The sequence below is a fragment of the Grampus griseus genome (assembly GCF_964374135.1).
Source record: "Grampus griseus genome assembly, chromosome: 2".
NCBI lineage: Eukaryota > Metazoa > Chordata > Mammalia > Artiodactyla > Delphinidae > Grampus > Grampus griseus.
In genome coordinates, this window is record NC_139018.1 from 9071682 (window position 1) to 9143770 (window position 72089).

The following is a 72089-nucleotide window of genomic DNA, read 5'->3' on the forward strand; positions in this document are numbered from 1 at the left end:
CTGGGTCCATTGGATAAAGCCCAGAACTCTGCTTCTAAGTTCCAGGTCTTGGGATGGCTTCCTAACCAAGAGCCTCAATCTGGCTCTGTTCTCCACACCTGAGTAAGGCCAACAAACCTGGCCAAACCCCAAACGAGAAGAGCCCTGGAACTGGAGTCAGGAAACTGGTGGGGTCAGGAGCAAATCACAGCCTTTGGGGGCCTCAATTTTCCCATTTGTAAATGGGAAAATACCAGTTCCTCCTTCCCAAGGTTTTTGTGGAAATTAAACTGGAGGTCTGTGGAAGCACTTTATAAGCAGCAAGCACTGGGCATAGGGCGGTAGTTGTCACTTGGGAAGCATATGTCCCCCTAGTGGATGCTGGAGAGTCACCATCTCCTTATACTGATGTGTTAGTCAGGGTTTTGCAGAGTAGAACCAATTCGATGTGTGGTTCAGTCTGAAAGCCGGCAGGCTCATGGCTCAAGAAGAACCAGTTATTTAGTTCTAGTCTGAAGGCAGGAGAAGACAGAGTCCCAGCTCAAGCAGTCAGGAAGCAGGAGTTTCCTCTTGCTCAGCCTTTTTATTCTTCTCAGGTCCTCAGCGGATTAACTGATGCCCACCCCATTGGAGAGGGAAATCTGCTTGACTCAGTCTACAGATACAAATGCGAACCTCATCCAGAAATACCCTCACAGACACACCCAGAATCGTGTGTGACCAGATATCTGGGCATTCTGTAGCCTAGTCAAGTTGACATGTAAAATTAACCATCACAAAAGGGGACATAGAGTTCCCAAGGTCAGTAATCTCTTCTCCTTTTGTACACATAGATGAGCATCCTGGTCATTTAAACAGTCCCACAGGTGCTTTGTCATCTATTGCCTTAGACTTTATTACATTCAAGGGTGACGAACTCACGGGGCTGAGACAGTAAAGTAAGGGTGCTTTGTAAAAGTGGACAGTTGCCATAGGCATGTCTAGTGGTGTTGTACCAAACTGTATAACAAGTTCAAATTGGCTCAGACCAACGTTTGTTTTCTGAGAGCCAATCACTAGCAAGACCCGCCCACTAGAAGCCCAGCTGGAGAGAGAGAAAGGTCTTGGCGTCCCTAAAGCATCCTGGTTCCATGCGCAACATGAGTCTGCCTGAGAGCAGGTTGACGGTATGACCTTGGGGCTCTCCCTGGGCCTCAGTGCCCTCATCGGAAAAAGAAGGCTCAAAACAAGGTAAGGACGTGTAGCATCATCATAAACTGAAGGTCCAAGAAGCTGTAGTCAAGTCCCCGAGATCTCTGAGCCTCAGTGTCCTTGTGGGTGAATGAAGTGAGTCATCATTGCCGCCGTTGTTTGTTGTGGGTATTCACGAGGTAGTGTCACGAAGACACTGGGCACACGTGGCAGGCACCCAAAGGCACTTTTACAAGTGCCACTTATTCATGAGTTTGAACACTCATTAAACATAGATTGCCTGAGGGCTTTCTATGAGCGGGGGCTGTGCCAGGGGCTGGAGAAGCAACAGGTAATAAAGAAGCTAAGTTCTCTCCCTTGATGAGAACACCCGGTGATGATGCAGAACCAGCTCAACAGCTATGCCATGTGGTGTCAATACTCAACAGCTATGCCACGTGGTGAATAATATGGGAGGTAAGAGGGGTGCTCTGGGGCCCAGAGGGGTGGCATCAGACCCTGGCTGGGGCTGGGGTAACGAAAAAGACCTCCCAGGAAATTGGAACCCTGTGCATTGCCGGTGGGAATGTACCATGAGGCAACTGCTGTGGAAAACAGTATGGCGGTGCTTCAAAAAGTTAAACGTAGAATTACCATAGGACCCAGCAATTCCACTTCTGGGTATATACCCCAAAGAACTGAAAGCAGGGACTCCAACAGACATTAGTACCCCTGTGTTCGGGGCAGCCTTATTCACAATAGCCAAAAATGTGTAAGCAATCCAAGGTCCATCGACAGATGAATGGATAAAGTGTGGTATATCTATACAATGGAAGATGATTCTACTTTAAAAAGGTAGGACAGGGCTTCCCTGGTGGCGCAGTGGTTGAGAGTCCGCCTGCTGATGCAGGGGACACGGGTTCGTGCCCCGGTCCGGGAAGATCCCACGTGCCACGGAGCGGCTGGGCCCGTGAGCCATGGCCACTGAGCCTGCGCGTCCGGAGCCTGTGCTCCGCAACTGGAGAGGCCACAACAGTTAGAGGCCCGTGTACCGCAAAAAAAAAAAAAAAAAAAAAAAAGGTAGGACATTCGGGGCTTCCCTGGTGATGCAGTGGTTAAGAATCCGCCTGCCAATGCAGGGGACACGGGTTCGAGCCCTTGCCTGGGAAGATCCCACATGCCACGGAGCAACTAAGCCCGTGCACCACAACTACTGAGCCTGAGCTCTAGAGCCTGCAAGCCACAGCTACTGAGCCCACGAGCCACAACCACTGAAGGCTGCGCGCCTAAAGCCCGTGCTCAGCAACAAGAGAAGCCATGACAATGAGAAGCCCACGCACTGCAACGGAGACCCAGCACAGTCATAAATTAATTAATTAATTAATTAATTAATTTTTTAAAAAGGTAGGAGATTCTGACACATGCTACAACATGGATAAACCTTGAAGACATTGTGCTAAGTGAAATGAGTTGGACACAAAAGGACAAATATTATAGGAGGAACCTAGAATAGTCAAATTTATGGACACAGAAAATAGAATGGTGGTTGCCAGGGGCTGGAGGGGGTGGAAATGGGGAGTTAATGTTTAATGGGTACAGAATTTCAGTTTGAGAAGATGAAAACTTTTTGGAGATAAATGATGGTCATGGGTGCACAAAAATGTGAATGTACTTAATGCCACTGAACTATACACCTAAAAATGGTCAAAATGGTAAATTTTATATAAAATGGAATATGATTCAGCCATAAAACAAAATGAAATCTTGCCATCTGGGGACAAGATAGATGGACCTTGGGGGCATTATGCTAAGTAAAATAAGTCAGACAGAAAAAGACAAGTACCATATGATCTCACTTATAAGTGGAATTCAAAAACAACAACGATGACAAAACCAAGTTTATAGATACCGAGAATATATCCGTGGTTGCCAGGGGTGGGTGGGAGAATGGGTAAAGGGATTCAAAAAGTAAAAACTTCCAGTTATAAAGTAAATAAGTCATGGGGATGTAATATATAGCATGGTGACTATAGTTAATAATACTGTATTGTATATATATATATATATATATATATTTTTTTTTTTTTTTTTTTTTTTTTTTTTTTTTTTGCGGTACGTGGGCCTCTCACTGCTGTGGCCTCTCCCGCTGTGGAGCACAGGCTCCGGAAGCGCAAGCTCAGCAGCCATGGCTCACGGGCCCAGCCGCTCCGCGGCACATGGGATCTTCCCGGACCGGGGCACGAACCCGTGTCCCCTGTATCGGCAGGCGGACTCTCAACCACTGCGCCACCAGGGAAGCCCTGTATTGAATATCTGAAGAAAAAAAAAAGACCTCCCAGGAGAAATGGCCCTGGATTCGAATCTTGATGAGCGAGCATCAATTTGGGACCTAAAAACAACATATTTAATTCCTTCTCTTGTTCTTTTTCCACTTGAGATGACTCAGACTTCCTTTCCTAGAGAGACCTAATTTTAGACACTCAACATTCCTGATAAAGTCCCAGGATCCAGTCCCGCTCACAATGGCATCCAGTTGTATCCAGTCGTAAGTTGTGCTCATCTGGGCCCTTGCAGCCACATGGAGAATGAAGAAATAAAGAACCAAGAGGAAAACCTCTCACTCCGCACATCGCAATCCATTCCAGATGGACTACAGAGGTAAGATAAAAACGAGAAAATCAGTGCGACACTGGAAGAACTAGAAATGAATGTTTATCCAACATCTAGGGGAGAAAAGACTTGCTAAGTATAGCAGTAATAGCAAAAAAGCCCAGGGCTTCCCTGGTGGTGCAGTGGATAAGAATCTGCCTGCCAGTGCAGGGGACACAGGTGCAGAGTACACAGGTGCGATCTGTGGTCCGGGAAGATCCCACATGCCCTGGAGCAACTAAGCCCGTGCGCCACAACTACTGAGCCTGCGCTCTAGAGCCCGTGCTCCGCAACAAGAGAAGCCACCGCAATGAGAAGCCTGCACACCACAACGAAGGGCAGCCCCCGCTCGCCCCAACTAGAGAAAACCCACGTGCAGCTATGAAGACCCAACACGACAAAAAAAAAAGCCCAAGGAAAAACAATGGGAAAAAGAGACTCCAGCAAAAAGTAAAATTTCTACACATGGCATGTGGGCAAGGAGGGGGAAAAGCAAGTAGGAAAAATATTTGCAGCAAAGAGTTACTGTCTTCATTCTGTAAAGAACTGATACCCATTAGTAAGAAAAACATTGAGCTTTCTGTAGTAAAATGAGTAAAAGATACAATTTCCAAAAGAAAAAAGGACACAATCAGTAGGGAGGATGATTGAGGATGAGCTCCCGTCTGCATCTAGCAATGCGGCTAGTGTAGGACAATTCCAGGCTGACAAGCAATAGAGCCAAAAGCTTTCTGCTCCTTTGTCTGTGCCTTGGCGGGGGCGGTGGGGGAGCATCATCTGGTGAGACAAGTTGTCTTCTTAAAAAGACTTTTGATAAACACATAATATGCAGAGGGCTTTGTGTTATAGGCAAGAGAGAGCAACTTAATATTTCCCTAGAGCTCCAGGGCTAAACTAAGAGAGATGCAAGGACTTGTCAAGGTCATTCATCTATTCTCTTACCCATTCTACAAGTATTTATTGAGTATCTGCTATGTACAAGGCACAGAACTACAGGATCTGCCGGTACAGCTGTGAAAAGATGGACACGGTCTCCCAGCCAGCTCGTCCCCCCCTTCCCCCTCAATCCATCTATAATGTTGTACTGAGAAGAACTTCAAGCAGCTTTTCGGGCCATTAGGGTCTTCCCTCCAACATATGAAAGACGCAGAGTGCATCTGACCCTGCAGAGAGCCAGGAGCCTCTGGTAATTAGAGTCTCTCAATAATTTAGGATGACACGACACCTTGGGGATACTCACTAAGGAGGAGGTAGCTGCCATGGCAGGATCTGGAAGCCAAGGACCTGGATTCGGGACTTGGTTCTTTTCTGGCTGTGAGCTCCTGAGCGAGTCACTAACCCCGTGGCTCTGACCACCAGCCCTATCCATGGAGTGAGTGGCAGAGGGTTCAAGGTACCCCTGGTGTGAAAGCAGTTGGCAAACTGTGATGTGTCCAATAAATAGGATGTTATTGGATAAATAATAGGATAAATAAATGTCCTTACTCAGGACACCAAGCAGCTGTTTATTTCGATTAAGGCCGCAGAATCTGACCCCTCCCGCCAGGGCTGCAGCATCCCAGGTGAGGAATGGGTTTCCCTTCTCAGTCTCGTGTTTGCTTAGAGGAAGGCTGTTCCACGTGGTCATGACTCCACGTTCCGTTCAGCAGTTATAGAACTCTAATGACTTGATGGCTAATTCTGCTCTGATTTATATATGGGTTAATTAGGATTTTTACCCTGTAACAGGTGGTGTCTTCATTAAATCATGATCCACTTGCTCTGACTGGAAGCAGCTAGTCTGGGGTAGGGGTGACGGCCATCTATTTCCTGCGTGTCAGAACTGAGCCGTGAGGAAGGGAATTCAGATGGAAATCATGCAATTTGTTTCACTTCGTGTTATCTGTAAAATTAGGGCTTTCCGTCCCCCACCCCCTTGAGCCTTTTAGAGGTCCCCACTATGATCTTTACAAACTTTAAGCAGTCAGGGAGGCTGGAGGCAGCGTCATCTCCTGAGAAACTGATGGAGGGAGCAGGTACCGTTGATGCTGTCTGGGCCTCCAGGGCCTGGCGGTACAGCGGCAGCGGCCGGACAGCACCAAGGTAGACCCGTTTTGTCACACTGAGAGGCAAACCCATTGCTCTTGAAAAGGAAAGTGTTTTGTTTTTATTTTTTCATTTCTTTTCTTTTACAGACAGGAGAGTAAGCCTCAGCGAGGTAGGTCACTTGCCCCCAAACAAGTGGTCTCGGTCAGGGTCAGGTCCACAGACTGGATCCTCGCTAGACATCCTGGGGTCCCTGGACCAGTATCATTGGCATCACCTCGGAGCTTGTGAGAGATGCAGAGTCTACACGCCACTGACCTGCTGAACCAAAATTGGCCCTTTATTAAGACCCTCAAGTGATGTGTGTGCTCGTGAAGGGGACGGCAGTGACTTGGGCGTGACTACCTTGGGAGTTTTCATTTGTGGAGCGCATACCAGGGACCAGGAGCTTTACAGCTTCTGCAAGATGCTTCATGTGTTTTATCTCATTTAATATTCACAAAGGTGTTGAACGCAAAGCAGGTACTTTATTCCCATTTTGCTGATGGAGAAATCGAGGCCCTGAGAGCTGAGTTTATTTGCCCAAAGCCACACAGATAGTAGATAAGATTTCAAGCTAGCTTTGGCTAATGGCTAAGTCTGCGCTTACAACTGTTACAGCCAACATCATCTCGAATGCCAATGACTTTTTTTTAATTAATTTTTATTGGAGCAGAGTTGATTTACAATCTTGTGTTAGTTTCTGCTGTACAGCAAAGTGAATCAGTTATATATATACCTATTTCCACTCTTTTTTAGCTTCCATTCCCATATAGATCATTACAGAGTACTGAGTAGAGTCCCCTGTGCTATACAGTAGGTTCTTATTAGTTGTCTATTTTATATATAGTAGTGTGTATAGGTTAATCCCAATCTCCCAATTTATCCCTCTCGTTCCCCCTCCTCCCCCTTGGTAACCATAAGTTTGTTTTCTACACCTGTGACTTTATTTCTGTTTTGTAAATAGGTTCATTTGTACCATTTTTTTAGATTCCACATATAAGCAATATCATATGATATTTGTCTTTGTCTGACTTACTTCACTCAGTATGACAAGCTCCAGGTCCATCCATGTCACTGCAAATGGCATGATTTGATTCTTTTTTATGGCTGAGTAATATTCCATTGTATATATGTACCACATCTTCTTTATCCATTCCTCTGTCAATGGACATTTAGGTTGCTTCCATGTCCTGGATATTGTAAATGCCAATGACTTTTTAACCACAGCTAGAACCAAAGATGTCTTCAGTATCTTTCTAAATGTATTACGTTCACCCCTGCCCTCTGAAATTAAATAGCTGAAAATTAATGTTACCTTTCAAAATTATAAACTTCATAATGAATATTATTTTAGAATACAAGGAGATCCTAGATTCCCTGGTGCTATCTTGGGGCTGAAGTGTGCAGAACTGTTTGTCCCTTTACTGAATGAACGTAGTCTGCTGAATTTTCAAATAAACTTTTAATTTTAGAATAGTTTTAAATTTATAGTAAAATTGCAATGATAGTATGGGAGTTCCCATATACCGTGCATGCGGTTTCCCCTATTATTATCTTACATTAGTGTAGTATATTTGTCACTATTAATGAACCAAACTTTGTTCAGATGTCCTTAGCTTTTAACGATCTTCTTTTTTTGTCCCAAGATCTCACCCAGGACACCACAACACACTTAGTTGTCACGTCTCCTTAGACTCCTCTTGGCTGTGAAGGTTTCTCTGATTCTCCTTGTTTTTGATGACGTTGCCAGTTTTGAGGAGTCAAGTATTTTGTAAAATGTCCCTCAGCTGGAATTTGTCTGACGTCTTCCTCATGATTAGGCTGGGCTTATGGGTTTTAGGGACGAAAATCACAGAGATCATGACATCATAACAGGGGAGGGTACACACTATCCACATGACATCACTGTTGATGCTGACCTTGATCGCCTGCCAAGGGGTCGTGCTTGTTAGATCTCTCCACTGCAAAATTATTCATTCCCCATCTGCACATCTCCATACTGTACCCTTCAGAAGGAAGTTTAGGGGAGGAAAATCTCTCCCCATCTTAGCTTCATGGGCTGAGGCCCTGCAAATTAGACTTACAAAAGACAGATTAACAAGAGAAAAACAAAGACGTTTATTAACATGTGCATCGTGCATACAAGTGGGAATACTCAGTGACGAATAACTCATAGGGGCGGTTAGAACATGGGCTTTATAGCATTTTAACAAAACAATGAATTTTGTAGAGAAAACATGGGCTTTATAGCATTTTAACAAAACAATGAATTTTGTAGAGAAAACATGGGCTTTATAGCATTTTAACAAAACAATGAATTTTGTAGAGAAGTGACAGGACAAAGGAAAAGGATTTTGAGTTTCTAGGGAGGGCAAATGGTGGGAACACAAATATATGGGGGGACTAATGGAAGATAAGGGCTGGTTAATATAGTTTGTTACGTAGATTTCCCTGGTGCTATCTTGGGGCTGAGACTAGAGTTGTCTCCTAACTCTGCCCTTCCTGGTAGAGAGGGGAATGGAGACATCTTTACAAATGCATGCACTGCTTTTCTACAAATAGAGAGAGGTCAGAGGGCTTTTCTTGTATCTGCTTATTCTCAATGATCTTCAGCTCAGAATAATCCTTATGCCAAAATGGTACACTTTGGGGTGGCATATCCTGCCATCCTTCAGAAGTGATTGTGAGCTGTCCACTCCTGAGGAGTGGGGAGTCGTGCTCTACCTTCTTGAGGATGGAAGATCTACTGATACATAAAATATTTGGAATTCTCCTGTAGGCAAGATATACCTTTTCTCCCTCATTTATTTAGTCAATCATGTGTTTATATCGCCATGGACTCATGGCTATTTATTTCATGCTCTGGGTGATAATCCAATACTACTTTATCTGGACGCTCCAGCTGTGGGCATCGGGAGCTTTTCAGTTGGCCGCTGTATCCCTTTGGCATACTCCCATCACTGTGGATTTTCTTTTTAGCACTTCCTTACTTTCTGACACTCCAAGATGCTCCAGGGTCACCTTGTCTCTTCCCTTCCCCAGCCCTAGACTCAGCCATTTCCCCAAGGACCACATTATGTTTGAGTTTGTGTTTATAGATGCCATCTAGTCTGATCTTCCCGACAGCTCTGTGACATGGGGAACGTTATCCTCCTTCACAGACATGGATCGGAAAGGAGAAGCTGTTTGCCAAGACAATGAAGGTTGGAGCCAGTATCTGAGTTAACATCTGCCTGCTCCAAAGCCTTCACCACCTGCACTGACCTGTTATGTTACACAATGGAGCGATCTCTCTCAATTCTTCCTCTCCATGAGGTTCCAAGGAGAGGAAGAATGAGAAAGAGAGCTGAGTGGAGTCACTGAGAGGTAGGAAGGAGCTGGGGGTCCTGCTTTCATGAGATTTCTACATCTACAGAATATACACACAGCCTCCCTCTTCTTCAGCCCCGCAGTCAACCCACCTTGTAGCTACGTTTGGATAGCCCCACCCCTGAGGTCTCCTTCCATGGAATCCTAGAATTCCAGTTCTAGAAGACACCCAGCAATCACATCGTTAACTCTTCTCCTGTTACAGATGATACAACTGAAGGTCAGAGAAGGCAAGAGGCTTTTTCAAGGGTGAATAGCAACTACTTGCCAGAACTGGCGCTGGGATCCAGGTTCCCTGGTTCCTAAATCGCTGCCCCAAGGGCCCTTCATCGCAGTAAGCTGGTTTCACCTGGGAGCCAGGAACCTGGGCGTTGCCATGAGGAATGGCATCACTGATCCTTCGGTCCGTCTCTTTCTGTGTCCTGGGCCTGCAGAGTATAGCCTTGAAGATGGGGAGGGTATTAACTTCCACCCTTTACCCACCTAAGGACTCTCCCTCGGCCCCACAATTAGGCTTTAGCAAGACTCTTTTCTCGAAACTCACTCGGGGTCCTTCTCCTGCATTGCTCTGTTACACATCCTCAAAACCCAGCCAGAGCAGCAGGGACCTGGCTATGGAGGCTGGAGTTCCCAGTTACTGTTGGATCAGAATCTCTAGTTCATCAGGCCTGACACCCAGTGTTCGATGGAGACAGAAAGCATAGAATGATGGATAGTGACTGATTAATTTCCAGCCTGATGGCGGTAGAGCCGTCCACCTTGCCGTTAAGAGAGCCATGTTTGGCAAGGGACATGCAGGCAAAAAGAGATGAATATTTTTATGATCCAACTCTGAGTGAATTCATCTGAGGGCCTGTTTAGCTTCAGGGCAAGCAGGAAGAGATTAAATAAGTTAATGGATGCGATAGCACTTTCTAAACTGTAAACTGGTTGTGAAAGCACTTCCTAACTGTAAAGTGTTACGTAAATCCTGAGAGAATGTTGGTGGAGTGTGGGTGGTAGCATTCCAGGGCTGAATACAGCAATGTCTGCTCCAGTATCTCCAGCTACTTTATGAATTTAGGTTTATAAATTTTGTAATCAAGCGAATCTTTTTTCTCCCCTTTCAAATAACTTTCCTCTGCAGCAGACTGTGCCTCCCTTCCTTTATGGCTTCAACTTAAAAGGACATGCAGACTGCAAGGGAAATTTTCAATGGCTCCCTCCCTTAATAAAATATCTAATTCTATATGAAATCAGCGAAACGTTGTGAATCCTAGAGAACAACAAACGATTCCTTGAAGATTTATAAAAGGCAAAAACAGCTCTATAAAGAATTTGGTAGTTTTCTAACTAATAATTATTACTAGCGATTACAAGGCTATTTACCTTGGTTAAAACCCATAAAATTATACACTTAAAACTGGTAAATTTTGTAGTATGTAAATTACACCTCAATAAAGATGATTTTTTAAAGGCATAAACACCCAGGCACAGTTTGGTATTTTTCAAATAATATTAAATTTCACCTAATATATTCCTAGGCATAGAATGTTTCTTTCCACATTATTTTAAAATTTGTCTTCAGGACAAACATGTCAAGCTGAGATAGAGTTCTGAAACTTTGGACAAGCTTCCCATCAAAAACTCCTCTCTAAGAATTTTCCCATATTCTGTAGCTTTGTATTTCAAATTAAAAAGCCATTGTTGGGCTTCCCTGGTGGCGCAGTGGTTGAGAGTCCGCCTGCCGATGCGGGGGACACGGGTTTGTGTCCCGGTCCGGGAGGATCCCACACGCCGCAGAGCAGCTGGGCCCGTGAGCCATGGCTGCTGAGCCTGCGCGTCCGGAGCCTGTGCTCCACAACGGGAGAGGCCACAGCAGTGAGAGGCCCGCGTACGCAAAAAAAAAAAAAAAAAAGCCATTGTTTTCTATAATTACTTCCTGCTAATTACAGGAAAGCTCTTGTTTAACTTCCTAACACATTTAATCAGGTAGAAAATTTCTCCTGACTCTCTGCGGCATTCTTTACTGGGTAGACGCTCAGAGAGGAACTTTAAAGATTGTTCTCAACGGCACTGAGGGAAGCTGTGTCCCCTGCACCAGCTGTATTCTAGCCTAGTTCCTAAGGATTCATAACTTTCTAGTCAGGCATGATAAACTTTTTCTTTGCAACAATCTAGCACGGACAGTGTGTCTAGCATGTTCAGTGATTCGTACTGTTATGTGGGAACACTTGTTTCTTACTCTTGATATTTCCACTGTCAAGGAAGGTACATGATTAATGTACTTCCCGATGTTTCCTGGTTCCTTCCATGGGGAGGAATGTTGTAAGCGGCCTCTTTCTGCCCCTTTCCTCAATCCTGCTGGGAGGCTGAAATGACTTATCCAATTGGCAACTATGGAAAACTCAACCAGGCAAACTCAAGTTAATTCCTCCCGTCTTCATCCTGAGACTGAGCCTCCCTGCTGAAGCATGAACTCTCTACTCTTCCATATGCCCTAAGACTAACCTGGGCAAAGGGCCCCACACATGGACCCAGTGCCCTGTCCCACTCCAGCTGCTAGGACAGCGTGGTTAAGTCAGTCTAATGCTAGGGTTTAATTTCAGTAAGCTCACTTACCCAAGGATAAAAGCCATGCTTCCAATCTTGATGTTCCATCCACTTTCTTATCTGAACAGGGAAGGGGGTGTCATTAACGAACTACCCTCCAAGACCCCAGCACTCGTAAGAGAAAGCAATGGACATGCACTGAATTCTCAGTCCAACCACCTAACCAGATTGTGACTATCGACCTGCTACTTGATCCTTCTGAGCTCCATCTGTAAAACACAGAGGAACACAGTAGCAGCATCACAGCACCATCACAGTATCAGATGAGATAGGGAAAAGGAAAGAGGCTGGTAAACTGTGATGACCTCTGTACTTACGAGCTATGCTTAAAACTGTTTGCTCTAGACTAAATATTTGTGTCCCTCACAAAGTTCATATGTTGAAACCTAATCCCTAATGTGATGGAATTAGGAGGTGGGGCCTCTGGGAGGTGATTATGTCATGCAGGTGGAGCCCTCATGAATGGGATTAGTGCCCTTATAAAAGAGCATCCAGGGAGCTCCCTTCTCCCTTCCGCCACATGAGGACACAGCAAGAAGACAGTGAGTGGGTCCTCACCAGACACCAAATCTGCCAGCACCTTGACCTCCGATGTCCCAGTCTCCAGACCTGTGAGAAATAAATTTCTGTTGTTTAAAAGTCACTCAGTCTGTGGTACTCTGTTATAGCAGCCCAGATGGGGTAAAATGACATCATAAACAATCTTTAGTAAACAGATCCAAATGTACTCAGGCATGCAGAGATCTAAGCTATTTACATGACACCTGTTCTCTTAGCATCTCATAGGCCATCGACCAGCTTGTAGTCTTGGCTCTGGGACTGGCCCTGACAAGACTGTGTAGCAGGTGAAAGCACCGTTTATTGGATGTCACATGAATATAGTGAGGTGGCTGAGAGCATAGACTCTGGTGCCAAACAGAACTGGCTGGATTCCTAGCTCCACCACCCACTAGCTGGGTGTCTGTGGGTGAATTTTTTTACCCCTTTGTCTGCAAAATGAGAATGATAATAAATGATGGTAATACTGGACCTGCTTTGTAGGGTTATCATGAGGAATAAATGAAGTAAGGCATGGGATAAATTCAATTGGAGTTCTGGTACATCATAAGCATTCATTACATGTTAACAGACATTAGGATATCTACCCACCACCTCCACATGGCACCTATGATATTCACAACCCCCAGGCTAGTCAGGATTCTCGCCAAAACTCCTCGTCTGAGCCTAGCCTCCTTCTCAGCCCTTGTAGCCCACTCATCTCTGCACCACTCATGCTCTCAATTCCCCCAATCAAGCAGCCAGCTCATGCCCTGTTTGCCCCAAGCTCCTTGCAGGTGATCAGGAACTATGCTCGTTTGTTCATGCGTTCATTCATTCAACAAGTGCGTACCTAGCACCTCCTCCATGCCAAACCCTGGGCTGGTAGTTGGGGCCATGGAGACAAATCAGTCTCCTTCTCCCACCCTTGCTGAGCTCATCTGAATGGGTAACAGACACAAATGGCTCCACTCCACAGCTGGCTGTGAAGGAGCAACCTGGAGGGGCAGGCAGTGCTTTGGGAGCACAGGACATGATTCCTTCCAAGTAGGTCATGTTCAACTAGAACTTTGAAGGCAGGAGATGCTGAGGAAGAGCCTCCGGAGCTAAAGAAAGGGTGAGGAAAGGAACCAAGGTGGTCAAAGGCATGGAAGTAGGAAGCCACAAGGATTGTGAGAGGAAAGGTTCTGTGATCCAGAACCTAGGCCCACCAGGAAGAACTCTGTAATCAGAGATGAGGTTGCTAATTCCATGCTAAGGGCTTCTAGATGCTTGAGCAAAGGCTTGAAGTAATCAGGGCTGCTCCTCAGGACGATGAATAGAGCAGGCTGGGAGGATGGGTTGTGACAGGGTGGGAAGGCCCAGATGCCTTCTGAAGACCACTGGACAGTGATGGTCTTCAGTCACTTGTTCACTCATTCGTCCGAGAAATGGTCATTGTGTTCCTGATGACAGGCAACAGCTGTGCGTCTTTGAATGGGACCCCTGAGCCTTCCTGGGCCTCCAGGAACCTTCTTTCATCCATGAAGGGAAGATGTCAACATTCAGGGACTCAGGTTGTGCTGTCTGAAGCCAGGTCTTGGGCACAGGTTGCTTTCTGGAGTCTCCTGCAGCCTCAGGACTCCACTCTGCCCAACCAGCAGTATTGGACTTGAGGACTTAAAAATATCTCATCAGCCTTTCCCAAGCTCCACTAGAGTCTCATCTCTCTGACTGCAAAGGAAGATATTTCCATATCATCTGGGCACACATGGTGGGTGCTTGCTCAGAAACTGGATGTCCCATGAATGTCACTATCCTCTGAAAGGACATCCTCTCCAAACAGATGAGGAATCACGGATGCAAAGAAGGGACTTTAATCCGTTGAGCCTTACGTCATGCACAGATACTATGACTGGGAACTTTAATGGCCTTCACTTAACCCTCCAAAAACCCAAGGAAGAAGGTATTTGTATTCTCAAGTTCCCAAGGACCACACTGAGGACCAGGGAGACAAAACAAGACATTTGCCTCAAGTCACAAAACAAAGACACAGCAGAGCTGGGACCTAAGTCAGCTGGGGCTGGTTCCACATCCCATGTTCTTTCTGCTGTATCACTGTTTGGAATCACACTGGCCTCCTCCCCTGTCTTGCACATCTCATCCTCTGGGATCTGGGGTGGCCCCTGCCTATCTCAGGATCCCTGGTATGATGGCTCACCCCGGCTCAAGAACAGTACTGCTGTGGCAACATGATCCAGGGAGGAAATACCACTTTAATGCATCTCGTCCATCACCCACTCCTACCCTTTCAAATCCTGGCGGAGAGCAGCAATGAAAACTTCTCATTGCAGGAGTCACCTTGGAGACAAATGAAAGGAAACTGAATGCAAAATGGGGGGAGAAAAGGATTTCTGTGGGGATCTGGGTAACTTCAGGGTTGTTCAGAGAGATGAGCATTTTACAGATGGTTTGCCAACAGTCTTTGGATAGAAACTCTCAAAAACAAGCCCAGAAGACTTCTCTGGTGGCGCAGTGGTTAAGAATCCACCTGCCAATGCAGGGGACATGGGTTTGAGCCCTGGTCCGGGAAGGTCCCACATGCCGCAGAGCAACTAACCCCGTGCGCCATAACGACTGAGCCTGTGTCTGAAGCCCATGTGCCACAACCACTGAGCCTTCATGCCACAACTAGTGAAGCTCATGCGCCTAGAGCCTGTGCTCCGCAACAAGAGAAGCCACCACACCGAGGAGCACGTGCACCGCGACGAAGGGTAGCCCCCGCTCGCCACAACTAGAGAAATCCCATGCGCAGCAACGAAGACCCAACGCAGCCACAAAAATAAATAAAATCAATAAATTTATTAAAAAGAAGCCTAGAAAATGTGTGGTCAGTGAAAAATAGCATTTATCAATATGAATATAAGTTGTGCACACACATTCATTTATAACAATGCTTTCTAACTTAAACAGTAAAAGATGTTCATTAAAGAAAATAATGAAAGTAATAGAAGCAGGAAGGGAGGAGAAATCGCCTTTGGTTCTACTCTCGCTTCCTTCCCTCGCCCAGTAAACAGGTTCTCTCAGAAACAGAGTCACGGGTAACATCTGATTCACTTCATTCTACTTCTCTTTTCACCTGTTCAAAGCTATGATTTGGAGGGAAGAGGAAGTATTTATTTAACATCTACAATGTGCCAGGCAAGTGCCTACTGCATTGCTCTTGTTGCCTTATTTAATTCTCATAATGATACTGTGAGATCAGTATCATTATCCCTGTTTTAGGGAGGAGGAAACTGAAACTCAGAGAGGTTCAAAAACTTACCCAAGTCATACAGCTTCTAAGTGGTGTAGACAGATTCCCACTGGGCTCCAACAAGACTCCAAAGTCCCTTTTATGCCTGGTACCTTGGAGGGAACATATAGAATAAGAGTAAGACTTGGCCCTTATTCTCCAATTGCTCACAGTTGAACAGGGATGGCTAGATACGCGTGGGATTTATCTGAAGCCCAGACAAAATGCAAATGGTAAGAAGAGGTTTAATTTAAGTCCTCTGAGCATTCACAGAGGGACGGTGGTACTTTCAGTTGGAGGAAGGCAAAGGGGGATCAGATTAATGGAAGGGGTGACATTTGACCTGATTCTTGAGAACAGGGTGGGATTTTAAAAGCCATACTGGTGTGTGTGGGGGTGGGGAATGAAGGGCATTCTAGGCAGAGGTAACAGCCTGAAGAAAGAAAAGAGGTAGGACACTCAACAGCCACAAACAGGGGTTAGATTCATTTGGCTGAAACCTAAGGATGTATGAGTGGAAGACACAGAAAATGAAGCTGGAAATGAGGTTAGAGACAGATACTGAAGGGCCTTGAATGCTTGACTAACGATCTGAATTTCTGTTATTGAACAGGGGAGTGACGTGCTCTGACTAATAGTTTAAGAAAATCTCTCTAGCAGTAGAGGCTGCAATCATCACAGAGAAAAGGGTGTTTATAACGGTGATGGGGAAGATAAGAGGAGGAAAGTACTGGAATATGAGATACGTTAGAGATGAGATTTCTGACCTGAGTTACAGATGGCGCAGCCATCAGTTGGGAGAGGGGACTCGGGGAGAGAAGCCTACTTGGAGGAAAAATACGACATCAACTTCTGTCCAGTTGAGTTTGAGGTGCCTGTGAGGCATTTAAGTGGAATGTCGAGTAGATGGTGGCTGTATGTGTCCAGCAGTAGAGACACTGGTCTAGCCGGTTTTAGCATATCCCATCGTAGACCCAGTGGGGGCTTTGGAGATGATCCATTCCAGTCTCATCATCCCTATAGCAAGCTGCATTGATTAGGTCTGCTAAAAATTCATGGTCTTTCCTAGATCAGGCCGCCCATGTCATTGTCAAAACGTTTTACTTGTCCTTTTTCAGCTTCCTTTCTATCTATCTTCACATGGCTAATTTCTAAGAGTTCTTCACATCTCAGCATACTTGTCACCGGCTCCGGGAAGCCCAGATCATGGAATTACACAATGGGGGAGTCAAGTAGCTAGAGGAGAATTGGGGCCAACTCATACCCTGCCAATCATAGAGGGGCCAGGAAAGCATCTAGTGAGTTACCAGGACTGGCCTGGGCCCCATCCAGGGCTGCTTACCCCATGGAGGAGAGGAGTGGGAGGGAAGCTCTACCCTCTAGAGTCTGCAGAGGCCAATAGAAAGAGCCCAGAAGGGTCCAAGACACTCATGTACAGTCCCTTTACCCATCCCTCCAGCCAACTCAGTCATTCTTCCTGCTTCCAGAAGTAGTCAATTGATAGAGTGGACTAAAGGGTAGAAACCACTTTCCAACATTTCCAAAAGAAAAAAAAAGTTTCTATTTTACAGACCAAGGTAGAAAACTTGATTAAGAGAGAAAATAGTTTCTCCTTCACATAAACATTCTTAATAATAGTCTTAACAATAACAGGGAAATGGGCCATTTAAGTGCATCAGAAGAGCCACATGGAAGCCACGGCCTGCTGGCTTAACACAGGTGATGCCTTCTGAAACTCTCCTTGTGGCTCTGAGAAGGGGGACACAACAGAGCCTAGAAACAGAAAGTAAATAGGGATCAAACGGCTCCCTTTCTCGGCTGTTTGGAGAACTGAATGTTAAGTCTTTGATGAGCATGACCACGGTCTGAGTTACAGAAGTCACTCTCCCCGCTTCTCATTTTCGCTGCAATCCCTCTGGTTATTCTAATTAGGAAGGTGCTTGGACTACATATTCAGCTTCTGTTTCTCCTTCTCCAAATGTGTTCTGGATGCCCACTGTGTCACTCAGTGTCCATGCCCCGAGGATCACTCCTTCCTTCCAAACATTGGCTTCTTTTCCATTTTGCCTCCACTCAGCCCCTCTGGCTCCCATCAATCTAATTCGTCTCTGTCTCCCAAATCTTGGACTGCCCACGACGGAAGGAATGCAAAATGCTAAGTGCTAAATGCTGTGAAGCTGTTTCTCCATTGAATGCATCAGCAACCTCTCTCCCCAGAAAGATGCCATTGTCTTTCCTCTGGTCCAGACCCACCTCGTTCCCGGCTGTCCCACCTTATTCTGATAGAGGTTGAGACACGGCTTGGTGCCGCGTAAGGAGTAGGCCTTGGTGTCCACAAAGCTCTGCCGCTTTAAGCCATAAACAGCTGCTTCAGTTTAAGACACTTAACTAGTCTGGGCCTCAATTTCCCCATCTGTCAATGGAGATAATAATATACAAGGCACAAAATTTGGGATAACAAATTAAAGGACCTCGGCACTGAAAAGCCCATAAATCCGTCAGTTCACTGGAGCCAGGCTGGGGTTTTCAGACCTTCCTGAAGAGTCATTCCTCATCATTAGGTGGTTGTGAGGCTCAGACGTGAATACGAGTGCGACGCCTGCTGTTCAATTCCAGGCTGACAGGAGCGCCCTTCCAGCCCTCGATCATCCACGTGTCCCAGCGTCCTGTTCCTCCTGAACGCCCCCAAGACCCTCTGGAAGATGCAGTTAACCCCCCGGCCTCCCTTTGAGCTGGACTCCCACCCTCCGTGCCCTCTACTCACTTTACGTTGCCAGCTTACTGAGCCCTAATCACCTGTTTCATTAAAAATGGCTACATTGATAAACGCTAATTGCTCAGAGAGAGAGAGAGAGAATAAAGAATGGTGTGTGCAGTAGACTCAGGAGACAAGCCACATAAAGGGCTTATCTTCTGTCTGGAATTTAGTGAACTCTTTCCAGATTTTAATTACATTTCTCAAAAACAAAAACAATACCCATTCTGCTAGGAGGGGTTCACCCCCGTTTTATGGAGAGCAGAGCCAGCTGTGTTCACTGGCAGAAAAAAAGTCAAGAGACAATCACAGCTCACGGGGACTGGGCAGGCCGGCTGCCGAGCGCTGTGCTGACGGCTCCACGTGGCATCTTCACAACAAGCAGGGGAGGGAGTGACTGTTATTATCCTCGTTTTGCAGGTGGGGAAACTGAGGGTCAGGCAAGTTAGGCCATTTGCTCAAGGTGAGAAGGTATGGGCCCGGCAGAGCTAAAACATGAACACAGCTGTCAGATCCCAGAGATCGTGTTCCCACCCCCAGGGCATCCTACCTAAGGGAGGGAGAGAGACATACACATTCCCCAGAGTTCATCATGGCAAATGACTGCAGGGATTTGAACAGCCCCAAATCCCACCTAACTTTGTAAACAGCAGCTCTGCAAGTGTGGAAACAGCCCTTGGACCTGGACTCAAAGGACCATCATTGGAGATTTGAATGATCTGAGGTTTGAGTTCTCGTTGGAAAAGTCACTCAACCTCCCTTCATCTCAGTCTACTCATCTATAAAATGGAGCTAGTTATCTTCACTCTATGAAACTTCCAAGGTTGTTGAGCTGAAACAAGGAAGACACCAGACGTGAAGAGTCATGACCCAGAAACCCCTCGACAAGCTTTGTTATCGAAGGTACAGGAGTCACCCTCAGCAAAGCTCTCTGTTCTCTGAGTTCAGGCAATGGGTGCAGAGAAGAAGGGTGATGCCCTTCTGGTAGCTGCGGTGATTGAGGAATGTGGTGGCTTTTGTGCCTCCTGGTTCTGGGGCGTTCTCTCCATGAGTAGCTGGAACTGACCAAATCCCTTGAACCTGACCGGAGAGATGCCCTTTTAGGTTCCATCAGGATGGACTCTGGGGATGCTGCCTGGTGAAACAGGTCAGCATGGAACGATCTTGCCGGAATGGACCCTTCAAGGCAGCCTGATGGCTCACCCCCATCCCTCCAACCCGACCTTTTGCTCAGGAGGTAGGGGATGCGACAGCTCAGGTAGAGTTCTCAGCCACATTTTCCTTAACCAGGTACAATAGTGCCTGGGGATTCGTGTGCTGTGCCTTAAAGAGAGCAGGAGCGAGAACTAGGAAATGTGGCCCCACATCTACACGTCTCATCAGGGATTCCCTACATCAGGGGTTCTCTACTCCGGTGATTCTGATCCCCAAGGGCATTTGGCCGTGTCTGGAGACATTTTAAGTCATCACAACTCGGATGTGTGTGTGAGGGTGCCACTGGCATCTAGTGGATGGAGGTCAGGGATGCAACTGAAAACCCTACAGGGCACAGGAAAAACCCCACCACAAAGAGTGGTCCAGCCCGGAATGTCAATAGTGCTGAAGTTAAGAAACTGTGGTCTAGATAATATTTCAAGGTCTCCTTAACAGCAGCTGCTGTTACTCCCACTATCCTTTCCTTGTCTCTACTTAATGGCAAATGGCCCTTGGAGGGGGAGGTCCTGACCTACCATGGTTACCACCGTGAGCCCCCAAATGAGAGTTATTACCAAAGAAAAAGTCATCTTTTTTGCATAGAATGATGATAATTGCCACCCTATTTTAGATAAGGGTTTTAGACTCATGCTACGATAGCATACAGGCTAGTTTAACTCATACTGCGCACTCCGTCTACCATCTCCCTAGTCTGCCATCCCATGAATGATGGTGTTGAGACTTGATCTCACGGTCAGGACAGGTAGGCTTGCAAGGGATAAAGGTCCTTTACATTCAAAGAATTTTCCTTCGCCAGTTAGAACTCTTCTCTTATACAATGAAGCATCGCCTTTGCAAATCACAGTGTCAGTTCAAAATTATATTAAATTCAAATAAGATCCAACTCAAGCATTCATGCACTCATCAACCTGCCAAGAGAAACGTACAGAGCACCTTTTAAGCCCAAAACCTTCTGCTCCAGCCTGGAATTCTAAATAAGAAGCGGCGCTGCAACCCACACGGCCGACCACCCCCGCAGAGCGCACACTCAGATGGGAGCGTGCACTCACATACCTGCAGGGGAACAGGACGGATTTGCTGTGGAGGCTCGTGGTGGAGACTGACAGCTCCAAACCTACTTCCTTTCGTCTTGTGCGTGCAGCTAGACGCCATTTCTCATCTTCCTCTGCAGCTGGATGCATCTGGGTCTCTGAGTTCTGGACTGTGAGCTAGAAGTGAGGAGAGTCACTCACAACGTAGCCCATGAGAACCTCTCGGGCTTGGTCTCTCTCCTTTCCCATCACCAAGCCAGAGACAGAGGATCCAGCAGCAGACTCCAAGACCCCAGGGGGTGGCACAGCCATAGTGTGGAAGGGTCCCAGGATGGTGGGGGGAAAGACCACCCCTAAGCAAGAATGCCGACATTGGACTGAGACATCAATTTGTATTGCATTAAGCTACTGAAATTTGAGGCATGATTTTCACAGCAGCTAGGGTTACTTGTCCTAACTAATAGCAGATGTGTGCGCAACCGTCCACCCAAGAGGAGCTGATTCTCCTTTGTGTCCCCATTATGATTTATAAGACCTTTATCACAATACCTGGAAGGCCTTGCTGCACTAATTTGTTTATCTCTTTGTGTCCCTACAGTGGTCGCCACAGACTTTTTTCATGGTAGGGGCTTAGGGGTGGCCATCTTACCACCAGGGGAGATAGGAAACTTGTCTTGAAGTTATAACTGCCTAGAAAATGCACCATTTCACTCTCAACTTAAAAAATAAGATACATTTTGTTGGCATTTTTTTTCAGCAAGGATTCTCCCCTAGATTCAACTAGGATGGCAAAGTCAACATTCTAACAGGGTACTTCTCCATTTTTATTCTCCTCTTAAAAAAATATAATAAAAGACTGTAAGGCTATTTTGTTTGGAGCAGTAGAAGGTATTAGCCTACGTCCTCCCTGTAGCAACGCATGTTGCATTGAAGAATCACCCAGCTGTGCTACCTGTTTTTGAAAAGAGACCAGAGACAGCCCTAGGGATCCAGGAGCCATTGGAGGATCTGGGCGGAAGACAACGGTCAGACTCGGGGCTGTTAAAACCAGAAGAGGGAGGCGGGGCGGAGGCGCCGGGGCCGCTGTTATTGTTCAGCTGGGCTCCGTTGGGCGCCGTTGCCTCCGATGGTGTCGATTTCTCCCGCTTCCTCTCGGCACCTCACTCCCGGCGGCTGACGACGACGGCGGCGGCGGCGGCTGCGGCGGGCGGAGCCTGGCGTTTCGAGGCCGAGCGGCGCCGTGGTGAGGGGCGCGGCGGAACGGGAGCCGCCTGCCCTGGCGCCAGGCGGCCGCGGCCATGGCGTACGCCTGTCTGTTCAAGTACATTATCATCGGCGACACAGGCGTTGGTAAATCATGCTTATTGCTATAGTTTACAGACAAGAGGTTTCAGCCAGTGCATGACTTACTATTGGTGTAGAGTTCGGTGCTCGAATGAAAACTATTGATGGGAAACAGATAAAACTTCAGATTTGGGGTACAGCAGGTCAGGAGTCCTTTCGTTCCATCACAAGGTCGTATTACAGAGGTGCAGCAGGGACTTTACTACTGTATGATATTATAAGGAGAGACACATTCAACCACTTGACAACCTGGTTAGAGTATGCCCGCCAGCATTCCAATTCCAACACGGTCATTATGCTTACTGGAAATAAAAATGATTTATGTAAGGCCAACTGGCCCGAGGCAGGGGAACGCAATCAGACTCCCCGGTTGAAACTGACCTGGAGACTTTCCGGACCACCCAGTTCCAGGAACTGACCTGGGGACTTTCCACCCGGCCCAGCCTTCCCGCCTTTCGAGGGGCGGGACTAACGGTCCCCCACGATACCCGAAAAGACCACCAAATAAGGAATACCCTGCGCCCTCCCGGATTCACCACACCCCTTTCCCTTCTTCCCCTATAAATTCTGCCCAAACCCTCGCCCGGGCGTCTCTTCTCCGGCCCCTTTCTCTCGGGCCAGTGCACCTCGCCCAGGAGCGTTCCCAAATAAAGCTTGTTTAAGCTCTCCTCCGTTTTTGGTGCCGTTCCTTACAATTTAGAATTTAGAAGAGAAGTAAAAAAAGAAGAAGGTGAAGCTTTTGCACGAGAACATGGACTTAGCTTCATGGAAACTTATGCTAAGACTGCTTCTAATGTAGAAGAGGCATTTATTAATACAGCAAAAGAAATTTATGAAAAAATCCAAGGAGTCTTTGACATTAATAATGAGGCAAATGGTATTAAAATTGGCCGTCAGCATGCTGCTACTGACGCCACGCACGCAGCACGCAGGCAGTCAGGGAGGACAGCCCGCCGGGGGAGGCTGCTGTTGAGTCTGTTTTTACTGTCTCGCTGCCCAGAAGGGGCTACTCACCTATTCTTTCACCCACCTGCTCAGCTGAGACATGAAACTCTTCGAAATGGCTTTATGTCACAGAAGACTTTAATCCTTCAAATTCTTGTGTAACTTTGAATAAATGGTTAACGTTCACTTAAAAAGACATTTTGGAGATTGTATTCATATCTATTTGCATTTGATTTCTAGGTCAATTGACGTGATTATTTTTGTTCAATGTTGTCTTGTGCCCTTACCTACGCACCGAATTGTATTGAACACTACAAAGTCATCCTGAGTATTTTAAATCGGTTTGTGTAGTTAGGTGTCCCCACACCTGTGGTTACCTAATGTTTAATATTATGGAACTGTCCTCAAAAGTTTGTCAATTTTCAAGGCTATAAGGAAAACAGAAGGACTCTTTTAATTCTGTATTTTATCATTTACTTTCCGTATATATAGTTTAATAACCTGCTTGGGTGTAATTTGCCAAGCTTGGATTCTTTAATGCATTTGCATAAATTCTATACCGTTTAGAGCTTAACGCTACAGAAGCATCGTTAGGAATTGCTTGGACACTGAATTTTAGACTTTTTGACATTGTTAACAAGCATGTTCATCCTTTTCTTGTCACTAGTCCGAGAGAAATATGCTTAATGTACATTCTAAAGGCTATGTGTGTGTTAACCTGTTTTAATGCCAAAAGTTTGCTGTTTGTCCACAGTTCTTTAAGACCTCTTCAGAAAAGGATTTATTTGCCTTAATGCATACTGTTGGGTAAAAACACAGTATAATGAGTGAGGTGGGCGGAAGAAAGAACTGCCCCCGCCTGAGAGACTCCAGGAGGAGTGAGTGTCCACATTTAGACGGCACATTACGAGGACTTTAATCCTTCCTTGAACACAATCACGTTTTCTTTTATTCACATGATTTCTAAGTATATTTTTCACGCAGGACAGTTTTTTAACCTTGATGTACAGTGACTGTATAAAATTTTTCTTTCAGTGGCAACCTATAATCTTTAAAATATGGTGAGCATCTTGTCGGTTTTGAAGGGGATATGACAATAAACCTACCAGATGGAAAATCCTGTTAAAAGTAGAAAAGCTTTAGTAATTTGCTCAGTGTGGTGGTTTTATCCTTCATTTTCTTTTTCTCCCTTGGACTATAATGAAATTGTTATAGCAGTGCAAAATAAAATCCTATGTATAAAAAAAATTAAAAAATAAAACAAGAAGAAACTTAGGAATCATCTCAGGTTGTAGATGGGAAAGCTATTGCTGCACTAATAGCACGAGGGGTCAGATCACCCAAGGTCATCAGCTGGGAAGCAACTGGTGTCCCAAAGTCTTCACTCTTAAGCACCTCCCACAAAGGTCCAGGTGAAAGCACCTGGGTTCTTCCTAAGGCATCCTTCCACCCTCTGTCCCCAGGATCTAGTGCAAGCAGAGTCATTCATGCTTGCTCCTCCAGAGGCCGGTGTGGGTGTCTGGGGACCTTGGCCCCAGCCTGAAGCCCTCATGTCACACTAGAAGACGACTGGGCCAAGGAGCTGAGTAAGGCTCATGGCAAACATTTTCAGGGAAAATAACCTCTGAGTCACAAGAAGGATAGCCAGATGGGTCATCTCCAGCAGCAAAGAGGGGGTCAAAGCAATGGGTCCCAGTACCCCTTGGGGTCATATTGCCTGCAGAATAATTTAGGGGATGGGGTAGATGGGGAGGAGGGGTGAGCGCAACAGAAATCTTACGCAATGAGCTGCATCTGGGCAACCTGTCCAATTCAGTCCATCTCCAATCCAATGTCCAGTCCGATGTTCATTCGTCTAGACACGTCACACTTGCTAGAGGTTAAAAGTACAACTCTGGGGCCAGACTGCCTGGGCTTGAATCCCAGTTCCCCTGCTTACCTGTGAGACTTTGCATAATCACTTACCTCTGCTTGACTCAATTTTCTCCTCTGTAAAATGGGGACATTAATTGTACCTGCTTCATAGGGCTGCTGAGAGGATTACAAGGAGGCTGGCACCTTATGAGCACCATATAGATACTATATATATACTATACATACATATATATATGAGTATAAATATATATAAATGTGTATATACGAGATTACTTTATAAAATACCTTGTGATTTTCCATTTCATGGTTTCACCCCAGGACTAGCCCACCTACCCTGGAGACGATGACCGTCCAGGCGGCTCTGTGCATCACGAAAACACTCTTTGTTGACTTAAACCAAAGGGAACACAAATGTCTTCTGCTATCTGGAGTGTGACTGCTGCCGTAAGCTTGGTGGCCCACTGCCCCAAGCCTGGCTTTCAGGGAAAAAGACCCAGGAGATGTGATCTAAAGGAGGATAAATATTTCCCCCTGTGTCTGGAATCAAGGGGCATTTGCTTTCAGCGTTGAGGAATCCATTCTCTTCTGTAGCCCCAAATCTTTATGGAGGGAGGAAATTACCAGAGGTAAAACTGCGTCTGTTTAGGGGTGCCTGACTCACTTGGGGACAGCACTGGAATGCCAGTGGGCCCAGGCCCTGCTGGTCACCCCTCTCCCGGAGCAGGCTGCCCACTTAGAGGGCGGAAGTGGGGAAGGGGTCTACCCTTCTGTCATCTGGCCGACATCCTGCAGTGACCTCACCGCTGATGCTCTGGGTGGCCAGGAGAAAGATGCTTCACCTCTTTCTGGGTTTCTCTTTCCTCTTCAGTAAATGTAAGAGAATAATGATGAGTCCTGCCTTATATTATTAGCGTTGATTAAATCACAGATGCGAACACCTCTGCACAAACACCAAGAGGTATTATTCCAATCAACTCGTGCTGATCTGCCCCCTCCCACCCACCAAACTCAGCCTCTCCTTCCTCTGATAACTCCAAAGGGGTTAAAAGATTTGCATCCTGGCTCTGCCATTTACTAGATTATGCCTTCAGACAATGCATCACTTCTCTGTGAAATGGGGCTAATAATAGTACCTCCCTGCAGAATTGCGGGTGAGAATTAAATGAACAAATCCATGGTAAAGCACTTAACTCCCATCAGTACCTGCCACAAAGCAAATAGACATTGACAGAGATTAGCAGTAAGGGCACACTTAACACCTCGCGTGTAATTTGTCCCTCTTTGTGCATTCCTATGCGATTGTGGGCTCCTCAAGCACAGGGGCATGACCTTTCTATTTTAATCTATTCTCCTTTGCAGTGGGTATGGGATGCCTCCCGCATACCTCTCTCTCTGAGTACAAGGCTCTCACACCCCCCGCCCCCACCTCACCTCGCTTCCAGCCACTGCTGCCCTGGCCTTTTCTGCTGAGCTTTGATCAGCTTTGTACAGGGTCGCTTGGTCTCAGCTTTTGGCCATGTGTCTCTTACGCCCTGTCCCAGGGCTTCTCTCATGGGTGTCACACTCCTGGGCACTCATCCTTGCCCAGCCGGAAGTGTGGGAAGTTAACACCGACCGGCAGGTCTTGACCAATGGGATAGGAGCCGATGCCTCCCACTGCCTTCCCCCAGGAGCACAGTCCTGAGAAGCATTTCATAAAGTGACCCAGAGTGTCCATGGGACGGAGCAGTCGCTCAGAGTGGTGGCCAGTTTAATAAGGCCTCCTTGCATTGGGTTCTCCCTTCCTGTTTCACTTCCCCAGGCCCTCCCTCCTTCTCTCTGGTACTATGTTCTCCAATAAACAGCCCCACTACAAGCCTTTCTCTCGGGTTCTGTCTGCAGGGGGCCCAGGCTAAGACAGCCTCTTGCTGTGTTTCCCATCACAGGGAACGGCAACGCCATCCACACTGGTTCCAGGAAACAATTTGGGGAGAGATTCCCTACTCTTCCTCTCCCTTCTTTACTCCTCCCCCGGCAAAAAAAAAAAAAAAAAAAAAAAACCCATCCAAATGATTTCCTTTCTGTTGATTCTATTTTATTTTCTGTTGGTTTGATTTGACTTCCTGTTGATTTTATCCTCCTAATTATTGATTTTACTTTATTTCCTGCTGCTTCTTTATTTCCGGTTGATTCTACTTCCTGCGAGCTTTTTCAACAGCTAGTTTCTCAGCATCTCAGCTGCCTCTGCCTTCGTATGGGCCACCACCATCCCTCCCCAGCACACAGCAGCAATCTCAACGGTCTCCCTGCTTCCAGCACTCAACAAGGCCAGAGCTCAAAGACTCTTGTATAGCTTGCTCTGTAGTTTGAACTTTACCCTTACTCTGGTGGGAGGGGTGTGGTGGGAGTGGAGGGTGGTGATAAGGAGAGTCTAGAGGCAGGGAGGTAATTTAGGAGGTTCCCACGAGAACCCCAGGCAAGAGGTGGTAAAGTCCCAAGAAGTGGGACATTTGGCAATAGATGTGATTTTTGGTTTTTTTTTTTTTTTTTTTTTTTGCGGTACGCGGGCCTCTCACTGTTGTGGCCTCTCCCGTTGCGGAGCACAGGCTCCAGATGCGCAGGCTCAGCGGCCATGGCTCACGGGCCTAGCCGCTCCGCGGCATGTAGGATCTTCCCAGACCGGGGCACGAACCCGTGTCCCCTGCATCGGCTGGCGGACTCTCAACCACCGCGCCACCAGGGAAGCCCTGCAATAGATGTTTTGAGTTCGCCCGCCACTTCTTGTTTCCTGGGAGTCCTGCAACTCATAACATTCACCTCCCAGATTTCAGTGGCAGGGAGCAGTCTCAGAATCTGAAGACTCATGCACATTTGGCATCAGGGGACTCGAAAACCCACGAGCAGGCTTCTTGTCCTCAAATAAAAGTGCTGCTTCATCTCCAGGCGGGGAATGGAGCAGTCAAAGCGAATTAAATCAATAAACTGCGTAAGGAGCCTAGACCCACTCCAGCCCCCTCTGTCAATCACCCCAGCACCAATGCCCTCGGCCTCTGTGCTGATTAACAGCAGCTCCAATCTGGGGGGCAGGGAGTCTTAAGTCTGCTATTTCTGTGTCTGTCATTGTTACCCACAGGTGCTTGGTGGGGAGGAGGTCCAGAAAAAGCTTTATGCTTAAACTGAAACTATAATACACAGTTTATTTAGGGACCAAGGAAGGCCATCTAGGGCCCAGCTTCTATTTTCTTTTAACTAACATTTTTATGTCAACCATCATATGTAACTCCCCTAATCTTCTGAAGGGACACTTATCCCCTTCATTTTACAGATGAAGAAACTGAGTCTCAGAGAAGCAAAGTAACTTGACTAAGATCATGCAGGTATGTCTCCATCCCCACTATATGCTGAAAGTCCCTTTTAATCTTTTCCTTTAAAGGGCTGGTCAGAAAGACTTCTCTGGGTGGAAAGTGTAAGGCCAAATGGCCCGAGGCGGGGGAACGCAATCAGACTCACAGGCTGCATCAGACCGACACTTTCCGGACCACCCAGTTCCAGAAACTGACCTGGACACTTTCCGGACCACCCAGTTCCGGAAACTGACCTGGGGACTTTCCACCCGTCCCAGCCTTCCCGCCTTTCGAGGGGCGGGACTAACAGTCCCAAGACTGATGCCACTGGCACCAGATATTGCCACGATACCCAAAAAGACCACCAAATAAGGAATACCCTGCGCCCTCCCGGATTCACCACACCCCTTTCCCTTCTTCCCCTATAAATTCTGCCCAAACCCTCGCCCGGGCACGACTTCTCTGGCGCCTTTCTCTCGGCCCAGTGAACCTCACCCGGGAGCGTTCCCAAGTAAAGCGTGTTTAAGCTCTCCTCCGTTTCTTGGTGCCGTTCCTGACAGAAAGAATAGGCTATAATCATTGGCCCACTTTTCAAAGGTTATTTTTTATCTGGAGCCGAAGGACATCCAGAGGCTGTCTTTTGAGGCCATTCCAGTACCCCTCCCCCACAAAGACCACTGGCAGCGCTCCAGGCCACGCCAGCCACCCTTACCTCCAAGTTCCAATAGCACCTAAGCCTGTGCTGATCCTTTGGCTTTTAATTATCAGAATTCCATATAACTTCTCTTTCTTTATTATTTAACACCTGATGGTCATTTCATTTTAACAATAGAAACCTTCTAACTGAATATAGTATATCTCCAGCAAATTGTAAATATGGTGAGTGTATAGCATGTTAAATGATCACAGACTGAATCCAGCTGTGCCACAGGAACCAGCCCATAAAGAAGAACATGGCCAGACCCCTAGGAGCTTCCCTGTATCCCCTTCCAGCCACTATCTCCCCAACCGAGAATAACCACTCTCTCGACTTATGACGCTACGGATTAGCTTTGCTTCTCTTGGTGCTTTCCGTGAATGCAAGTGTAACTGTCATGCAGCACGTACCCCTTTGAGCCTGGCTTCTTTTGCCCACACAATGTCTGCGAGTTCACCCATGGCTGTAACTTTCCTCACCCTTCTGTTTGTGGGATTCATCCATTTTGTTGTGCATAGCTGTAATTTGCTCATTCTCATTGCCAAGTTGTATTCCATTGTATGGAAATACCATGATGGAATGAATACCATTTGACCATTGATGGGCTTTTGAGTGGTTTCCAGTCTGAACAGTTTTGCAATGAACATTCTAGTCCATGACTTCTGGTGGACATAGGTTCACATTTCTGTGCGGTGTGTACCTGGGAATGGAATTGTTGGGTCATCAGGTACATGTGTTTTCAGCACTAGTAGAAATTGTCAGATGATTTTCCAAATTGCATGAATTTCCACTTCTACCAACAGGGCATAAAGATCCAGTTGTTCACAAGCTAACCAGAAGTTGATATTTTCTTTTTCCTTTTATCAATTCTGGTTAGTACACAGTGGTCTCTAATACTGGGTTTAACTTGCATTAAACCTGATGCCTAATGAACTTGACCTTATTTTCATATGTCTATTGGCCATTTGGATAACCTCTTTAGTGAAGTCCCTGTTCAAGTATTTTGCCAATTTATCTACTGGATTGCCTTTTTTTTTATATTGATTTGTAGAAGTTCTTTACATATGTTGCATAAGAGTCCTTTGTCAGATACATGTACTGAAAATATCTTCTCCCACTTGGTGAGTTGACTCTTTATTCTTTTATAGTGTACTATGAGAGTATGCTTCCTCAATTTTAATATAGTCCAAATTTATTTATTTTTTCTTTATGATTAGTGATTTTACGCTCTACTTAAGAAGCTTGTCTACTTCAGGATCACAAAGATATTCTGTTATGTTTTCCCTTTAAAGTTTTATTATTTAACCTATCTCATTTAAATCTGCAATCCATCTGGAAATATTTTTTGCACATTGTATAAGATAAGGATTCATTTTGGTTCATGTATATATCCACTTCCCCCCATACCACTGGCTGAGAAGACCATCCTTTCCCCACTGCTTGTCAATTAAAAAAAAGACTTCTAGGATTTGGATTGGGCCTGCATTGAATCAACAGATCAGTTTAGGGGGAATTACCATCTTAGCAATAGTGAATCTCCCAAGCCATAAATATTCTATTTCTCTCCATTTATTGAGGCCTCCTTTCATCTCTCTCAGCCATGCTTTGTAGTAGTCAGTGTACAGCTCTTGCACATCTTTTGCCAGATTTCTCCCTCAGCATCTCATTTTGTATGCTATTCTAAATGATGTTTTTAAAATTTCTGATTGTTTGTTGGTAATATTGAGAAATACAATTGATTTTTATATACTGATCTTCTAAAATTATTACTTCTAGTAGCTTTTTTAAAAATAGATTTCATCAGATTTCCTACGTAGGCAATCATGTCCACTGTGAATAAAGACAGTTTTCCTTCTCCCTTTCCAATCTGATGTCTTTTATACCAGGGGTGCCCAACCCCTGGTTAGGAACTGGGCCGCACAGCAGGAGGTGAGGGTGGGCGAGCAGGCGAAGCTTCATCTGCCGCCCCCCACCATTGGCATTATCGCCTGAACCGTCCGCATTCCCCTCCCCATCCCACCCTGGTCCGTGGAAAACTGTCTTCCACGAAACCGGTCTCTGGTGCCAAAAAGGTTGGGGACTGCTGTTTTATGTATTTTTCTTAATTTGTTGCCCTGACTAGAAACTTCACAATTTTGAATAGAATTTGTGGGAAGAGACATTCTTGCCTTGTTCCTAAACTTAGAAAGCATTAACTATTTTACCATTAAGTATGTTAGCTATGGATTTTCATAGATTACCCTTTATCAGATGGGGCAAATTCCCTTTTATTTAGATTACCCTTTATCAGATGGGGCAAATTCCCTTTTATATAGATTACCCTTTATCAGATGGGGCAAATTCCCTTTTATATAGATTACCCTTTATCAGATGGGGCAAATTCCCTTTTATATAGATTACCCTTTATCAGATGGGGCAAATTCCCTTTTATATAGATTACCCTTTATCAGATGGGGCAAATTCCCTCTGGAAACTATTCCTAGTTTCCAGAGACTTTTTATCAGGGATGGATGATAGATTTTGTCAAATGCTTTCTCTGCATTTACTGAGATGATCATATTTTTTTTCTTATTTTTTAGTCTGTGAATATGGTAAGTTACATTAATTCATTTTTGAGTGTTAAACTAACCTGGCATTCCTGGGATTTGGTGGGGTATTTTTGTTTGTTTAGTTTATTATGCTTTCTTTTAGTTACTCTTGACTTATGAAATCTTTTATCTTTGCTTAATTTTCCCTAATCTCTGCTAAAGATTATTAATACCTATGTCTTCTCTCCACCACTTCCTTTCAGCCAAGATAAGAACTTCAGCATTGATGCACTTATAGGGTTCCTAACCTCCTGCCCCAAATTATGTTGTTATGTTATGTTTAATACTGGATTTTGAGGAGCATGTTTCTTTAAAAATCATTCCTTATTCATAGAACTATAAGCCTTACATATTCAGTGCCCTTTCCTTACTTCCCATTCCATGTCTTTGCCTGCATGATACATTTTGACCACTTAAGTAGATATTGCTATGGTTGGAACAAAGAGCATAGGGTGTGGGGTAGGGGAGGAGAGGGTAGTGGAGGTTAAAGGCCAGATTATGATGGGCCTTGGCTGCTAAAGAATTTTTTTTCCAGAAGGCAATAGGAAGGTATAAATCAGGTATAAAGGAAAGGTAATTTTGATATCAAAAGTTATCATAAATGTAAAGTAAGTAAAAGTATGATATTGATGCAGCAATAGATAAATAGGAAAATGGGACATGATAGCTCAGATATATGTCCACACCTATGATCCTATGATAACTTGGCATATGGAAGAAGTATATCATAGGGCACTAAGTAACAAATGCACTATTTGCTTAATGGAATTAGGAAATTTTGTGTGGAAAAAATTGAACTTTTACTTTACGTAACCCCCAAAATGGCTTCCAGGCATACTGAAACCTAAATGTTAAAAAAATAAACTTTAATATTTCTGAATCAAATATAACTATATATGTTTACGACATCAGGGTAGTGAAGAAACTACCCTGGAGGATTGGGATGTATCTTCCATTTTAGCCATTGTGGTGGGTAGGATTTCTCTGTGGTCTAATTGACATTTCCCTGATGAGTAAGGAGGTTCAGCACCTTTTTATATGTTTATCGGTCATTTGGATATCCTCTTCTGTGAAGTGTCTGTTCAGGTCTTTTGCCCATGCTTCTATTAATTTCTTAGAATTCTTCATGTATTCTGGATGCGAGCAGTTTGTCCGTTCTAGACTTGGCAAATATAACACTCTGGGTTTTTATTCTCTCTCTCTTTTTTTTTTTTTTTGCGGTACGCGGGCCTTTCACTGTTGTGGCCTCTCCCGTTGCGGAGCACAGGCTCCGGATGCGCAGGCTCAGCAGCCATGGCTCACTGGCCCAGCCGCTCCGCGGCATGTGGGATCTTCCCGGACCGGGGCACGAGCCCGTGTCCCCTGCATCAGCAGGCGGACTCTCAACCACTGCGCCACCAGGGAAGCCCTATGATGAAGAGAAATTCTCAATTTCATGAAATCCCATTTACCAATGTTATTAAAGGTGAATTTAGGGTTGAGTTTGGTGACTCCCTGTGTTGCTCCACTCCCCACTCTGGGTGACCCAACAGTTGATGGGAGAATGTGCTTCTGCCACTTCCCAATGTAAGACTTTTCTGGACAGTAGTTTTCTCATTCCAGTATTTCTTAAATGTCTTCTGTGTGTCAGGTTCTCATAGGTGCTCAGGATACATGGAAACAAGACCAAGTCTCTGCCCTTATGGAGCTTACATTCCCGTGAGGAGTTAGAAAAAGAGTAACTTGGAAATCTCCACTATGAGTAAGATAATAAATCAGCAAGACTGCTGAGTGGGCTGCGTGGGATCAGACATGATGAATGTATCAAATCAGAAAAAAGCTATGACCTTCTCCAGCAGTCCTCAGAAACCTGGGAGGAGATCAAACCAACAGCAGAGGGTTGTAAATTAGAATGAGGGGAAAAAACGGCAACCGTTCCAGAAATATATTCCAGTCTCCCAAGGTTATTGCCACAACTGGTTTGTTTAGTTTTAACAAAATGTAGCAATGCCCAGATGAATCCAGTGGTCAGATTTTTGGCACAAATACAAACCAGGAAATGAACAAGATCATAGTGAGGACACAAAGCTTTAAGAAAAACGGCCCTTATGCAGCCTCTGCCATCCTTAGCCCCTCATCCAGATAATGTCATGTAAGTTTAGACAACAGATTAGAAGAACGAAGATACACAGCCCCTCATTAAGGAGTGGTGAACAGGAAGAGGAGAGAAAGTAACTAAATGCCTTCGGAAGTAAATAGAACTAAAAAGGCACAGGAGTGGGGGGCGTACAAGCTATTAGGGAGAAGGTCGGCCTGGGTATTAAAACTTATGAATGTTTCCAAAGCATAATATGGTTAATCACTTTACCAGAGAAGTCAATAAGAGAAAGCTTATTTATACTTAGTCTACTATCTGTATGAACTCAAGGACAGATGTCATACTCCGGAGGAGAGAGATTTTTCCCTAAAAATGATTTAAGCTGTCCTAAAGGAGAGGGGAAACTTCAGTTACCAAGAATCACAAATCACATGATGGATAATTCTTAATTTGTAGAGTCTTGGACCCTCTTCCTAGAAAAATGGCGTATATTTCCATCCAAATAAAATTGTACATACAATTCCAGGATCCTGGTACCTAGCTTTGAATTTCAGACTGCAATCTCTGACTCATTTCCCAGCAACGTGAATAAACAGCGTTGCTATTTTTGTTCCACTTTGACAACGTTAATGAACCTTCCAGGAAGCCCTCTCTGCAGTTTTACTCTTTAATAATAATGTGCTTAAAATCCATGTTTATAAGTATAGTGTAATCTTAGCTAATCTTCCGCAGCTCTATTTCATTGCTGAGTAATTTACATAGGACTAGAATTTATTCACTGATTCATTGCACCACCAGATGCCCCACCCACTGGAGACATCTGGCCTGATCTCCGCTTCCTTCCATCCTTGCAGGTCTGTTTCCAGATCCCAGCATGCCTCCTGCCCAGGTGCACCTGAGTGTTGAAGCCCTGTATTCCGCCTCCACCCTCCAATATTGCCTCTGTATTAGTCAGGGTTCTCCAAAGAAATAGAACCAATAAGAGCTATCTATCTATCTACCTATTTACTGATTGATCAATCCTTTTTGCTTGTTGACAAGGATTTTAAAAAAATTTATCCTTGATAATTGTTTTACAATGTATTTAGATATCTTTTCCCTTATTTATTCTATTCTGATGATATCAATTGTCTTTAGTTCTGGAAATTTCTCAATTATTTATCAAATATTGCCTCCCTTTTATTCTCTTTTCTCTGCTTCTGGAATTCTTATTAAATAGATATTGGAATTTGTGCATTTATCCTCCAGGTCTCTTAATTTCACACTTTCCAACTTTCAGTCTGTGATGCATTCAGGGAGGCAATCTTCCAGGCTTCGATCTTATCTATTCTGCTATTCAACGTACATAGTGAGTCTTTAATTTCAACAACAGCATATTTTGTTTCCAAGATAATAAGAACAAATATTAATTGAGTACTTACTATATGTTAGGAGCTACTCTAAACACTTTACAAATATTAACTATTTAATCTTCATAAAAACCCCATGAAGTAGATGTAATTTTATTATTCCCATCTTCCAAACAACAAACTCAAAGCACAGAGAAGGTAAGGGACTTGCCCAAGGTTACAGACCCAGTAAGCGACTGACGGAATGTAGATCCAGGCAACCGATTCCAGAGCCTGTGCTTGTACCCCTACAGTACTGCATCTCCAGAATATGATTTTTTTTTTTTAAATAACCACTTATACTTGTGTCATTGCCATAAAACACAACCTTACTTTCTGTGGGCATATCAATTATGCTTGTTTTAAATACTGCTTCTCGCCGTTTGGACTGCTGTCTTCCCTTAGGTGTAAGTTCTTCTGTTTTTTGCCTCTTTTGCGTGGCGTGTGTGTTCTTGCACCCTCCTGCGATTCCTTTCTGTGAGCTCATCTCAGAAGTCGTGCTCCCCTATAGGAGTTTCAGCTGTCCTGGCTTTGGAAATCCATCTGGGGGATGGGCAGAACCTCTATGGGGGATGGGCAGAACCTCTACGGGGATTGTTTCTCTTCTTGTCCAGGGCTAAGGAGTTTGCCTGGGTCTCCAGTGGGTGGGGGTGGGGGTCGTCTGCTTATTTATGGACTTCCTGCCCCCCTCCAGGGCACTGCCCCAACTCCTATCCTGAGTACCATTCCTCCAGAGAACAGATGTAATTTTTCCCTTAACCAGAGCGGTGGGGTGTGGAGGTGGCAGTGAGATCTTCACAACAGCTGGACCAAACGCCCTGCTGTAAAATTCTAGTTAATACTTTTGTTGCCACTTCCATTCCCTCCTCCCACTAAGTGTGACCATTTCTGTGCATGGAGCTCCCATCTTGTGACTCACACCTCATTTGGATGTACTTCCTTGCAAGCAGGCCTGCACTGCTTTCTCCTTCGATTGAATTTCTTTTTTTTCCCCCACCATTACTCTTCATAAACCCTGAGTCAGTTTTAAAGTATCTGGAGTTTGAGGAGAGAGACAGAGACAGGGAGAGATGAAGAAAGGGAGTGTGTTGCTTATCTTTTAAACAACCTTTTGTGTTTGCTAAACAATTTTTTCAATTTATCATTCTTTTCCATTTTTGTTTGTGGGTCTTGTTTCTTCGTGAAAAAAAAAATGCATTTCTTCCCAAGGTCATAGAAGCAGTCTTATGTTTTTCTTGGAATCGTTTATAAGTTGTGTTCTTCACTTGCCTATCCCCCACCACAAAAAAAAAAAAAGAAAAATTGTGGAAACAAAAATAAAACTCCTGAAATGAAAAACTCAGTAGATAGGCTAAACTGCATAATGGATACCAGTAAAGAGTAAATTACTGAACTGAAAAATCAGTCTTAGGAAGTCTCCTGGGATGTATTAGCTAAAAGAGAAGGAAAGAATAAAAATGAGCTAAGACATGGAGGATGAATGCAGAAATATAAACACCTATTTAATAATGCTTCCAAAAGAAGAAAATAAAAAGAATGTGAGACAAACCATAATTGAAGAAGTAATAGCTGAGAAATTTTCTAGATCTAAATAAAAAACAGCTTAGGCCTCTTGGGCCAGAGCTAAGGCATGTGGTCACTCCAAACCAAGAACTACCTTAGAGAAATCAGGATTTACCGATGAACTGGGTCATCATTACTCCCAGTTACCTGAAGAACTTAGAGGTAGAGACCCCCCAAAATGAGGGTTCTGCAGCATGAAGAAGAAGAGAAATGCGGGCTGGGTAGCTAACCTACGGCATTACAGTAACCGCTTCACCACAAATGTAGATCATTTCAATAGATGCAAAACAGGCATCCAATAAAATTCAACATATATGTTAAAAAAAAAAGCTGAAGAACTAGGAATGGTAGGACATTCTTTAACTGATAAAGCATATCTATCAAAACTTTCAGCTAAGATCACGCTTACTGGTTAAACTTTAGAATTCTTATTAAAGACAGGAACACCTACCATCAACCACTCCTGTTACTTAACATAGTTTAACAAACACCAAAAGTCAATGAGACAGGGAGACCTAGAGAGAGAGAGAGAGAGAGAAAGAGAGAGAGAAAGGGACAGAGGGAGAGAAAGGGACAGAGGGAGAGGGAGAGGGAAACAGATAGACAGACATTAGGAAGTATAAGGATTGGAAAGGAAGAGGGAAAAAGAAACTATTATTTGCAGATAAACCAACCATCAAAACTAATACAAGAGCTTAGCAAGGATGCTGGGTGCAAAGTCAACACCAAAATTTTACACCAGAAAGGAGCATAAAAAATACCATTCAACAAGAATTTACTATATAGCACAGGGAACTATATTCAATATCTTGTAACAGAATTTTTAAAAAAGAATATATATATTTGGTGTGTGTATGTGTGTATATATATATATATATATATATATATAAACCAAATCACTTTGCTGTACACCTGAAACTAACACAATAAACTAACTATAAATCAACTATACTTTAATTTTTAAAAAAGCTTAAAATCTCTAAAAAAAAATACCATTCATGCATTCCCTCATGCAATTTTCTGTATGTATGTTATAGGTCAATAGAGAAATAATTTAAGTGTATCCTTTCCAACTTTTAAGGCATAGTTACCTTCTCACTGATACAAACACAGAGAAAATATATGTTTCCATTGGCATGCAGTGACAGAGATGGACGCAACAATTCTGATGGCAAATTAAAAAAAATATACCATTTAGAAAAGCAACAAAACTACAAAATATCTAGAAGTAAGCAAAACAAAATATGTAACACTTTCAAAGGAGATATTACAAAATGTTTTTAAAGAATATGAGGTTTTCCTTAACTGTTCAAATTCAATGAACTGCCAGGAAAAATCCCAAAAGTATTAAGAAAAAATACAGACAGGGAGATCAGCTCGGTGCTTTGTGACCACTTAGAGGGGTGGCATAGGGAGGGTGGGAGGGAGATGCAAGAGGGAGGAGATATGGGGATATAAGTGTATGTATAGCTGATTCCTTTTGTTATAAAGCAGAAACTAACACACCATTGTAAACCAATTATACTCCAAAAAAGATGTTAAAAAAAAAATACAGAGATGCAAAAGTACAAGTTTGAAAAAAAAACAGAGAGAAAACCTATCCCATCAAGTATTTCAAATTCAAATTTGTAATAATTTTTTTTTTTTTTTTTGGTACGCGGGCCTCTCACTGCTGTAGCCTCTCCCGTTGCGGAGCACAGGCTCTGGACACGCAGGCTCAGCGGCCATGGCTCACGGGCCCAGCCGCTCCGCGGCATGTGGGATCTTCCTGGACCGGGGCACAAACCCGTGTCCCCTGCATCGGCAGGCAGACTCTCAACCACTGCGCCACCAGGGAAGCCCTGTAAAAATTTTTAAGTGTGGTTTTACCATAGTAACAGTCAAATGCGACAGAACAGAGGCCAGAAACAGATTCATCTGTACATGGGAACTTCATATTTAATAGGGGCACTATCAGGGACTTCCCTGGAAGTCCAGTGGTTAGGACTCTGTGCTTCCAATGGAGGGGGCATAGGTTCGCTACCTGGTCGGGGAACTAAGATCCCACATGCTGCGTGGTGTGGCCAAAACAATAAAATAATTTTATTTTAAAAATTTCTGCTCTCAGAAATCTTGTGTGGAAGGATAAATTATTCAGCAGTCTGGGAGATTGACTAAAAATTTGGAAAAATTAAGATACAACTAGATTCTGACCTAGCACATAAAATATACATATTAGTATATACATACTATATTCATATACCTGCTGTAAAAATAAGTCCCCCATGCTGTTCATTGATGAGAATTCCATTTAAAATATCCTAAAATTGAAAAGCTAGGTCAAGAGATACTGCGTAAATGGGACAGAGGACGTTTTCAGTATGAAAACTAAAAGCGCTATACAGTTAATATATTTATCTCAGTTTGTATATGTTAGAAGCATGAAGATGAAGAGCCGCTTTTCTAGGAGGAATAAAGAGAAATGCAAAATATTTTTCTGAGGTCAAATTAATGCAATCAAACTAAATTAAAGAAGAATTAAGGATGCAGCAAGAAGAACCATGCTGGGGCTTCCCTGGTGGCGCAGTGGTTGAGAGTCTGCCTGCCGGTGCAGGGGACGCGGGTTCGTGCCCCGGTCCGGGAGGATCCCACATGCCGCGGAGCGGCTGGGCCCGTGAGCCATGGCCGCTGAGCCTGCGTGTCCGGAGCCTGTGAAAAAAAAAAAAAAAGAACCAGGCTGATGGGCAGTCCCAGCGATAGGGTGGGTATAATACCCAACGTGTGGAGTAATCCCATGCTTGAAAAGGGCTTCGGATACAAATTTAGGTAAGTTTTAACCTGTCTCCGGGCAAATGGGAGCCTCATTTCTAGCTCCAAGTGTCCGTTACAATTCTATTGATCCTACATGCTGCTCACTGCACCAGTTTGTCAGCGTCAACCATTTTGTGTGTTTTGAGTAGGGGGGTGTTTGCTTTTGCAGTTGTGTTGTGTGTGTATTGGGTTAGCATAGGACCTTGCTACTTGGAGGTGGTTCATAGACTATCGGCGTCAGCCCCACCTTGGAGCTTGTTAGAAATTCAGGATCTCAACCCAACTCTATCCAGTTAGCATCTGCATTTTACCAAGTTCGCCATATACACCTTAGAGTTTGAGAAGGGCTTAAAACTTAAAGAAAACTCTGTTTAGAGAGAGACAGTAGCCATGCAAGGATTAAAGCTATGATCAGTCCCTGACTTTTACTTAGTATATCCTTGTCTCAGATTCTCCATTATCCTAGAGACAAAATTTCATCCCTATGGGTTAAAGTTATAACATCCCTTTTACCCTGAGCTCACTTAGTCATCAGCCTTAATTATCTAAAATATGGCCCAGGTATAGGAATTAACGAGAAGAACAACGAAACACTCCAGGCAATTAGCATGGATGCAGCTTCTATATTTCACACATTGGCGAGATTTCAGACCCTCACGATCCTAATAATCTTGGTGTTATGGTTCCCTGTACACAAAAGATTGGAAGCAGCCAATTAAAAGTAGAGCCTAGGAAAGGAAGAGCAGGCTTGGGTGAGGTTCAGAATGAGAATTGACGGTAGAAAGAATGGCTTTAACATTTTCACGGTTATTTAGTTGTATAAGTCTTGGTCATACCTCCAAAACAGTAACTCAGATCTTAGAGAAGTGGTTCTCAACCTTGGCTGCCCTTTAGACTCACCTGAGGAATCCTTTAAAAAATAAAACCCAAAACCTCAGTCTCAGAGATCCTGGTCTCATTGCTCTGGGGTGGAGTCCAGGCACAGGTGTTTTAGAAAAGCTTCCCAGGTGATTCTAATGAACAGGGTTTTGATCCATTAGCTTAATGGTGTGGAGCCACTCACTGTAGGGCCCGGAGCTTCCATCTAGCTTGACTCATCCATTACCAAAGTATGGAGATGGGGCCAAGACAGCAGAGGATTTGCTAAGTTCATACGTGATAGAGGCAAAGTCAAAACGGGCTCCAAGTCAGGACATGTGTCAGTTAAGGATGTTATTAAAAAAATGAGTCCACGTAATTGCTTTGTGTTACTTTCTGTATGAAAGTTACTTTCTGTATGAAATATCGTCTTGATTATCCTCAGGGAGCTTGCCGACTAACAAAGGCCAGAGCTGGAAAGGAGCACAGAACTCGGAAGCTAGGCTGGCTGGCCGGCCGTGAGCCCTAAGATGGAGCAGATAACATGCTGAAGGGGCTCCCCTGTCTCTGAGACCCCCCAGGAGCTATGTTTTCCCTCTCATGGAATTTCCATAAAGAAGGCTCAGGTCTCCAACAGCAGCTGCTCGATGAACTCCACAGTCATGCTTATTTCACTGATCATTTTTTGGACCCGCTTCTCAAATGATTTTCTAAATCCTACACAAGAATGATGTATACTCCCATTCAATGTTAAGAAGCCCTCGTGTGAAACTGAAGAAGTATATTATTCTTTCAAAATGGGGGCGGGAGGAGAGGGGGAATCATATTCCCAGAACGTTCAGAAGCATATCCAGCCAAATGGTTCTGATTCTTGGTCCATTATTTGTGGCCTCTTAGAAAAGCAGAACGAGTGCTAATGAAATCAGCAGACCCAGTGGCATTGTGGGTCCTGGAGCCATCCATGTGGCTGAGACAGTGGCCACAATGGCTCCTGGGTGCCCCCTTCCCTTGCCACAAGAGGTCATCCCGGCAGCACTGTTTAAGCTGGACTTGTTTTCGTTTTGACCTCAAAGCGCAGGACCGGGCTGAGACATCCCCAACAGAGTATATGACCATATTATCTTGCTCCCAGTGGCTATCTGGGTCCGGAATTAAGAACCATTCACAGGGAAAGCCGCCTGAAAGCCACAAGTCTGAATATTAAATAGTAGCACCATTAGGGGCTGCAGTGGGAAAGAGGTTTGCTGGGCTCATGTCACCTGCCTCCGCTCCCAACTTTACTTGGCTTTTGTCTTCTATTTTGTGTTCATGGTAAATCTAATTATATCTCCATCACCTTAGCTCACCTCAGCACCTTCCTGGGAATTAGGCTGTCTGGTTAGGCAGAGAAGCAGATACATACCTTTGCTGACAGAGGGATCAGGTGTTAAGCTCATTTTCACTTCTGAGACATTTCAAAAGATCATAAATTGTTTTCTTAGTGCCTAGTCAGAGAGACAAGAAAGAGCTGGAAGGTGAGGCACCACTGGTATCGTTTGAGCAACGAGGCTGGAGCTCCTTTTACATGTTTCTCGTATTTTATTTTCTTAATTGCCTTCATGGGCATGTGGTACAGCAAAATGAAGTGAAATTGTTTTCCTTATTCGATGTAATTTACAGAGAAATGCTTGACTCTAGAACCCCAGGGACTTTTCAAATCCATTGATCTTGGGGTGGAGGGAGGGGTTTCTTTTTAAGCATTCATTTTGGAACGGATGTTTTCACTAATGAATTCAAAGACTATAAAGGGAAAAACCCATGCTTCTTCACTACCACGTTTCAGAATAGCTATCAGATGACCACAGCATCATCAATGAATGGAAAACGTGTTGGAGAGAGGGAAGGGGGGCTTCAAGAGCTGCAATTTACCAAGGAAATTGACTGCGATACCCAAATCCACAGGCTGACAGTGGTGCCGTGAACCTGGGAAAGTCCAGGCCTGCTTCAGGCTTGCACCATCTCTTCTGATCCCAGATGTGCAGGGGCCCTGGCTCCGGGCGGCCACATGTCGACTGTGAGCTCCAAGCAGAGGCTCCGAGTCCCAGTCTTGAGCGGCCACACATAGTGGCTGTCCCGGACAGTGGGGCACGGGTGTCGAGGGGAGCGGAGGACGCAGGTGCCTTCTGACAGAAGAAAAGGCCAAAGCCACAGACCCGAGTGCCTCCCCAGCAGTGGGGAGTAGGGGACGGAGGGCAAGGCTGGCTGGCTGTGAGTATGGAGGAAGTCCTGGGTCTGTGGGGCTGGATCTGCGCTCCTAGACGCTGCCAGGGTCTCAGGGCACAAGGCAGGCCTCGGTGCAGGGTCAGATCCTGTCGTGCCCTGTCGCTTCGGCACGGCCCGCCTCCCGCCCCGCCCTCCTCCCGCCCCGCCGCGTGGGGTCGCCCGTGCACCGTCCCGTTATAAAGCATCGAGGTTCCGGAGCCCGTGGACCAGCGAGAACCCCGGAGAGGCTCCAATCCTTGCTTCCTAGACCGCTCGCGTCACCATGGGCGAGCTCCCTTTCTTCAGGGCGCACACGGCCTTGCACCCGGACCACCTGTGGATCTGGGAAAAGGCCGTGTATGTGGACGAGAACCAGCGCACCTGGCTGCCCGTAACCATCGAGGTACAGACGCTCTGGGGTCGGGCGCGCGGGGCAGCATGGGCGTCCCATCCGTGGCCCGGGCTCTGGAGCCGGGTCGCCCCAGGCCGTGCAGGCCCTGGAGGAGCCCCTCACATGCCGCAGGGCGAGGGCGGCGGGGAGGCTCAGAAGGGCAGGTCCACCCAGGGCGGCCGGGGACTCACAGATGAAACCACTTTGCACTGAGTGCAAGGATGAACAGTTCTCCGGGCCAGGAAGGAGGGTGGGAGAAACACAGAGAGAGGCACGTTGGCCAAAGGATGGGGACCCAGTGTGTCTGGAGTGTATGAATATGATCTTGAGTAAAATAGAACTTCTCTGGGCCTCAGGGTTCTAATCCATAAGATGGGAATAATCTCCAAAGTATGATTCACACACATGGCCAATTATCAAAATCTCCATAGATGAGCCCAGAAATCTGTATTTTGAAAGAACCCTCAACAGATTACGATCAACCAAGTTTGGGAAGCACTGCTCTAGAGTTTGGGATATTTCATACCTCCTCTGTGCTTTGGAGGAAACAAACTTCACAAGGTATATAGTAGTATAAAAGCCAGTATTGAATAGACGTTGACTTTGTTTTATGTGTAATGCCTTAAGATGGCTCTTTAGTTAATTTTTTTTTCTTTTTTTAAGAACTACAACTCTCTTACAGCACTTTCCATCGGAGCATGGATTTCCTCAAACTTAGGTGAAAAATGTTGAAACTTTCCATATATAAACCAAAGAAAGAACGTATAAAAGAAAAATTTAAATGTATTAGAACATTTATGTAATGTAATATCAGGACAGCTGAAAGTTACAGAGAGTGACTGTGTTCCCATTTTATAGATGAGGAAACAGAGGCATAAAAATGTAAATCTGTTCAAAGTAGTGCTGCTTGTAGGTAATGGGGTTGGGATTCCAGAGTCATAAGCACCGTCTAAACTTTGCATCTTTATTGGCTTTTAAGATTTTGAAATACATATTTATATACATATATATACTTTTTTTTTTTTGCGGTACGCGGGCCTCTCACTGTTGCGGCCTCTCCCGTTGCGGAGCAACAGGCTCCGGCCGCGTAGGCTCAGCGGCCATGGCTCACGGGCGCAGCCGCTCCGCGGCATGTGGGATCTTCCCGGACCGGGGCACGAACCCGTGTCCCCTGCATTGGCAGGCGGACTCTCAACCACTGCACCGCCAGGGAAGCCCCATATATATACTTTTAAAAATCAAGTCAAATATTCACTGTAAGTCAAGTATTTGAGGAAAATTTAAGTGAATATCTTTTTTTAATCTCTGGTTGGGACATATCTTCTTCAACATGATGCTGAAACTGCGAAGCAGAGTTTTTCACCTAATCATTATAAATTCTGGACAAAACATAACCCTTTAGCAAACCATGGGGCAGGAATTTCCCCACATAACTTAAAGGACCAGTATTCTTAATATGTAAAGATTTACATAAGTCAACAAGAGAGAGATGAATAAACAAATGTAAAATGGTTAAAGGATATGGAAGGTTATATACTAACACAGCAAGAATGGTGATTTCCACACTTAACACCTTGCAGGGTGATCTGAATTATTTTTTAACAGTGAGTTCTAATTTACTTCATAGACAAAAATTTTGAAAAGCTATTTCCCCTTTGGAAAAATAATCATTGAACAAAGATAAGAGTCCAATTTTTATGCCAAGCAGGATTCTAGGCTGTGGGGTTTTGCAGTGAATGTGATTAAATCTCACTGCTTGTGAAGCTGACATTCTGCTGGGGGAGAAGGACAGCACACTAATTGAGGCCGGTGGTAAGTTCTGTAGGATAACTACAGTGGGAGGGCAGGCAAGGATGAGTGGGGTGAGGTCTTCAGGCTAGTCCTCCAGAGTTTTTCTTGTTTGTTTGTTTTTAATTTATTTATTTTTGGCTGTGTTGGGTCTTCGTTGCTGTGCTCAGGCTTTCTGTAGTTGTGGCGAGCGGGAGCTACTCTTCGTTGCAGTGCATGGGCTTCTCATTGTGGTGGCTTCTCTTGTTGCAGAGCATGGGCTCCAGGCTCGTGGGCTTCAGTAGTTGTGGTTCCCAGGCTCTAGAATGCAGGCTCAGTAGTTGTGGCGCACGGGCTTAGTTGCTCCGCGGCATGTGGGATCTTCCCAGTCCAGGGCTTGAACCCGTGTCCTCTGCGTTGGCAGGTGGATTCTTAACCACTGCGCCACCAGGGAAGCCCTCCCCTCCAGAGTTTTAATTTGCATGTGCCTGCCACATTTTGCACATCATTTTCTTTGAAACCTTTCTGGACATCTGGGACATGCCTCTTATGTATATCATAAAAGTTGGATTTTGCTGACATTTGTCTTTATAGACATACATTTGAGCAGAGACCTGCCTTAAAAAAAGGGTGTGAGCCCTTCATGGATTTAGGGGAGAATGTTCCAGGCAGAGGACAGCAGGTGTGAGAGATTTCTGGGTGTGTGCACATCCCAGACACTGCGAGGAGGCCTGTGTGGCTGGAATGGGTGGAGGGTCCAGGATGGAACAGAAGGAGGTGAGAGAGACAGGGAGCCGCTCTGGGGGCCTTCGGGCCATGGTGAAGATTTCAGTTCATCTGCCTGCGATTGGAAGGTGTCGGAGGGCAGCCAGCAGGGGATTGACGTGATTTTTAGGTGCACACCTGGCTGCGGTGCTGAGTCTCGGCTGTGGGCCACAGGGCCGAGTAGGCGGCAAGTTGGGCAGTTGTCACAGTAGCCCAGCGAGAGGTGATGAAACAGGAACAGTGGCGGAGATGGTGACAAGTGGGCTGTCACCTGATTCTGGGGTCTGGGGAGATCTTGTTTAAAAGAGGTTGTATGATAAAGAATCCAAGAAAATCCCCCATCAGCTGAAATAGGCACCAGACTCCATAGTTACAGAAGCTCCGGGGCCCCATGGCATACCCCGGCAACTAGGCATTTGTCACGAAGTGGACCTTTTGTGGCCCTGTCTGGGTATCTAGACCCATTCGAGTGCTGGTCATCTCGGCCCAGCCAGAGTCCCTGAGAGGAACGTGCCTGGCTTAGGGATTGGAGCTTCTGGGAACAGTGACCACCAGCGTCTTAGATGCGGGCTGGGCTGGGTGGGTGGCAGGATGGACCGTGGGTATTTGTGCCTGCAGGACCGTGAAGTGTGCCCTGCCCTTCTCTTCTCTTCAGTTAGAAAGTAGCCTCCAAGTCCTCATGCGTCAGGAAGATGTCCCCCTGGGGGAGCCTGTGTGCCCCAGCCAGCTGGGCCCATACCTGCTGCCCGTCATGTGGCAGCTCTACCCCGGAAGACGGTACCGAGGCTCAGACTCCAGTTTCTGGCGCATAGTGTACCACATCGAGGCAAGTGTGCTTCTCCGGGGACCCGTCAGGGCATCGTGGGTGGCCCTGCTCCCCTTCCCCCATGTCCGGCCTCTGTGGTCTATCTGTTCCCTCCATTTCTGTACCAGAAGCTAAAAAAATGGAGGGACTTTACAAGTGCAGATTTTTAAAGGACCAGATTGGAGAGACATGAGAAGCAAATGACCAACCACCCTCGGGGGTCTCCAGCGGAAGCCCCTGGGTGGCAGGAGCCTCTGTGGCGGGCAGTCCCAGGGTGAAGGCTGGTGGGAGGAGGGGCCCCTGGGGTCCCCCCCATGCAAGTTCCCGCCTGCCACTCCAAGCCCAGGGGCCGGGAGGGGAAGGAGAATCCCGGACTCTGGCCTCCAGCTCCTTCTCTCTCACAGTTCGGCGACACGGAGGACATGCTCCTGGAGCAGATGGCAGACCCAGAGTATGAGTGACGAGGTGAGCCCCCGGGGCCAGGTCAAGGAGAGGGAACGCCCCTCCTGCCCTCCGTGAAGGCAGAACTGACCCCCACCCCCCGACTGCGCTGCCCTGTGACGGTCCCCAGGGTGGGGGACCCAGGCTCTCTCCTTTAACACCTCAGAAGCCAATCATTTTTAGGCCCCCTTCATGTTAGGGGCACACAGCTAGCTGCACAGTGCTTCACAGGTGTGGGCACTGTCCCTTGATCATCGCATCAACCAAGCTGGGTAGTATTAACTTTACAGGTTATAAAAAGGGGGTTTGAGAGGCACAATGACTGGTCCAGGTCACAGAGCCAGGTTTCAGATCTGGGTCTTCCGACATCAAGCCGCTGGCTCGGACGCAAGGCCTCGGCTCTGGAGACCGGCACCGACCACCCAGCTCGCCCGTCCAGACTCTTCCCGGCAGCTCCACTCCCACCCACCCCGCACCCTGCCCCTTCCTTCCCTTTGCCCTTGACCCTGTCTTCTCTCGTCCCAGGTCCTGCAGCTCCCATCTCCTCCCGCCCCCTGAGCCCCAAGCCTGCCGCGGCGATGTTCGTGCTTGTGTTCACCTTCGTGCACCCGCCCTGTGTGTTCTGCTCCGCCACACCCAGGTCCAGGAGCGGAAGGATGGGCAGAGGATGAGCCCCCCCACACCGGACCTGCCTGCCGGAGAGGTCGTGTGTGGGTACAGCTTCCTCCTCCTGCCCCGCCGTACCCGTGTCTCCGGCTTTCTCAGCGGCCCGATGGTCTTCAGCCTCTGTCGCCGTTCTGTCCTTCCCAGCAACTAGCGTCACATCCGGAATGCCCTGGGCTGCTTCTCATTCTGTCACCTCGGCTCTGTGTCCTTCCGGCCGTAGGGGATGGGACCTACTCGCCTGAGCCTGGTCTCTGAGCCCCTGGACCAGCTGTCTCCTGTGGTGCCGGCCCACACATGCCCACACCTCGGCCAGCGCCCCCTGCCCCAGCAGCCTCGAGTGAAGGCCTGAGGAGGGCCCAGGTCTGTGCTCAGGACCCAGAAGCCTGCCGGTCAGCGATCCCCAGCCTGGGATGTGGCAGGAGGCTGGACAGGCGAGCCCTGTGGATGGGACCTCAGGTTGCCCACCTGTAGAAGGATAGAGGTTGGAGGTCCCCCTGTTTTACAGGTGCTCGCAGACCTGGATGTTATGAAGTTGTATGTAGCGTGAACACTCTGTAATGTTGGTTGATTAAATGTAAGACAGTTCATCTAACTTTGTGCCGGACCAGCTTCTATCCTTGACCCAGATTCTAGTGGAGAGAAGCGGGAGCAGATGGTCACTGAGTAAGAATATTTGAAATGGAAAGAATATTCGTGAATTTAGTGTATATATATTTTTACTTTGGAGGAAAGGTTGGAATTTTCTTTTTTTTCCGTATAATCAAAATGCTCAAAAGCCCAGTGTTCTTAGAGGTATAATTTTGACAACCATTGGAATAAGTGACCTCAAAAAGTCTCAATCAGCATCTCCTGGTATTCAAGACCCCCCACCCCCGGCCCTGTCCTCCTCACCCTCCTGGCCCAGCCAGCTCTAGCTCCTCTGTCCTCACGTGGGTAGTTCCAATCCCAGCAGGAGTCCCTCCTCCCTGAAACTGTACCCAGCCATCCAGCCAGAGTCCCTTCCCTACTTCACGTGCCCCGCAGTCACAGCCCAGCCCCGATGCCTCCTGCTTCCTTCTCAAGATCCGCTGCCCCTCGTCTACCTTCTGAACAGGTAAGCAGGACCTCAGGCATTACAAAGGGATGCCTTCCAGTCAAAAGAATCCATTCTGTGTGGACTACTGCTCCTCTCCACTTAGTGTGACTTTAGTCTATAGCTCTTCATCACAGAGCGATGTCAGGGTAATGACACAAGTAGGTTGTTAAGTATCTAATATGAGAATTATATAAGAAAATACTACATTTCCTATTTTTTATTCTCTGACCCCAGTCTTCTTACTCGGCCCTAGAGAGATAAGCGTCGGGTACCACACGTGCCAGGTGTGCATCTTTTATCATTTTAACCCTATCGCCTTGCCTGGTGTTTGGCAGTGTAAAAGTTTGGTCTGTCGAAGCGTCAAAACATCAGACCAGGAGGAACATCAGTGATCAATCAGTGGCCTCACTTTAGGAACAGGTCCAGGAAGAGGAAGGTTCTCATTTGGGGCTAAATGCTTGTGTGTCCCCCAAATTCAGATGTTGACGCCTTAACCGCCAACGTGTGTATTTGGAGGTGGGACCTTTGGGAGGTGATTAGGGTGAGAAGAGGTCCTGAGGATGGGGCGTTCATGATGGAATTAGTGCCTTTTTAAGGAGAAGAAGAGAGAAAGATCACTCTCTCCACGTGCATGCACCCAGGAAATGCCAGGTGAGGACACAGCGAACAGACAGCTGTCAACGAGGCAGGAGGAGGCCCTCACCAGACACTGGATCTGCCAGCACCTTAATGTTGGACTTCCAGCCTCAGAACTGTGAGAAATAAACATCTGTGCTTTAAGCTGCCACCACCACACCACACGGAGTCTGTTGTGTTCTGTTACAGCAGCCCGAGCAGACCAAGACAGTTCTTGTGCAAACTTCTCTTGTTCATGAAACTTTGGCCATCACCATGAACTCTGCTGAGGCCTGCAGATACAGCAGTGAACAAAACTAAGCTGCTCTCACGCAGCTTTCATTCTGGAAAAAGAAGAACAAGAAGCTTGGAACGTGCAAAATCCTACAATGAAAACAGAACACAGTAACCTGGTAGCGAGTTAGGTCAGGTGGTGAAGGAATTCCCACCTGTGTAGGTAGCCTTTAAGATTGAACCTTGAAAATGAGAGGGATCTAGATTCTTCTTAAATCAGGGGGGAGAGTCCCAGGACGAGGAGATGCAAGTGCTGTGCAGGTTTAATTTGCTACGGAGGGCTTGTCTGGTGGTACAATGGTTAAGAATCCGCCTGCCAATGCAGGGAACAGGGGTTCGAGCCCTGGTCCAGGAAGATCCCACGTGCCGCGGAGCAACTAAGCCCATGTGCCACAACTACTGAGCCTGCGCGCCACAACTACTGAGCCTGCGCTCTAGAGCCCGCAAGCCACAACTACTGAGCCTGCGCTCTAGAGCCTGTGACCACAACTACTGAGCCTGCGCTCTAGAGCCCGCAAGCCACAACTACTGAGCCTGCGCTCTAGAGCCCGCGAGCCACAACTACTGAAGCCCGTGCGCCTAGAGCCTGTGCTCCACAACGAGAGAAGCCACCGCAATGAGAAGCCTGCGCACCGCCATGAAGGGCAGCCCCCGCTCACCGCAACTAGAGGAAGCCCGTGCACAGCAACGAAGACCCAACGCAGCCAAAAATAAATTATTTTTTTAAAAAATTTGCTATGGAAACTGAAACAGCAAAAGATCTTCTCACTAAAAGAAAATGCTCTTTTATGAGCATAAGTGGCCCTAATAAATTAACTATAAATGCGATGCAGAATCTCAGTTTTCCATAACAAGAATGACTTTGGGGTTGTGGCTGAGACAGCTGGGTGGACAATGATGGAATAGTGACACCTCCAGTTGGCGAGTCGATAGGCTGTTGATTGAATATGGATCTAGAACTCAGGTCAGGACTAAAAATATCAATTAAGATATCAATAGCAATGAAAGCCAGGGGCCTGATCTAGGTCCCTCTTGGAGAGATGGTGGCATCTTTGAAACCTGGAAGCAAGTGTTTCCAGAGGGCCACTGTGGTGGGCTGGGGAGCACGCCGATGAGGGGCTGAATAGAGAGAAGTGGGTATCAGATTTGTCCACGTGGAGGCTGGTGGTGACACTGTCAGGGAAAGTTTGCTGTGACAGGGGCATGGCCCGGTTGGGGTAGGCGTAGGAGGGAAGGGGAGGTGGGGAGAGGCAGCCCTTCTAGGAGCTTTGCTGTGGAGGAGGGTGGCGTCGAGGGAGCTTCAGCGGGAGGTGATGGAGCCCATGTGTGCAGCCCAAGGAAAAGGCCAGCAGAAGGGACAAGCTGATGAGGCAGAGCAGAGAGGCTGTAGTCAAAGGACCAGCATTCCTGAGGAAGCTGAGTGAGATGGGCCCAGGCACAGATGTATGTTGGCGTCTGACAAAGAGCTTGAGCCGCGATCAGCATCACGCCAGTCTTGTTTCATTTCCCCCCATACAAAGTTGGGGTTTGTGTTTTTGCTGAAGTATTTTAAAGGCTTAATATTTCACCCACAAGTATTTTATTATGTGTCTCCACAGAGAAAACTTTTTATTCCTGATAGCCACAATACCATTGTCAACCCCTAATAAAATTAACTATAATTCCTCAATACATCTAAAGCCCAGTCTGTTTTCACATTTCCCCAGTTATCGCAAATGTCTTTCTGCAGCTGGTTTAAATCAAGACTCAGACTGCGTGTGGTTGATGCATCTCAAGTCTCTTGTGATCTATAACCCACTTCCTTCCTTAGAACAAACCAGGTAAACTGTCCCGTAGACTTTCTGGATTTGGTGGACGGCATCCCAGAATGTCCTTTAATATGTTTCTCTTCCTCTTATTTCCTGTCTTTAGAGACTTGATTAGATTCTGGTTTAATTCTTGGGGCACAGATACCCACAGGTGGTGCTGTGTGCTGCTCATTGCATCAGGTCAGGAAGCGCATGATGTCAGGGTACCACTTTGGGTAGGACTGATCTATCATCCGTCATGACGTTCGCCATCAACCTGTCATCTGCGCCTTTGGCATCTTTATGATGTACCATCATTCCTGTCCAAGAATATGGTTTCTCTTTTATTTAATTATACATTTGTGTCTTTCAGGAATGTTTTATAGTTTTAATCATAAAAGTTTTGCAATTCTTTTTCTTTCTTTTTTTTCTTTATTTGGCTGTGCCAGGTCTTAGTTGCGGCACGCACTATCTTCGTTGCCATGTGCAGGATCTTTTTTTTTTAACATCTTTATTGGAGTATAATTGCTTTACAATGGTGTGTGAGTTTCTGCTGTGTAACAAAGTGAATCAGCTATACATATACATATGTCCCCATATCTCCTCCCTCTTGCGTCTCCCTCCCACCCTTCCTATCCCACCCCTCTAGGTGGTTACAAAGCACCAAGCTGATCTCCCTGTAAAAGTTTTGCATATTCTTGTTGAAACTATTCTCAGACATTTAATTTACTTTTTGTTATCGTAATGGTGTCTTCCCTTTCATTATATCTTTTAATAGGATATTGCTTGAGGGGTGTATGTGTATGCATGTGTGTATAAAATAGCTATTATTTTCTGTATGTCAATTTTATATTCTGCTACATTACTAAAATACCTTATTATTTTTTAAATTGAAATATAGCTGATTTACAATATTGTGTTAGTTCAGGTGTGTAACAAAGTGATTTGGTTATACATATATTTATATGTATATATCTATATTCTTTTTTCAATTTTTTTCCATTATAGTTTATTACAGGATGTTGAATATAGTTCCCTGTGATATACAGTAAATCCTTGTTGTTCATCTGTTTTATATATGGTAGTGTGCATCTGTTAATCCCATACTCCCAATTTATCCCCCCCCACTTCCCCTTTCGTAACTGTAAGTTTGTTTTCTATGCCTGTGAGTCTGTTTCTGTTTTGTAAATAAGTTCATTTGTATTAGTTTTCAGATTCCACATATAAGTGATATCATATAATATTTATCTTTTCCTGTCTGACTTCACTTAGTGTGAAAATTTCTAGGTCCATCCATGTTGCTACAAATGGCATTATTTCGTTCTTTTTTATGGCTGAGTAATATTCCATTGTATGTATATATACCACACCTTCTTTATCCATTCATCTGTTGATGGACATTTAGGTTGCTTCCATGTCTTGACAGTTGTAAATAGTGCTGCTGTGAACATTGGGGTGCATGTGTCCTTCTGAATTAGAGTTTTCGTCTTTTCTGGATATGTGCCCAGGAGCGGAATTGCTGGATCATACGGTAACTCTATTTTTAGTTTTTTAAGGAAACTCCATACTGTTCTCCATAGTGGCTGCACCGATTTACATTCTCACCAACAGTGCAGGAGGGTTCCCTTTTCTCCACACCCTCTCCAGCTAAAATATCCTACTATTTACAGTAGTTTTAATTTATTCTTTGGGTATTCCAGATACATGGTGATAGCATCTGCAAGTAGAGATATTATTACCTCTTCCTTCTTAACTCTTATTGTTGTAGTTCCTTTTTCTTGTCTAATATCTCCAAAGCTATCATAAGTAGTAATAGGCATTCTTTTATTTTCTTCACTTTATTGGGAAGGCCTCTGGAGTTTCCCTGTTAAGTATGATCCTGTCTTTGCAGCTGAAATATTTATATTTTATCAAGTTAAAGAAGTATCTTTCAATTCCTATTTTAGAGTTTTTAACATGAACAGGTATTGAATTTTGTTACATGCCTTTTGAAGTCTAAGGAGATGATTAGATGATACTTTTATTAAACTCTATTAGTATTATATTGATATGAGGGTATTGACTCTTTCTTACATTCCTGGAATGAACCACACTTGATCATGATGAATAACGCATTAATGTATTGGTGGATCTCTTTGCTAATATTTTATTTTAAATTTTTGCATCATAGTTAAAATGGTCTGAAATTTTTTCTTTTCTCCCCCCTCTCAATCTTTGTCAGATTTTGGCATAAAAGTTGTATTCACTTCATAAAAATAACTTAGAGGCTTTTCTTTTGTTCTACCCTGTACTACTGTAAACTGCGTTAAGATTATCTCTTTTTTTAGCTTGGGAGAATTCCATTCAAGCCTGGTGCTTTTCTGGAAGGAGCACTTCTTCTACAACTTCCTGTTTCTTCTGTGGAAATTGGCTGTTTAAGCTTTTTAGCTACACTGGATTCAACTTTGGTTAAATAAATTTTCCTAGAAAAGGATCCATTTCATCTAGGTTTTATATTTTATTTTCATAGTTATTCAGAATAGTCTCTGGGATTTTAATATTCTCTCTGGATGATTATTGCCCCTTGTCATTTCTTATTTTGTCTTTTTTGTGCTTTATCCCATTTAGTAAAATAAGGTTTGTCTATTTTATTTCCCCAACAGCCAACTTTTGGACTCATTTATTCTGTTGTTTTGTTCGTTTGTTTTCTATATCATTGATGTCTGTTTTTATCTTTAGTTCTTTAGTTCTATATTTGTTTCTGTTGTCCCTTTTCTAGCTCTTTTGAGTGTTTATTTTCTTTTTAAATTTTTATATAGATATTTTATGTAACAGCTTTACTAAAATGTAATTGACGGGGCTTCCCTGGTGGCGCAGTGGTTGAAAATCTTCCTGCCGATGCAGGGGACACGGGTTCGAGCCCTGGTCTGGGAAGATCCCACATGCCGCGGAGCAACTGAGCCCGTGCGCTACAGCTACTGAGCCTGCACGTCTGGAGCCTGTGCTCTGCAGCAAGAGAGGCCGCGACAGTGAGGGGCCCGCGCACCGCGATGAAGAGTGGCCTCTGCTCGCCGCAACTAGAGAAAGCCCTCGCGCAGAAACGAAGACCCAACACAGCCAAAAAAAAATGTAATTGACGTACCATACAATTCACTCTTTCAAAGTGTCCAATTCAGTTGTTTTTAGTCTATTCACAGTTTTACAACCATCACCATGGTTGCCTATTCTGGGTATTTCGTATAAATGTCATCATACAGTATGTCTTCTTCTGTGACTGGATTCTTTAGCATAATATTGTCACGGTTCACACGTATTATGGTGTATATTAGTATTTAATTCCTTTTATGACTGAATAATATTCCATTACATGCATATGCCCCATTTTATACAATCATGGACATTTGGGTTATTTCTGCTTTTTGCCTATTATAAATAATGCTGCTACAAACATTCACACACAGTTTTTGTGTGGACATGTGTTTTCATTTCTCTTGGTTATATACGTAGGAGTGGAATTGCTGAGTCATATGATAACTTTCTTTTAACTTTTTGAGGAACTACCAGACTGTTCTCCAAAGTGGCTGCACATTCCCACCAACAGTGTATGAGAGTTTCAATTTCTTCACATCCTTGTCAACACTTGTTATCGGGCTTTTTGATTCTAGCCATATAGAAGGTATAAAATATCTCATTGTACTTTGATTTTGTATATCAAAAATCAAATGGCATGGCCATTTGTATATCTTCTTTGGAGAAATGCCTATTAAGAGCTATTAAGATCTTTTGCCCATTTTTTTAGTTGAGGTTTAATTGACATAAAACATATTAGTTTCAGGTATACAACATAGTAATTTGATATTTGTACACACTGTGGAAAGATCACCACAGTAAGTCTAGTTAACATCAGACCTCATACATAGATTTCTTTCTTGTGATGATAAATAATTTTTACTCTCTTAGCACATTTCAAATGTGTAATACAGTATTATTAACTATAGTAACCTTGCTGTACATTAAGTCATCATGACTTATTTATTGCCCACTTTAAAAAATTGGATTATTTTCTTTTTTATTACCAAGTTATGAGTTCTTTATATATTCTGGATTCAACTTCCTTATCAGATAAAATTTACAAATATTTCCCCCCAATCTGTGTATTGTCCTCTCACTTGTTGATGGTATCCTTTAAAGCACAAAACTTTAAAATTTTGATGAATCTAATGTATCTATTTTTTATCACTTGTGGTTTTATTTGTTTCGTTTTTTGTTTTTTGCGGTACGCGGGCCTCTCAACTGTTGTGGCCTCTCCTGTTGTGGAGCACAGGCTCCAGACGCGCAGGCTCAGCAGCCATGCCTCACGGGCCCAGCCGCTCTGCGGCATGTGGGATCTTCCCAGACCGGTGCACAAACCCGTGTCCCCTGCATCGGTAGGCGGATTCTCAACCACTGCGCCACCAGGGAAGCCCATCACTTGTGTTTTTGATATTATATTGGGTTGGCCAAAAAGTTCATTTGGGTTTTTAGTAAGACGTTATGGAAAAACCCAGACGAACTTTTTGGCCAACCAATATCACAGAAGGCTTTGCCTAACCTTCACAGTCATAAGGTTACTCTACATTTTCTTCTAAGAGTTTTAAAGTTTAAACTCTTACATTAATGTATATAGTCCACTTTGAGTCAATTTTTATGTATGTTGTGAGGTAGGGGTCCATGTGTATAGCCAGTTGCCCCAGCACCATTTGTTAGAGAGACTTCTTCCTGCCACTGAATTGTCTTAGCACTCTTGTCAAAAGTCAATTGACTGTAAAAGTAAGGGTTTATTTCTGGATCCTCAGTTCTATCTGATTGATGTACATACCTGTCCTTATGCCCATACCACACTGTCTTAATCACTATGTCTTTGTGGTAAGTTTTGAAATTGGGACATGTGAGTCTTCCGACTTGGTTCTTCCTTTTTGTTGGCTGCACAGTGCAGCATGCAGGCTCTTAGTTCCCAGGGATTGAACCCGTGCCCCCTGCAGTGGAAGCAGAGTCTTAACCTCTGGACTGCCAGGGAAGTCTCTGTTCTTCTTTTTCAAGATTGTTTTCATTACTCCACATTCCATATTCCTTGAATATCCATATGAATTTCAAGAACCAGCTTGTCAATTTCTGAAAAGAAGTCAGCTTGTATTTTGATAGAGACTGTGTTGAATCTGTATATTAACATGGAGAGAATTGCTGTCTGTATTAATCTGCTTAGGCTGCCAAATCAAAATACCATAGATTGGGTATTTTGTTTCAATGGTTACCTTTATACTAATATCTTAGGGCAATATTATTACTCCTTCTTTTAAAAATGCTATCTGTTGTAGCATTGTCCAAAGAACTTGCTATAATGATGGACATGTTATGTGTCTGTGTTCTCTAATGTGGAAGGTGTACTGGCTACATGTAGTAGCTTATGGAGCACTTGAAATGTGGCTAATATGATTGAGAAACTGAATTTTAAATTTTATTTACTGCTAATTAAAATTTAAATAGCCAGGACTTCCCTGGTGGTCCATTGGTTAAGACTCTGTGCTTCCACTGCAGGTGGAGCAGGTTTGATCCCTGGTCAGGGAACTAAGATCCCACATGCTGAGCGGCATGGCCAAAAAAAACAATTTTAAATAGCCACGTCTGTCTGGTGGCTACCATGTTGGATGGTGCAGGTCTTTTGGTGCCCTACTATGAACATTATTGAAATTAGTAACCTCTTCTTCCCCTCCCTTCCTCTCCCCAAAGTATCTAAAGTGATATCCATTTAGTGCTAAATAATACCTTGGAGGCAACCAGCAAGCTTACTTTCTACATAATCTTTCCCTGCTCACCCCATTTTTGATAGATGAATTATGTCTTCATTACTGGAGGATATAACATAGTATTTTTCACCCTTGTGCCTGCTGGTCTTCATTCTACAGTTACGTACGTTCAGTGCTCACAAGCAGTTCTTACAAAAAGCTTCTCTAAAGAATCTTGATTGTCTGAAACGTATTGGTTAGTAGATCTCTCAGGAAGGGCACACAGAAGCAATATTCCCTGATTCCCTCAGCTTCATCACAGTTTATGTCTTTTATAATTGAAGGTCACTTTGGCTGAATAAAATCATTATTGGCTCACATTTTCTTTCTTGGGTATCTGTACCTCGTTACTCCATTTACGCCCTTATGTTTTAATTTAAAAGTATACCATGAAGGTCTAATCCCATATAAGTTACTTGGTCATTTTACCTTATGCCAAAGGATTTCAATTCTGTAAAATCTGATAATTTGAATAGACGGTGTCTTGGAGTTGACTGTTCTTGGTTGTATGTCCCAGGTACATCATGTCCTTTTTAAATACACAGGTTCAAGTTATTTTTTGTTTGTTTTATTTTCAGGAGAGTTTTTAAAAAATAGTTTTGTATATTCTACTCCACAGCCTTACTTTTCTGAGGTTGGGGGTTGTGGGGGGGGGATTTATTATGTATGTGTTGGATCTTCTTTGCCTGTCCCCTATATCCATCACTTTCACTTGACTCCTTTGGAAGAATCCTTCTTCTACTGATTTATTTCTACTTTCTACACTATTTTTCTATTTCTATCCTTGTTGCTCTGCTGGATTTTGTGAGGGGCTTTGAGGAGATTGGGAAACAATGCCATTGTTACTAAATTGCCCTGATCCTTATTGTGTTTTAAAGCCACTTTGTTAGTGTCACTGTATTTTGCTTACAAAACAAGTTTATATACAAAGGGGAAATGTCTTTAGAAATATACTAATTCTAAAAGATTCTCCCCCATCTCTTTATACCAAACAAGTTATCTTGAACTAGTCCAGTTAAGTCATTGTCAGTGAGTGAGTCCTCCTAGTTTTAGTGAGTGAACCTCCTAGGGCAAACACAATTTATAAATTGTAGTGAGAAATTTTCCAAGAAAATGCTGAACATTCATGGTTTTGAGGTGAAAAATCAATAGCCCTTGAAACTATTAAATGGAACATTTCAATAATATGGGAGAGCTCTTTGTACTTCTCAGTAATCAAACTTATAAACTCAACTTTGGCACCTGGTCCAGATGATACGGGACTTTATACAGCAGCTTCATTGGTTAAGATGCCAGTTACCTGGGCCTGTGAACTTGGAGATCCAAAAAGCCTAAAATCTAGGGAACTTTGTGCTGCTCTGATTGGATGGTGCCTCTCCTCAACACTGGCCTCATCAGCCCACTAACCAAGGGCACCAAGAAGCCATGTCCATTTTCCCACCTTTTTGGTTGGATTGTACTGGGTTAAATACCTGAGTGTCTCATTCCTACTGATCCTATGACTCTTGAGGGCCATGGATAACCATAGTAAGTCTTCGTCCTGGAAGGGACACACACAGATTTAGCATATCTTATAGAAGAATAATAGACTTGGGTCACAATTTGATAATCCCATCTGGTTCATTGTGAAATCCCCTGTGTTTGATGTGGTATGTTTGTCACCCGGGGCACCCCATCCTTATAGACAAGATTTAATTTAGCTCGAACTCCCCCCCCCACCTCCGTATAACACTTCACTACCCCTCCAGAGATTTCATGGGGTCACACATCTGCCCATCACCCCTTACTTCAAGTTCTAGCATCTGCTGATTTTCCTTGGTTTATGGGTAATCTCCTATCCATCCCATTCCTGTTCCATGCATATCACCCCACCTCCCACTGGGCACCGCTGTCATTCCTTTACCAGAGGGCTGCAGGTGACAGACATTGGGGGCATGCTTGGAGTTAAGTTTGAGGGTTTGGGGAGGTTTTGGGTTCAACACTCAGATTATGCTTTAAAGTGGGATATTGAACACTCTGGTTTTGTAAAGCCCCTTAGCCATTGTTAGAGCATTACCAGCCCCTCCGCGCTAAGCCCATCACCTCATCTTTCTGGGCTCTTCCCTCCTTCACAGACCCCCCCTCCCTTCTTATAACTAATCTTTGAAATGCTAACATTCTTACCTTATTATGCAGAACAACTTGGTTCTGTTTGACTTGGGGCTAGCTTTTCTGAATTCAATGCCCCATCAAAGTGTTTTGCTAAATAAAGGATGAATCATTCCAAGGAGAATCTCTCCTAGGAGGCGGAGCTGCTGTGGTTAATTTCGGGTTTTCTATTTTCTTTCTTTTTCTGCTTCCTTTCTTCCTAGTACACCTGCTCAGAATGTTTGAGTTGGGAAGGGAGGGAGGAGGGGAGAGAGTGTTCAAACGAACAGGACTCATCAAGGAACACTTTCTGGAAATCAAGTGAGACTCGGTCTGCTGAGAAATGTCCTGGGGTGTTCCAGGAGAGGGCCAAGGCCAGGAGGAGGCCCAGGACTGAAAGCAAGCCTGCTTGACTAAGTAAGAGCCATTCTGAGAACCTCCCCCTCAGGGATATATTATTATAATGATGTCTCCTTTACACACAAGAAAACGGGCTTAGAGGGATTACCTACCTTGCTCTAAGTTAACAGAGCTAGTAAGTAGCAGACCTGCATCCAAACACAGGGATCCTGGCTGAAGTCCATGCTCTTATTAGTCACCATGATATTATACAGACTTGGAAACAAACACGCTTGGATGGAAGCCCAGTCCACCTCTTACTCAGACCCACAGTAAAATGTCTCACTTCTCAGAGCCTCAGTTTCCTCACTGTAGTAAGATAGGTGCGTTGAAACCTATCTCAGAATGTCATTGTGACTATTAAATCAGCTAAAAGCTGGAAAGTGTCTGGCACATAGTAGATTCGATCAGTTGTAATATTCCTCCTTTATGAAATTTTCTGTGTTGAGTGGAAAGTATAATTAATGGCGTTCTTAAGGGGAAAAAATTTAAAACTTTCTAAGATAGTTTTACCTTACTAAAAAAAGGAATCATAAAAAGTTGAGGGACAAACAAGACATCAATACCTGTTATTTTTATTAATATTATTTAAACAGGAGGGGAGGAATGACTTGGTCTTCAGCTAAATAAATAAAAAATAGGGCTTCCCTGGTGGTGCAGTGGTTGAGAGTCCGCCTGCCGATGCAGGGGACACGGGTTCGTGCCCCAGTCCGGGAAGATCCCACATGCCGCGGAGCGGCTGGGCCCGTGAGTCATGGCCACTGAGCCTGCGTGTCCGGAGCCTGTGCTCCGCAACGGGAGAGGCCACAATAGTGAGAGGCCCGCGTACCGCAAAAAAAAAAAAAAAGAGAGACGAAATATATTGCAAGAACAATACAATTTGCTCTATTAAAAAAGAGTCAAACAATTGGTTTATTTGAGGGGCTCACCTTAAAAAACATGACATATATAATCACAAATAATTAGGTCGATTTTTGCTCCAAGTTACAGCTGCCTTTTTTCAACATTTCTACTTCCCTTGGAGACTGTTTAGCAAGGTGACAGGCAACCCCATCCCTGGTTGCTTCAAGCTACCTAAGAATGAATCTATCCAGGTGTTAATACCACAGAAAGAAAAGTAAACTTGAAATAAAACAGTATTGTTAGCTTTGTAGCTGCTTAAAACACAGGTCTTTGTATATATAAACGAAAGAATAAAACTTGTGTATTATGCATTTTTCCCTCTCACATTTCTAGGAATCCTTTTAGACAGAGATTTGTAAGTATCGCATCCTGACTTTTCGTTAATCCCAGCATTCTTTAAATGTACACAGCCACGGGAGTCTCCCCTTATCTGTGGTTTCGATTTCCACGGTTTCAGTTACCTACAGTCAACCAGGGTCAGAACATATTACATGGAAAATTCCAGAAATAAACAATTCATAAGTTTTAAATTGTGGGCCATTCTGAGTAACTTGATGAAATCTCACACTGTCCTGTGTAGGACAATGAATCATCCCTTTTCCAGCATATCCCAGCTGTTAGTCACTTAGTAGCCATCTTGCTGATCAGATCAATTGTTGCAGTATCACACTGCTTGTGTTAAATAACGCTTATCCTATTAATAATGGCCTCAAAGCACAAGAGTAGTGATGCTGGCAATTCGGATACACCAAAGAGAAGAGGTAAAGTGCTTCATTTAAGTAAAAAGGTGAAAGTTCTCAATAACGAAAGAAAAAAATCATACCATTAAGCTCTACAGTAAGAAGGAATCTTCTATCCATGAAATTGTGAAGAAGGAAAAAGAAATTCATGCTAATTTTGCTGCTGCAACTCAGACTACAAAAGTTAGGGCCACAGTGCATGATAAATGCTTAATTAAGATAGAAAAGGTGGGCTTCCCTGGTGGCGCAGTGGTTGAGAGTCTGCGTGCCGATGCAGGGGACGCGGGTTCGTGCCCCGGTCTGGGTAGATCCTACATGCTGCGGAGTGGCTGCGCCCGTGAGCCATGGCCGCTGAGCCTGCGCGTCCGGAGCCTGTGCTCCACAACGGGAGAGGCCGAAAAAAAAAAAAAAAAGATGGAAAAGGCATTAAATCTACAGTAAGTTATTTATTACAGTATATTATAATTGTTCTATTTTGTTATTAGTTATTATTGTTAATCTCTTACTGTGCCTAATTTATAAGTTAAACTTTATCACAGGTATGTACATATAGGAAAAAACATAATATAGAGAGAGTTCAGTACTATCCATGGTTTCAGGCATCTACTGGGGGCCTTGGAGCATATGCCCCATGGATAATGGGGGACCTCTATCCTTCAGTTCCAAAAGGCTCGGTGTAATTAGCCCACTGGTTGGCAATGCGAGGCTGACGGCCTGTAACGCAGGACAAAAGTCATGAGGCTGGGGTTTTAGCCCCAACTTACTAACTTCCTGCAGGAATGAGTCGCACCAGCCCCTTTCTGCACCTTGGTAACCTCCTCTGTCCAGAGAGGGATTAGTTAGTATGATACATGATTAACAATCTCCTTTTAACCCCACAACGCAGTAAGTACTCTTGTTATCCCCGATTTCCTACTGAAAAACTAAAGTTCAGCAGTGTGGTTACTTGCCCGAAGTTAGGAAGTGTGTGGCCCAGGGGTTGCCAGGATCCGTCCTACTTCTGGCTCCCAGTATTCGTGTATTCAGCTCAGTCCTTGGCCCTGAGCTAGATGCACGCAGCAGGTGCACATCCCAGCACAGAAGGAAGTGCCTTGATGGTGATTAACAGAGGGCAGTGAGCAGGGATGCAGGAAGGGTCGACTGTGGGTGGGCCAATCAAGCAAGCCTCCCTGAGGCGGCGACACTGGGGCTGGAACCGGAGGTGACGGTGCCAGCTGTGCTGAGAGCTGAGGGGTGGGCTTCTCAGCTGGGGGGAACACCAAGCAAGCCTGGCAGGGGCGGACAAGGCCCCATGTTCCTCAGAAAGGCCTTGCTGGCCAGGAAGATAATTTTGTGCTAGGGGCCTTGGGGAAGCCAAGAAGCATCTGACTCACCTCCTGCTGCAGCACAGAGGATGAATTGTAGAGGCACAGGCCTGGATGCGGAGAAACCGATGAAGGCATCTAGGGCAGAGGCCGGCAAACCTTTTCTGTAAAGGGTCAGATAGTAAAGATTTTTGGCTTTGTGGGCCATAAAGGTCTCTGTTGCAGCTACACAACTGCCATTGTCGTGTTGAAAGCAACCACTGGCAATACATAAAGGTGAGCGTGGATGTGTGCTAATAAAACTTTATTTATAAAAACAGGGGCCTGGTGGCCCATAGGCTACAGTTTGTCACCCTCTAGTCCAGGTAGGAAATAGGAAGATGAAGAGGTACTGGCAGTGAAGATAAGTAGGTGGAGAACCACCTGTAATTATTTTTTGGTGGGAGGTTGTTTTTCAGTTCTTTAATATCAACTTTAGTTGCACAAGTGATACATAAGTATATTTTCCTTATAAGAAAATTAAACATTACAAATTTGACCACACCCCAAACCCAGGTGTACTAGCTGCTATTTTTTTTAAAATAATTATTTATTTATTTGGTTGCATTGGGTCTTCGTTGCAGCAGGCAGGCTTCTTAGTTGTGGCTCGTGGGCTCCTTAGTTGCAGCAGGCAGGCTCCTTAGTTGTGGCATGTGGACTCTTAGTTGCAGCATGCATGTGGGATCTGGTTCACAGACCAGGAATCGAACCTGGGCCCCCTGCACTGGGAGCATGGAGTCCTAACTACTGCACCACCAGGGAGGTCCCCTAACTCCTATTTTTATTTCTGGATGTATCATCGTCGTCCTTTTTCTCTGTATTTATACTTACATATACCTAATGAACTATGTGGTATCATTTTATGGGTTTTTTTGCGGGGCAGGGGCTCTATGAATGGTATCCTGCTAAAGGAGTTTTCACACCTCTCCCCTCCCCTCGCCTCTCGTCTCCCACGGTTAAAGAGACCTGGCACTGGTGGGCTTCCTTGGCTTTTGAGGGCAGCGTGAACTGCACTTGCGAATGCCGCTCTGCTCCACGTAGCGGGAACCCGGAAAACTGCCTTCGGATCTGCTGCGTCACTTGGTCCTGATGGCAGGACAGATCCGTGGCAGAGCCCTCCCTTGCTCTGGGCCCCGCTGCAAGCAGGCCATGTTCTAGCTTGGAGGAGATGTCCTGTCCTGCCACAAACCACAGGACCCTAAAACCTCACTGAACCTTCACGGGGGGTTAGCTCCTATTTCTGGATACACGTGTATCTTATGAGGGCAGCTGGGGTGCCGACCACTTCCTGCTCATGAGGTCAAGTAGCACGAAGTCTTCAATAGAGTGACCAGCACGATGCCCTGTGAAATGCCAAGGGTCAAGGTCCCTGTGGACTTACTGTCAGTGGTGGTGTTTTCTAGTGTTTGGTCATTATCTTGTATTTGTTATGTTCTGTGTGGTTATAAATCATTTGAGGGGAGCAGGCCACCATCATGCACAGTGCTGGGGGGCACCGTTCCCTCACAGTATGAACGGGTGGTGTCCCCGGGGCTGCGCACCTGGGCAGCCAAAGATGGTGCCTTGTTTTCTCAGCCATTTGCTATCTTTAAGAGGAAGATTGTATTTCCTTTTTACACTCCTTTTCTCATTCTCTGCATCAGACACTTTTCTCTCTCTTCCAGCTGGCTGCCTTCCAGCATGGACCTTTTGGACTGGTTCTACTTAGTTTTCTTTGCTGATTCTTTCTCTGTCATGCTAAGAATCTGGCATTTTTCTTTTTGCTTGTCATACCTGTTCTGTAGATCAGGGGTCAGTAAACTATGGCCAGTGAGCCAAATCTGGCCTGCTGAACGTTTTTGTAAGTAAGGTTTTATTGGGACACAGTCATGCCCATTTGTTATGCGTCTTGCATGGCTGCTTTCATGCCACAATAGCAGAGTTGAGGAGTTGCTACAAGGGCCATGTGGCCTGCAGAGCCAAAAATACTTACTACGTGGCCCTGTATAGAGAGTTTGCTGACCTCTGTTCCAGATAGTTCTCTCTTCTCCTCTGGCAGCAATGACCTCTGATGATGACCTCCCAACCTATGAATTCAGCCCAAACCTTTCTCTAGACCCACACATGTGTCCAGGGCATTTCAACATGGATACCCCACATGCATCTGAAACTCAGTATCCCAAGCCCAACTCGTGGCTTGATTGACCCTGGATCTCTGCCTCGCCTCCTTGCATGTTCCCAACTCAGGACCCCGCTGGCCAAACCACTGACCCTGAGCGGCAACCTGTCTCTAGCTTTCCCATCCTCGCACATCTGCTCGGTCACCAAACTCTGTCCATTCTCTCTCCTCAGCTGCTCTTGCATCTGTCCGTTCCTCTCCATTCCCACAGACTGTGCCTGGTGGGGCAGAGGAGAAAAGCCGGGATGGGGAGCTGGGAGACCTGAGCTCCAGCCCTGGCTTTGCCACAGGTGCCTACGGACCGGGCGCATTGCTGAGGCCCTTCCTCACGTAGAACAATAGACACAGCGGGGCCTGACCTGCCTCCTGGGCTTGCTTTAAGGAGCAGGCTTTCACGTCACATTGCTCCACCCTGAACCTGTAACATAAAGTGCTGTGAGGATGGCAGGGCGTGGCGCAACGGTGAGGATTCCTCTACGCTGCTTCTTCCTCCAGGCAGCCTCCCCGGATCCCCCGGCTGCATGACACCCGCCCCCTCCTTCTCCTGACACACTTTGATAGGCCTCCCTTGCACTCAGCCCTGATGCACAGTCCCCTGGGTATGTGCTCAGTCTTGAGGGCAGGGATGAATTCCTGCCCATTTCTCTTTCCTTCAACTCAGCATGGGCCTGGCCCAGAGTTGAGGTTCTGTAAATGTTTGTGGAACTTGGCCAAATGCCCTCAAGGAGCTCCCAGACACGAAGAGAAACAGACGCACAGATGAGCAATATGGCCGGGGGGGCTTCCCTGGTGGCACAGTGGTTGAGTCCGCCTGCCGATGCAGGGGACGCGGGTTCGTGCCCCGGTCCGGGAAGATCCCACGTGCCGCGGAGCGGCTGGGCCCGTGAGCCGTGGCCGCTGAGCCTGCGCGTCCGGAGCCTGTGCTCCGCAACGGGAGAGGCCACAACAGTGAAAGACCCGCGTACCTCAAAAAAAAAAAAAAAAAAAAAAGTCTGGGGCAGAGAGATCTGGCACATAACATCTAATCGTTCCCATGAAGGAAGATGTCCAGTGGGAAGGGCCTGGGAAGGGCCAGGCCTGGGCTCAGCCAGGATGCAGGCATCCCAGGATGTGTGCCCAGCGTCTGTTCCCATTGATCAGTGCATAGGCAACAAGGGTAGTGCAGGCTTTCAAACATGACCCCTGGTTTTGGCCGAGTGGAGGGAGAACACTCCTGCAGAGAGCATCCTTCATGGTGAGTGATGCTGACATACGAGGCTCCTATACATACTAATTAAACCACCTGTTGCTGCCCATCATCCTTTACAAAAAGATATTTTTCCCTGTGTTCTGCGGGACAACCTCTCCTGTGTCCATCACCCGAAGTCATTAACATAATCCCTAGTAGCTGCTTTTAGTCTTCAGCTCTGGGCAGATGGAACTGAGAACTATTTTCTCACCTGCACCAAAGCAAACTGTCAAGAGGTGTTAGACCCAATCTCCAGGAGCCCACACCACAGACCCACACCCCACTGATGAACGCATGGAGATATGCATTCAGGAGCCGCGCAGAGGATGGAGGAGACCGCACTGCGGACTTCGAGCTCGTGGGTGTAAGCACTCCTGGATATGCCCCGGGAGTGATTTTAAACATTTCGATGTGCTTCTGCTCTCTTTGCTCTCTCACATGCCAAACCTCTGTCCTGGATGGCCTGAGACAGCTACCTCCTGGAGGGAAGGGCAGACTTAGACTTTGTTCCAAGGACACGGAGAGAGATCAAAGGCTTCTGACATTTGCAATTGGATTCCGCAGCAGCACAGCACCCTTGCCAGCCAGGCTGCCATCCTGTGAAAGGATTTCCAGATTTTTCTTGTCCTCGAGCATATTAGCAACAGAGCTCCATGACCTAGGAGAAGCAGAGGAGAGCCTGCTGCCTTTCCTGCCCCAGAGACGGGGCAGGAAGGGGAGGGAGGAGGGAAGTCTTGCCCAGTATGTCTCCTGGAATCCTTCCTTGTGTGCGGCTGGGCTGCAGGCTGCATCCGACATGCCCCCACCCATCTCAGGCCAAGGGGAGGGGAAGGCGAGCTGAGGGGAGGAGGGTTTTCTAAAGAACCAGTTTGTCAGATCACAGGAGCTTCTAAGTGGAAGGGGCTCAGCCCAGCCCCTGCTCTCGGGTCTCCCTTTCCTTAACCACTCCTCCACTGCGGACTTGAGTTGTGACCACAGCACTCCCTCCCCTTCCCTCTTCTGCATGCATGCAAGTGTTTTTCTAGGGCAGTGATTCTCAACTGGGGAAACTTTTGCACCCCTCCCGGGGCGGGGGGGGGGGGACATTTGGCAATCACAACTTGGTGGGTGGGTTGGGCAAAGGGCTACTACCAGCACTTTATGGGCAGGGACCAGGGATAGTGCCAAATATCCTGCAGTGCACAGGACAGCCTTTCATGACGGAGAATCATCTGGTCCAAATGTCCACGGCGCTGAGCTTAGAAACACTGCTCTTGGTAAATACTCTAGGTATGGCTCTGTGTGCCATTTTAAAACTTGATAAATGCTTCTGAATTGTCCACCAAACCTCCAGGGTGTCTACAACGATCCACTCCCACAACATTAAGGCTTGACTTCTGCCAAAATCGAGGATACATATTTCTGAGTTCTGAAACCTACACTTCCCAACGTTGGGCGTCTCCCCTTCTGTAAGTTGCTCATTCCTGGCATTCGCCCATTTTTCTTTTCTTAGGGAGTTCTAGCAGTTCTCTATGTATTCTGCACTCTAGTGCTTTGTATCTAGTCCTGATATTTCCACCCTTGCTTTTTTAGCATCTTGTCACACAGAAAATGCTGAATTTGAGAAAGTTAATTGTCTCACACTGTCTTTTGCTTTCTGTGTCTTGTTTAAGGTGTTTTCTATCCCAAGATCGTGAACATATTCCCCTGCGCTTTCTTCAGTAATTTTACGGATTCATTTTTAAGGTTAGGACTTTAATCTGTTGGTGATCTCTTCTCATGACGGGTGTGAGGGAGCGAATTCCCTCATCTTGCCGTCACCAAATTACTGCCCTGCGCTGCATCCACGCCGTCCTCTTCCTCCCTCTGCTTCCAAGGGCAAGACCCGTCAGGGCCCCGGACTCTGCCTCACCCCTCCACGCTCAAGGGCTCTTCCCTCTTCACCCAGGACATGCGGGAACATCACCCCTTGTGAAAGCTCACGCCTGATACTGGATCTCCTGCTGCAGCTGCCACAGTCTTTGCCTTTTCATAGCCCAGCCTCACGAAGAGCCCACCCTCCACTCCCTTACCCTCTGCCGACGTCCTGCTGCTGAAATGGGCCAATCCCAACTTCCTTCCCTGCTTGGAAAAACACTAAAGGGATAACTACAGTTCTACCTTCAGTGTCAGCTGCCGCGTTTCTACACTAGGAACCAGTTTAAGCTAAGCTCCGATTCCGCACAAAGGCTGAAGAACGAGCAATGACGTTTAATTACCCAGCACTGGGAGGCGACCTTCAGGGACCAGCATCACTTCCTGGGACTGATGGGGCGGGAGAACCACAGGCCAAATCCGTCGCTCCACATGCCCCTTGCGCAGATGGGCTAACTGAGGCTCAGGAGCTAACAGCCTGCCCAGCACTTGATCTACTCCCGGCCAAAGTGTCAGCAAAAGTGACATTCAGGGCGCATCTGAGTGTCAAGTCCAGACCTGGCGCTCTTCAAGCCACTCCCTGCCTGAGGCCAAGCAGGGCCGAGGGCAAGTTTCCAATTTTAGGCTGCACTGGAGGCTCGGGGCTCTGGCTGGGCACTGGGTCTGGTGGGCATGGAGGGGAGGTGTTTGGGGGAGTGGCACCTGGAAGATCGGCGTGAGGGACACAAAGGGGGAAGAGAAGCCATGGCAGGTCACCCTGAGCGCAGATGGAGGGAAACGGGAAATGCAGAGTGGACAGGGGGCCCGCTGCCTCCGCCCCCCCAAGGAGGCCCTGGTAGGTGTGCAAACCAAAGAGCAAGTGCATAAATATCACAGGGCCAGCAGGGCTTGGGAGGAGACAAAAGGTGACAGTCAGGGAACCTCAGAAGAGCCAGGCGGTGGCCCGTCAGAGCAGGACCAGGGGTAGGAGGGCAAAAGCCCCACTCCGGGCCCTCAGTGCAGTTCGAGCTGCTGCCAGTCTCAGGAAGAAGGCTCTGTGGGTCGACGCAGGGTCCCTGAAGGCCACTGCCATCGACTGGACTTGTGGCGCCCCAGTGCCACGGCCGGACCTAGAGATCCACGTTCATTGGATCCAAGCTTGATCACGGCTATTTCCAGGCTCTGTGGTTTCAGGGAAATCATTCCAGCCCTCAGAGCCTGTTTGCTCATCTGTAACACGGGATGTTAATATGTACACCTCAGAGAATTCTTTTGAGAGTTAAATGATGACCATTATTCAGTGTTTTGTGAACATACTAGGGTTCTGTCCACAGTGGAAATCACATCCACTGGGGTTGGGAGCGGGTGTAAACGGGTGGCTATGTAAGAAAAACTCAGGGAGCAGCCTGAGGGCAAGGTGACCAGCATTGCCTTCCTGTAAAGAGGGGCGTCCTCCTTGCTAGTGTCCGCTGTCCGCATTGCGAGGCTCCAGGCCTGACACAGCAGCCCCATCAGCGGCTCCCACTTGACAGACGTTTTAGGATCAGCTGCTCCATGGAGTTGATCTGCAGAACGGGGAAGCAGTGATCAGAGCCCCTGGGACACGCTCTTCTATCCAAATGAAGCAGATGGGAACCCGGGTTTGTGGATTTAGGGGCCCAGGGAAGGGATCCCTCCCATCCTTTGCCCCACTTTGCACACCTACGGTCACTACTTAATGCCCATCCCCCTCACCTGGGCCACCATGCACTTGCCTGGCCATGGTCCACTATTTCCCAGAGTCTCAAATCCGTTGCTTGGTACCTTCGCCCGGGGTAGAGCTCCCACTTGGGGGGCAGCCCGAACACGAGCAGATGGCTGGGGGACCTGGGCGTCTGGGGGTGCACTGGCATCTGCCACATGTGGACTGTGACGCTGATTTCATGCTGAAGGGAGGGACCAGAGAGGAGGGGGCACATCAGGGATGGTTGAGCTGCACACACACAACCAGGGTCCTGGATCCCCTGGCCCGGCTGGTGGGCTGCCCAGACCAGAGGTCGATGGGCATGCTTTTAGAATCCCACACCCAGAGCCTTGGCACCATCACTTGGGGGTTTTCCTTGGACTAGTTCTCTCCAGGCCTCCTCTGTACCATCCTCCCACTGACCTGCATCCCACTCACCCCACCACACCCTGAAAAGTTAGCCTCTGTTTCCAGCCTGTCCGTAACATTGGGCCTACACTGATTACTCTGTTGGCCCTCTGTCTTGGCCACTTCCATAGTTTTAAAAATTCTCTTTCTAAAAATAAGAGATCTAAAATAATAAATAAATAAAAATAAGATATCCATAGACCTCAGGATCTGGGAGTGATGGGTTTTCCCTTAAAAATATTTTGTAGTTTTGATCATGGCCATCACTACTTGTTGTGAACATTAAAAGAAAAAAAAAAAATCAGCCAATCCAGAAAGGTATAAAAATGAGGGAAAGTCACCAGACGACTATAATCAAAGCTCCATGTGTTTTGCAACTAAATGGGAAGATCTTTACAGAGTTTTCTATCAGAGTATTTGTCTTTGTGCTGAACGTTTTTCCGAGCTAAGGATCTAGCCCTTTATCAGTCATACATGTTGCAAGTTATTTTTCTCAGTTTGTTGTCCTAACTTTATGAGCTGGTTTTGCAAGAGGGATATTTTTAATTATGTGGCAAAATCTCTTTCCCTTTGGATTCTGTCTTTAGATCAGGCGTCAGCACAGTATGGACCCAACCTGGCCCACCACCTGCTTTTGTAAATAAAGCTTTATTGCAAATGAACAAACACTTCTTCCTGTGTGTGCTGTCTTGGGCTGCATTTGCACTAGAGGGCAGAGTTGAGTAGTTGCTATGGAGTCTTTACCATCTGCAAAGCTGAAAAGTTTTACTATCAGACTCTTTACAGAAAGTTTGCTGACCCTTGCATTCGATCATGCTCAGAAAGCCATCTCCTATCCTAAGACTGCATGTGAAAACCCAGATCTACTATTCAGAAATAATCATTTCAAATTGTGAAAGCAATGCTCAGCCTCCAGGTTCCCCTCCCCCACTCATGGCTAAGTTATTTGAAGAATCCATTCTTTCCCCATTGAACACTGTTGTATGCTTTTTGAAAACTTACTATTTTGTCCAGAATTTTCTGCATGCTTTATTGGGTGGAAAAGACTCAGTGTTCTCAACAAAAAATTTTCTGGATTACCTATTTGAAGATAGCTAGGAAATGTGTTACATTGTTTAAAATGACCGTGAATTGTTTATTTAATACCTGGATAAGTATTTACCATATTACCCTGAAGTATTTATATTTTGTCCCTCAAAGATGGGCTGTGATCCAAACCCCCAGTTTAGGGCAGCTGTTTCCAATCTGAGTGATCATCCTTATCACCCGGGGAGCTTTTAAAACATAAAGGGTCTTAGACTCCACCCAAGGCTCCTGAATCAGTTTCCAAGGTGGAATTCTAGAATGTGTTACCTCTCAAATGCTCGCCCAGGCCATTCAGATGGTGAGCTGTGTCTGTGACCTCCACAGAGGTAGATTATTCCCATTTTGCAGGTGAGGAGCCTGAAGCCAAGGTAAATTTTATACTGTTGGCCCACCTGCTGCTCTAGGTTGCAATGCTTTTGCTTGTGCTTGTCCTGTCTCCTTTCTGATCCTGGAGAACTCCTACTCATCCCGCAGAGCCCACCTGAATAGCCGCCGGATGTGTGAAGCCTTTTCAGCATGCACTAGGGGCAACACTAGGCCCTGAGCTACCTCTCTCTCAGCCTCCCCACGGAGGACTGCATCATCTCCTGTAGATAAGCTCTGCCTGTGGCCCCTCCAGGCAGGGGCTCCTGGTCAGCACGCTCAAACCCACACAGGCCGAGTTTTCCAGCGCCAGTGAGAACTGCATCCTCATTGCATAATATGCAGGACCCCCACGGGCTAAAGTCCATGTACCACCCTTCCGCTGCCTCCCCTCATGTCCCACGACTCACCGTGCTGCCAGGGGAGCCCCTGCCCCAAGCTCTGTGGGAGGGACTGATCCGCAAGGCCACAGTCACCCAGGTCCTTCCATTCTCATCCTCATAGATGCCCGGCCTCCGGAACCACAGGCAGCATGGGGGCGACCCAAGGGGCGGAGAAGCTTCTGCTTCCATTGCAAGGCTGTGCCCAGCGCAGGCCTCGAGGCACACATGGAACCTCCCAGGTGTTCAGCCTCCTTAACTGGACTGGCTCCCGAGTGGGGTGGGGCCGGGGATCCTGGGGGCGGGGCCCGTGAGCCTTGTCAGGGGCAGCAGGGACCAGCGAGCCCAGGTGTGAGGGTGCGAGGGGGTTGAATAAGGGGCAGAGCCAGAGCGGGGAGGAGCCCTCTGCCTCTGGGGGCAGGCAGGGGCGGGGCCGCAGAGCAGGAGTCGGAGGACCTGGGCCCACCTGCCCGGAGGTGCGCGGACCGGAGTCAGGAGCCTCAGGGGCCGGCGGATGAGAAGCTCCCCAGGTACAGAGACACCCCAGGCCGCTGCGCAGGGGCAGTTTGGTTCCTTAAGATCAACGCTCCCCTGCTTCCGCTGATGCCTCCGCAGCCTATCGCTG

At 45.9% G+C, this 72089-nt stretch overlaps 1 protein-coding gene and 1 pseudogene across 2 annotated transcripts; both read left to right on the forward strand.

Annotated features, from left to right (window-relative positions):
* Positions 1-21936: 21936 nt before the first annotated feature.
* Positions 21937-22955, forward strand: LOC309818353 (ras-related protein Rab-2A-like; annotated as a pseudogene). The gene is made up of 3 exons: positions 21937-21988; positions 22060-22305; positions 22683-22955. The product of its transcript is annotated as a ras-related protein Rab-2A-like (transcript).
* Positions 22956-42610: 19655 nt separating this feature from the next.
* TCL1A (TCL1 family AKT coactivator A) lies at positions 42611-46516 on the forward strand (the record flags this gene model as incomplete). The annotated part of the gene is made up of 3 exons (XM_082648256.1): positions 42611-42730; positions 45906-46076; positions 46460-46516. 3 exons carry the CDS (start codon positions 42611-42613, stop codon positions 46514-46516), a joined length of 348 nt encoding a protein of 115 aa, XP_082504382.1.
* Positions 46517-72089: the final 25573 nt, after the last annotated feature.